Genomic DNA, 60,948 nt, shown 5'->3' on the forward strand with positions numbered 1-60,948 from the left:
TCGGGGCCCCTTCGGGGTCAGTCTATCCCGTCAGAACCCTCGACAAAATCAAGAGAGATATCGATCGCGAACCGAGGCCAAACAGGGATCGGTATCAGCCGTATAATGGAGATCGGAGAAGCAGCAGGTCAGGGCGAAACTCCATGAGAAACGAAAGGAGAAATGTCCAAGGTCAAAGCAGCGCTTATGACCAAAAATGGCTTTGACAGGTCCAAAGACGCACCAAGGCTATCGGAATATAACTTCAATGTCGATGATGCCACCATTGTATCAGTTATCGAGCGCATCAAAGATACAAAATGGCCTCGACCTCTACAGTCCGATCCAACCCAAAGGGATCCTAACCAGATGTGCAAATATCATGGCACTCACGGTCACAGAACGAAAGATTGTCGACAGTTGAGAGAGGAAGTGGCTCGTCTATTCAACAATGGGCACCTTCGGGAGTTCTTGAGCGACGGAGCCAAGAATTATTTCAGGAATAGGGATTCTAACAAACAGGCAGAACAAGAAGAAGCTCAACACATCATTAACATCATCATCAGAGGGGTTGATATCCCATAGGGGCCAATGTTGAAACGCACCAAAGTATCCATCACTAGGGAGAAACGAACTCGAGACTACATACCAGAGGGAACTTTATCTTTAAATGACGAGGATGCGGAATGTCACACCCCGAACCTGGGGGGCGAGACCGTCACCCGGTGCCTCACCTAACCTTATGTACCAACATGCGACTAAGGGACTCTGAACATATAATGTCATACTTTGGCCATGGGGCCACATTTCAAGATAATTTACGAAGCAAAATATAAAACTGAATGGAAAATAACACTGACTAAACATCAATATAATGCTCGGCCGATAAGACCTTCATAACTACTATAGCTGACAAACCAACAAAATATACACCCCAATCTCTTCATACACAAAACGACCACCGTAGTAATGTCAAATGACCCGGAAATGTTACGACGAATGACCAGCCCACCACCCTACATTTATATGGTGTTTATCCACCCCCTTACTTCTCCAAAATCCCACAAAACAGTAGTAAAACACGCAGTCCAACAGCAACACAAAACAGTCTGCTACAAGTAAATAACCCGAACTCACGGCTTCCAATCACCGTCCCGTGAGTTCTTACAAGTATAGAACGACTTACCATGAATTTACAGCAGAAAAAATGGATGAAAGAGAGTAGTAAACTCACCTTATTTGTTGGATAACTCAGCTCCTATATTGGTTCTTCAAACTCTAGGTTTTACCTCCAATTAGAACTTGAAAGGAAGAGAAAATAATTAGGGTTTGTGGGAAATTTTTGGGAGGATTTTTGCAGAGCTTATGTCTGGTTATTATGCCCTATTTTTAGTCTAATATATGAAGAAAATAGGCCTTTAAAAGGCCTCTTTGGATGACCCGAAATGGCCCATTTTTGGGCTCTCATTTAAGCAAGTAGATGACACACCTACTTGTCACCTAGTAGCTTGCGCAGTCTAGCAAAAATGCCCATATCTCTCTACTCCGATGTCGTATTGACAAACGGTTTAATGCGTTAGAAATTAAACTCATAGATATTAAATTTTATGGGTGTAACACCCCGTAACTCTAAGTATATTGGGATAAAATCACAGTTACATTTGACCAAAATTTTCAGTAAAACTTATGAACATAACTTGTGATGACTTTCATCGACTTTTGTTCCACAACTCGCTTGACGTCAAAACATAACATACGGTTGTCATACGACTAATGTAAATCATAACATAATCTCCTTATCATATTAATCATCCTAGTCTCAACCCAAAAGTACATGTTATAACATTCCCAACTTGTCGACTTTCGATGAAACATTATTTTCTTCAATTCCTTTAGCTTCTGAACCTTCCAATCCTCTTTGTACTTGTTGTTCATGATCTTCAATATTTGTAACCTCCGAGGTAACATGATTAACTTACTTTATATACTTTTAAATATTATCTCATTTTTTGGTCCTACATTAGTTTGCTTACGACGCATTTTTACGTACGAAAATATAGGGTGTAACATCACTCCCCCCTTGGGAACATTTGTCCTCGAATGTTTACTCTTAGAGACTTTGGAAAATTTTGCCAGAGTATCTTCCGTACACTAGACTAAAACCAACTTGCACATAGCCAGAAAACATGCTATGCATGCCACACATGGCCAATTTTGATAAATAGCAACACTTTGCCTCACCGACCGTAAATCATAAATATTGAAAGTCAAAAATAAAAGCTTACCTGATGACTTGCTAGCCTAAATAGAGCTGTGTTGTAGAATCCTATCTCGAGCCATATCTTCAGTTTGAAATAGGTAAGGGTATTTAGACTTCATTTCTTCCTTCGATTCCCACGTCATCTCTTCTACATTCTTGCTCCTCCAGAAAACCTTCACGGAGATTACCTCCTTATTTCGTAGCTTGCGGATTTGTCGGTCTAGGATGGCAACTGGGATTTCCACGTATGACAATTCCTCTGTAATATGTACATTATCCATGGGCACCACTCGGGTAGGATCGCCAATGCACTTCCATAGCATAGAAACGTGAAAAACTGGATGGACAGACTCCAATTCTGAGGCCAACTCTAACTCATAAGCTACTTGGCCCACTCACCGAATGATCCTATAAGGCCCAATATACCGTGGGCTAAGCTTGCCTTTCTTACCAAACCTCATCACGCCCTTCATAGGTGATACCTTTAAGAATACCCAGTCATTAACCCTGAACTCTAAGTCTCGTTGCCGCACGTCAGAATATGACTTCTAATGAGTCTATGCTGTCAACAGTCGCTCCCGGATAAGCTTTACTTTCTTTATGGCTTGCTGAACCAGGTCTAGCCCATGTAACTCAGATTCTCCAACATCAACCACCCTATAAGAGATCTGCACTTACGCCCATACAAAGCCTCGTACGGAGCCATCTGGATAATGGAGTGGTAATTGTTATTATATGCAAACTCGATAAGAGATAGATGTTCATCCCAACTTCTTTTAAAATCCAACACATATGCTCGTAACATATCCTCGAGCGTTTGAATTATGCGCTTGGCTTGTCCATCAGTCTGTGGATGAAAAGTTGTGCTGAGATTCACCTGAGTCCCTAGACCTCTCTGAAATGACCTCCAAAAATGTGCTGTAAACTGAGCCCCACGGTCAGGTATAATAGAAATTGGTACTCTGTGTAATCGCACTATCTCCTTAATATATAACTTTGCATAATCTTTTTCTATATATGTAGATCTAACCGGTAGGAAATGAGCTGATTTTGTGAGCCTATCGACTATCACCCATATAGAATCAAACTTATGATTAGAACGAGGTAAACTCATGATAAAGTCCATGTTTATCGCCTCGCATTTCCATGTCGGGATCTTTATAGTCTGCATTAGCCCTCCGGGATTCTGGTACTCTACCTTCACTTGTTGGCAACTAGGACATTGGGCGACAAACTCAGCAATGTTCTTCTTCATATCATTCCACCAGTACACATCCTTAATGTCATGATACATCTTCGTTGACCCAGGATGGATGGAGCACCACGAATAATGTGTCTCTGACATAATCCTGTCTCATAGCCCTGCTACTTTGGAACACACAGACGACCCCTGTATCTGAGAACCCCATCTCCCTTGAGCTCTAATAATAGCTTCTTCTGCTGCGGAACTCGCTCTCTCAACTCGACCAACTCTGGGTCCTCATACTGCCTTTCCTTGACTTCAGCTATGAGAGATGATTTTGCATTGTTTTGGAGTACAACTCCACCATCGTCAGAATCTACTAACCGAACCCCCAAACAAGCCAATTAATGAATCTCTCTAGTTAGTTGTCTTTTCTCAACCTCTACATGTGCTAAGCTACCCATAGATCAGCGACTTAAGGCATCTGCTACAACATTAGCTTTCCCTGGATGGTAGAGAATGTTAACATCATAATCTTTCAATAACTCAAGCCATTGCCTCTATCACAAATTCAACTCTTTCTGCTTGAAGATATATTGTAGGCTTTTATGATCTGTAAATACATCAACATTAACACTATATAAATAATGCCGCCATATCTTAAGTGCATGGACAACCACAGCTAACTCGAGGTCATGGGTCGGATAATTCCTCTCGTGCTTCTTTAATTGCCTTGAAGCATACGTAATTACCTTTCCATGTTGCATCAGGACACATCCTAACCCGACACCTGAGGCATCACAATACATGGCATAACCCTCTGGACCTTCTGGAAGTATTAGAACTGGCGCTGAGGTCAACTTGTTCTTAAGCTCTTGGAAACTCTGCTCGCAAGCCTCCGTCCATTGAAACTTAGTTTCTTTCTGCGTCAACTTCGTCAATGGTGCCGAAAGGGAAGAAAAACCCTCTACGAACCTCCGGTAGTATCCTACTAAGCCTAGAAAGCTATGAACCTCTGTCAGAGTGGTAGGTCTAGGCCAAGATTTCACGGCCTCAATCTTATGAGTGTATACCTTTATACCTTCATCTAATACAATATGCCCCAAGAATGCTACAGACTTCAACCAGAACTCACATTTAGAAAACTTAGCATATAACTTACGATCACGGAGTGTTTGGAGTAGCGCTCGCAGGTGGTCCGCATGCTCATCCTCTGAATAGGAATAAACCAGAATATCATCAATAAATACTATCACGAACAGATCTAAAAATGGTCGGAATAGGCTATTCATCAAGTCCATAAATATGGCGGGTGCATTCATCAACCCGAAGAACATGACAAGGAACTCGAAGTGGCCATATCGGGTCCTGAAGGCTATCTTCGGAATATCTTTTTCCTGAACTCTGACCTGGTGGTACCCCGACCTCAAATCTATCTTTGAAAAGCATCTAGCCCCTGCAACTGATCAAACAAGTCATCGATCCTTGGAAGTGGATACTTATTCTTAATAGTTACCTTGTTCAGCTGCCTATAATCGATACACATCCTCAGCGAGCCGTCTTTCTTCCGCACAAATAGTACTGGTGCACCCCAAGGTGAGGTACTGGGCCTGATGTAACCTTTCTCCAGCAAATCTTTTAACTGCTCCTTCAACTCCTTCAATTCGCCAGGTGCCATTCTATACGGAGGGACGGATATTGGTTGAGTTCCTTGAGTCAAATTGATGCTAAAATCAATCTCTCGCTCTGGAGGAATACCTGGAAGCTCATCTGGAAACACATCTTCATTCTCTTTGACTACGGGAATAGACTGAAGTGTAGGTATCTCAGCATCTGCATCTCTAACTCGCACAATATGATAAATGCACCCTTTTGCGATCATTGTCCTCGCCTTCAGATAGGAAATAAACCTACCTCTGGGTGTCGCTGTATTACCTACCCATTCATGGACTGGCTCACCCGAAAAATGAAATCTGGCTGCCTTTGCTCGGCAATCAACTGTGGCATAGCAAGCTGCCAACTAGTCCATGACCATGATAGCATCAAAATCCATCATCTCTAGCTCAGCTAGGTCAGCTGAGGTCTGACGATTACTAATTATCACCGTACAACCTCGGTAAACCCGTCTAGCAATATTCGATTCTCTGACCGGTATAGATACCGTAAAATGATCACTTAGTATTTCAGGCACTATACCAAACTTCCCTGTGACAAATGGGGTAATATACGATAAAGTAGATTTTGGGTCTATCAAGGCATAAGCATCATGAGAGCAAATGGTCAATATACCTGCCACAACGTCTGGTAAAGACTCCTGGTCCTGTCGACCCGCTAAAGCATAAATACGTTTCTGATTACTACATGAACTGGAACCTCTACCTCTGCCTCAACCTCTACCAGCCGAACACTAAGACTCGCGCCCTGAAAGATGCACGGACATAGATGATCCTGTTGCTGAACTCGCTGGTTGTGCCATTCCCCCAGAATCTCTATTTGGTAAATCTCGCATCATATGCCCCGGACACCTACATGTATAACAAGCATCAGAACCTAATCGGCATTGGCCCAAGTGTCCTCTACCACAGATGTCACACCATGGCGGAAATGACCATGTCTGTGCAGAACCTAGCTGTCGCTGCAAACCCGACGCCCGTGAGCTCTCACCTGGTCCTCACTGACAAACCAACAAAATATACATACAAGGCCTACAAGCCCAACACACCCCAATCTCTTCATACACAAAACGACCACCTTAGTAGTGTCAAACGACCCAGAAATGTTACGACGAACGACCAGCCCACCACCCTACATTTATATGGTGTTTCTCCACCCCCTTCCTCCTCCAAAACCCCACAAAATAGTAGTAAAATATGCAGCCCAACAGCAACACAAAATAGTCCATAAAATAGTCCGCTACAAGTGAATAACTCGAACTCACGGCTTCCGATTACCGTCCCGTGAGTTCTTACAAGTATAGAACGACTTACCATGAATTTACAGAAGAAAAAATGGATGAAAGAGAGTAGTAAACTCACCTTATTTGTTGGATAACTCAGCTCCTATCTTGGTTCTTCAAACCCTAGGTTTTACCTCCAATTAGAACTTGAAAGGGAGAGAAAATCAATTAGGGTTTGTGGGAAATTTTTTGAAGGATTTTTGCAGAGCTTATGTCTGGTTATTATGCCCTATTTTCAGTCTAATATATGAAGAAAATAGGCATTTAAAAGGTCTCTTTGGATGACCCGAAATGGCCCATTTTTGGGCTCTCATTTAAGCAAGTAGGTGACACACCTACTTGTCACCTAGCAGCCTGCGCAGTCTAGCAAAAATGCCCATATCTCTCTACTCTGATGTCGTATTGACAAACGGTTTAATGCGTTAGAAATTAAACGCATAGATCTTACATTTTATGGGTGGAACACCCCGTAACTATAAGTATATTGGGAGAACATCGCAGTTATATTTGACCAAAATTTTCAGTAAAACTTATGAACGTAACTTGTGATGACTTTCATCGACTTTTGTTCCACAATTCACTTGACTTCAAAACATAGCACATGGATGTCATACGACTAATATAAATCATAACATAATCTCCTTATCATATTAAGCACCCTAGTTTCACCCTAAAAGTACATGTTATAACATTCCCAACTTGTCGACTTTCGACGAAATATTATTTTCTTCAATTCCTTTATTTTCTGAACCTTCCAATCCTCTTTTTACTTGTTGTTCATGATCTTCAATATTTGTAACCTCCGAGGTAACATGATTAACTTACTTTATATACTTTTAAATATTATCTCATTTTTTGGTCCTACATTAGTTTGCTTACGACGCACTTTTACGTACGAAAATATAGGGTGTAACATGGAAGGTATCGTGTAGCCCCACAACGATGCACTGTAATATCTGTACTCATAAATAAAATTCGGGTTAAACATGTGTTAATTGATCCAGGTAGCTCAGCCAATATCATTCGATCAAGGGTCGTGGAGCAGCTCGGTCTATAAGACCAAATCGTGCCTGCAGTTTGAGTTCTGAACGGATTCAACATGGCATGTGAGACCACATAGGGCGAAATAACGTAACCCGTAAACACCGTCGGGACCATACAAGAGACTAAATTTTATGTGATCAAAGGGGACATGAGGTATAACGCTTTATTCGGGGAGTCCATGGATCCACAACAAGAGGGCGGTGCCCTCGACACTACACCAGGCACTGAAATTCCCAACACCCGACGGGGTCAGAATAGTCTACGGAGAACAGCCGGCTATGAAGGAAATGTCCGCGGTCGAGGAGGTGATACCGGCATCTACAGTTTCGACATCGAAGGGCCCAAACCAGATGGTAAAAAGTGGGGCCAAATAGTAATCACTAACACCATCTTCGGCAGATTCGGTCAAACAAAAGGAAGTTGAGGATGATGATTATGGGGTTACCAGATCTTTTATAGCCCCCGATTATTCTGATGCCACTAAATCGACGGTCGAGGAGCTGGAACAAGTCATATTGCGAGAAAACTTGCTTGATCGAAAGGTATACTTGGGCACGAGGCTAAGCTCCGAGCTCAGGAAAAAACTCATTTGATTTCTTATAGCTAACGAAGATTGTTTCACTTGGTCCCACCTCGATATGACAGGAATCCCGCCGGAGATAACCACTCGCAAGCTAAGCCTGGACCCAAAATTTCACCCGGTTAAATAGAAGAGGAGACCCCAGTCCGATATCAAGCATGCTTTAATCAAGGATGAGATATCTAAACTTCTTAAAATAGGGTCTATTCGGGAGGTTAAATACCCGGATTGGGTAGCAAACGTAGTGGTATCCCTAAAAAGGGAATAAACTAAGAATGTGTATAGACTATAAAGATTTGAATAAGGCATGCCCCAAAGACTCTTTTCCTTTGCCCAACATTGACCGTATGATCTATGCCACGGCCGACCACGAGATCCTCAGTTTTCTCGATGCCTATTCCGTGTACAACCAAATACGGATGGACCCAGGTGATCAAGAAAAAACTTCTTTCATCACTAAATACGGCACATACTGTTATAACGTAATGTTGTTTGGATTAAAAAATGCCGGTGCCACTTATCAATGCCTAGTAAATTGGATGTTCGAGGAACAAATAGGATAATCAATGGAAGTTTACATTGACGACATGTTAGTTAAGTCCATACGAGCAGAGGACCATTTAAAAAATTTACAGGAAACCTTCATCAAACTGAAGCTGAACCCAAAAAAATGTGCATTTTGAGTTGGGTCGGGTAACTTCCTAGGACTCATGGTATCCAATAGGGGAATCGAAATTAATCCTGATAAAATCAAATCCATCAAAGATATCACGGTCGTGGACAACGTAAAGGTTGTGCAAAGGTTAACCTAGCGAATAGCCGCCCTGGGGTGATTTATTTTGAGGTCGTCCGACAAGAGCCACCGATTCTTCGCTGTGTTGAAAAAGAAGAACAACTTCTCGTAGACCCCGGAATGCCAACAAGCTTTGGAGGAACTCAAGAGGTATTTATCGAGCCCGCCCCTGCTTCACATACCGAAGACAGACGAACAACTGTACTTGTACTTGGTGGTCTCGGAGATAGCGGTAAGTGGAGTCCTAGTTCGGGAAGAAAAAGGTATGCAATTTCCAATTTACTATGTTAGTAGGACCTTAGGTGAGGCTGAAACTAGGTACCCTCACCTGGAAAAACTAGCACTCGTTTTGTTAAGCGCCTCTAGGAAGCTAAAGCCGTACTTCCAATGCCACCCCATATGTGTCGTAACTACTTACCCATTGAGGAACGTTATTCATAAGCCCTAACTCTCGGGCCGATTGTCCAAATGGACCATAGAAATAAGTGGGTACGATATTGAGTATCAACCTCAGACCGCCATTAAGTCTCAAATTTTGGCAGACTTTGTGGCCGACTTTACACTGGCCCTAAAACCCGAGGTCGAAAGAGAGTTATTGGTTAACTCAGGAACTTCCTCGGGAATCTGTACCCTCTTCACGGACGGCGTCTCAAATGCAAAAGGGTCCAGACTTGGCATCGTACTAAAGCCACCAATGGGTAATATAATTAGACAATCTATTAAGACTGTGAAATTGACTAACAACGAGGCCGAATATGAGGCCATGATTGCATGCCTTAAACTAGCCAAGAGCTTGGGGCAGAGGTGATCGAAGCCAAGTGCGACTCCCTCCTTGTGGTAAACCAAGTCAATGGAATATTCAAGGTCAGAGAGGAACGAATACAAAGGTACTTGGACAAATTATAGATGTCATTACATCGGTTCAAAGAATGGACTCTGCAACACGTACCTCAGGATCAAAACAGCGAGGCTGATGCCCTCGCTAACTTGGGGTTGTCAATCGAAGATGACGAGTTCAACTCGGGAGAAGTCGTACAACTTATGAGATCGGTGGTGGAAGAAGGCTACGCCGAGATCAACTCGACGAGCCTAAATTGGGACTGGAGGAATAGGTGTGTAGAATATCTCAAATCCGGTAAATTTCCCTCAGATCCAAAAGAGTCGAGGGCTCTGCGTACAAAGGCAGCCCGATTTAGCCTGTCCGAAGACGGAATCTTGTTCAGAAGAACATTTGATGGCCCACTTGCAATATGTCTAGGGTCGGGTGATACTGAGTATGTTTTGAGGGAAATCCACGAAGGTACCTGTAGAAATCATTCGGGCACCGAATCGCTGGTTCGAAAAATAATCAGAGCTAGTTATTACTGGATCGACATGGAAAAAGACGCAAAGGAGTTCGTTCAAAAATGTGATGAATGCCAAAAACACACTCCGATGATCCATCGACCCGGGGAGCTGCTGCATTCGGTTTTGTCACCATGATCGTTCATAAAGTGGGGGATGGACATCGTTGGCCCCCTTCTGTGGGCACCCGGTAAGGCTCAATTTATATTGTTTATGACTCACTATATTTCTAAGTGGGTAGAAGCCCAGGCGTACGAGAGGTCCGAGAAAAGTAGGTCATCGATTTCATTTTGTACCACATCATATGCCGATTCGTAATACCGACCGAGATTGTACGCGATAACGGGAAACAGTTCATTGGAAGAAAAGTAACCAAATTCCTTGAAGACCACAAGATCAAAAGGATCCTATAGACGCCCTATCACCCTAGTGGGAATGGACAAGCTAAATCTACCAACAAAACCATACTCCAAAACCTTAAAAAAAGGTTAACCGACACCAAAGGAAGATGGAAGGAAATATTGCCCGAAGTCCTGTGGGCATACCATACAACCTCGAAGTCCAGTACCGGGGCTACCCCATTTTTTTTGGTTTATGGCGCCAAAGTTTTAATACCGGTCGAGGCCGGGGAACCAAGTATCAGATTCCGATATGCAACAAAGGGATCGAACGACGAAGCTATGAGTACGAACCTGAATATATTAGATGGAAGGCGCGAATCCTCCCTCGTCCTGTTAGCCACTCAAAAACAGCGGATCGAAAGATATTATAATCGAAGGGCCAACATTCGACACTTTAATACCGGGGATTTAGTACTAAGAAAGGTCACGCAAAGCACCCAAAACCCGAACGAATAAAAAATGGGGCCGAACTAGGAAGGACCGTACCAAATTATAGAGATCACCAGAAAAGGATCCTACAAGCTTAGAAGAATGAACGTCAAGCAACTATCGAACAACTAGAATATAACTCATTTAAAGCGGTATTTCTGCTAAGGTGTGACCCCGTTCTTTCCTTTATTTACATCTTAAACTAACCCCTACAGGTATCCAACGAGGGACGGTACGAGGTTTTAGGTCTGAAAGCACGCATTGCACTCTTTTTCCCTTGAGCCGGTTTTATCCCAAATGGTTTTTCCGGCAAGGTTTTTAACGAGGCAACAAGTAAATCGTGTTAACTTAGAATTGAAGGCTGGAAATGAACCGGTGACAATGATCGTAATAGCGTTCGAGGCCCCTCTTCGGTCAACCCTGAACACTGGGGGCATTACCCTCTGATATCGACTTTAGCGTGGAAAGAGACTTCGGGATTGAAGGGTCTCGATCGATAGGATTCAATGTAAGGGCCAAACGGTCAAATGAACCGTTCCCACATAGACTGCTCGAATCCTGACACAAAGCATGTACACATACATTACTATTGTGCACAAGAATAAAGAAAAGTCTCTTCCTTGCAAACATCTTGTCATTTAAAATTTTTTCCTTTACATTTCTTAAGGAATTCCCTGCTTCCGATCCCCTAAAGGAAACGAGCCCAAGGGCCACCTTAACCTGTATTCGAACAATCACTCTCTCACTCGGACGATCCAAGCTATTAGACCTCGGCGGTATAAGACCTATTAAGCAACCACCGAATTTTATAGGCTAAGGCCACCCTCACTCGGGGACTGCCATCTTAGGCAAACCCGGATAACTCAGGATAATGATATTAACACGGAACAACACCCTATCACGACCCAAAATCCTTCCGAAGGAGTTGTGATGGCACTTAGTCTCTAAAACTAGGTAAGCCTAACGTTGACTGAAATAACAACAATATTTAACTAACATCGAAAAATTTTGAAATAGAAATCTTTATACAAATTTAGAATCCTAAAACCGGTAGTACAAGTCATAAGCTTTTCTAGGAGTAATTATACATAATGAATATATCACTGTTCCAGATTAAAGGGAAACAATGGAAATAAATACAATAGAAGGTGACTCCGGAGCCTGCGAACGCCCAGCAAGTGTATCTTGAAGTCTCCAGCCACACTAAGCATAAGTCTCAAAACCAACTCGATCCGAGGTACCTGGTTCTGCACAAAAAGAAATGTGCAGAAGCATAGCATGAGTACACCACGGTGGTACTCAATAAGTATCAAGCCTAACCTCGGTAGAGTAGTGACGAGGCCAGGTCAAGGCACCTACCGAAAATATAAACTTGTGCAGGATATGACATAAAGCTAACAAGGAAGGAATATCAGAGTAATACCAATAGCAGAAAGAAATCAAATAACAACCAATAATAACGATAAGGGGAACACGAATGGCAACGAGAAATAATCAAGTAATTAAACAATAACATAGTTGGGGTACAGATGAAGTATAAATGTACTCATGTAGGGAAAACGATGTCAACTCAACCAATCAAATCGTTTCTAATACACAATTCCAACAATTCCAATGCTCGTAATCTCATATCATAAATCACAACTTCCAAACCTTTAACACACATGGCACCTTGCACCCACATCTTTCCATCTCACTTTGCACGGCAAAACCCACGTGTTACTCGGTACATAATATCCGTGTCAAATGCTAATTAAGATATTCCAGAGATTTTATTTATGCATCACAAGATAAAATTTCAGTTTCTAGACCAGGTAAGAAATCCGTGAGAAAGATGATTTTATTTTAGAAATCAGTTGAGTGAAGAAAAATAACATTTTTCAAATAAAATACAACATTGAACAAGATATTGAATTTAATATAGAATTTATTAAATTAAATCATAATAACAATTCGTTTTGAAGTAAGATAAAAACCTCAGACTGGTTAAGGAGATTAAGTTGAGAAATCAATTGAAATAAAATATAACAACTATAAGAAATAGTAAATACTGAAATATACGATGAGTTTTAACTTAGAAGTCACGCAAGGTAGCATGATATTAATTCTTTTATTTTAAATCACCATATTACTAACAACTCAGCAGGGCGGGCGGTAATGACTCAACATAGTAAATTCACTTTGAAAATCAATTTACCAAAATAATAGTACTAGGAAAAAGGGTTCAGGAAATGATGGCAAGGCAGTAAGTCAATAACAATAACTAAATTCTCAGAAGACAGTGAAAACCGGAAGTACGAATTCTCAGAATCTCGTACGAAGGAACTGAAGCCAATACAATAAAACAGGGGAAACAAAATATACAAATTTGTTGCGGCGTGCAACCCGATCCCACCATATAATATCTATCATAATTCCCCCTTATTCCACCATATCAATTCACCCTTATTTCACCTGTTGCGGTGTGCAACCCGATCCCACTGTACAATATCAATATCATAATAATATATATAATATGTTGCGGCGCGCAACCCGATCCCACCATATAATATCAATATCATAATTCACCCTTATTTCACCATAACAATTCACCCGTATTTCACCTATTGCAGCGTGTAACCCGATCCCACCGTACAATCACAATGTCACAATATAAATATCCTCCCTTATTTCACCACCTCCCTTATTTCACATGTTGCGGCGTGCAACCCGATCCCCCATACAATAATTTAAATCAACAACAACAATTCAATAACTCAATTTATAAGTGTTTTCTACAACCGAGGTATGAGTACATGGCAACAAAGGAACCACGTAAAAATCAAAGGAATACAACAAACTCTATAAAACTGACAATACATGTAAGGCACGTGATAATTAAGCATGCAATTATAACAATTTGGACATGTAGCAGATATGCACAGATTCATAGAGGAACTCAAAAATTAAGAGGTAACAAGATAATAAGGAAGACAATAACTTCAACCAAGGCATATAAGGGCCAAATAATGAGCAAGAGGTAAATAAGTGCTAACAACATCATATAGAGCATGTAAGAGTAGCCTAACAACGAGATACCACATGTTATGACAATTTAATCAAAGGAATGAGAAGAGACTAGACAATCTAAACCGGTCAATGCCACATATAGACTGTGTACCCACTCGTCACCTTGCGTACACGGCTTCCACATAACAAGATAGCACAATCGACTCAATTCCTAAGGGGTAGGTTCCCCCACACAAAGTTAGACAAGACACTTACCTCAATTCGGCCAACTCAATACTCAATTTAGCTTTTCCTTTACCAATTCACCACCGCCCGGCTCAATCTAGCCAAAGACGACTTAAATACATCAAACAATGCAAGAGAAAATAATTTCAATTAACAAAGCTATGATCTTTATACAATTTGCAAAAAGTCAACAAAAGTTAACCCCCCGGGCCCACCCCGAGCCCGCACCTCGGAACCCAATAAAATTTATAAAACCCGAACACCCATTCCGATACGAGTTCAACCATACCAAAATTATCAAGTTCTGATACCAATTCGTCTCTCAAATCATCATTTTTCATTTTTGAAAGATTTTAAAATTTTCCCCAAATTTTCCTTTAGATTCTCATGAATTTGATGTTAAACCTGAGGTATAATCACAAAATATAATTGAAAAGTGATTAGAGGCACTTACCCAAATGATTTGAAATGAAAATCCTCTCTCAAAATCGCCCACTCTCGAACCTAGGGTTCAAAATATGATAAAATGAAGCTAATCCCCGAAATGGAAGTCTTAATACTAGCCTCAGATGTCGCATTTGTGACATCCAGATCGCAATTGCGATGCTCGCAAATGCTACAAAAGCGTCGCAAAAGCGAAGGCTGACTAGCTCTGCCAAGGTCACAAATGTGACACAAGACTCGCAAATGCGAGCTCAGAATTTTCGCAAAAGCGACAGTTTGTGTCGCAAATGCGAAGCTGCCTAATCGCAAATGCGATGAAATAGTTCATAATTGCGAACTCCCTTGCCCCAGCCCATTGTCGCAAAAGCGAGAATAATCTCGCAAATGCGTACATCGTAAATGCGATGAAAACCTCGCAAATGCAAGAACAGAGACACCAGCACAACTGAACCTTCTTCCAACACTCCGAAACGTGTACAAAACTCATCCAAGCCCTCGGGGCTCTATACCAAACATCCACACAAGTCTGAAAATATAACACGAACTCGCTCGCATGATCGGAACACCAAAATAACCTCTATAACCACGAATCGGATGCCAAAACACATGAAAATTACTATGAACGTGAAGAATTTCTAGAATCGCAACCAAGTGTCCGAACTATATCAAATCAACTCCAAATGACACCAAAATTTGCAGGCAAGTACCAAATGACATAACGGAGTTGTTCCAACTCTTGAAATCACATTCCGACCCCGATATTACCAAAGTCAACTCTCGGTCAAACCTCTCAATCTTTCAAAACTTCAACTTTCCAATTTTTGCCAAAATGCTTCAAATTACCCCACGGACCTCCAAATCCAAATCTGGACGCACGCCTAAGTCCAAAATCACCACCCGAGCCTATCGGAACCATCAAAACTCCAATCCGAGGTTGAGTACCCAAAAGTCGAACCTTGGTCAATTCTTTAAACTTCGAACTTCTCAAATGAAAGTCACTCCAAAAAACAATCCTTTTCAAACTTCTCAAAATCCCGAACCGATGATGCACGCAAGTCATAATACACTGTGTAAAGCTACTCGTGACCTCAAACTACCAAACCGAACGCAATTGCTCAAAACGACCAGTTGGGTCGTTACATCCTCCCCCACTTAAACATACGTTCATCCTCGAACATGCCAGGAGTCGTTCCAAAGCTATCAAATCACTGCATGAGTTAACCATACATACACCCAGGGGTGATTCCCCATCACCCAAACCTATGTAGGCCCGACAACACAACTTAATTGAAAACCTCACTTCATCTTTAGTCCATAACTTAAGACATAACCCAACCCTCAACATCTGAAACTCATCATAAGATCTGAATCTCGCATCATCACGATGTACAAACCTGAACAAGCTGAATCGAGCCACAATTTCAACTCAGGTCACAATCACATGATGTTCTACATAACTCAAATGCCCGTAATAATATCTTCTGACCATCATAGTTGCCCAATAACAATCTGGATGCCAGCAATATGCTTCCCACTGAATAAAACCTTGTTTAGGACCTCCACGGCGCCGACCAAGATACAAGAAACATGCAGAAACTCATAACCACCCATGAAGTCAACAAGCCAAGAAGCCCTACTATCCCTCAAGAGCCATTACCCAAATTCGAGCGAAAATATCATCATCCTTCCAACCATTCCTCACCCCAAATCGATAGTGCGAATCTCAAATCTAAAAACCTCTTCTCAGCCAATACCAGCAGCCTAGCCAACAACTCATCATGGAATCACACAAATTCTCACATAACACGGCCCGTACACCAAACAAGCAATAACCCAGGCATGTAGCAAAATAGAAGGAAAGCAAGGTACGAGGATTATCTAACAAGTGCAACAAATATAATGACAAAGTACAGTTTCATCAACTTATCCCACAGAGGGGAAATGGACACAAAATAAACACAAGGAAGAGTATCTCACATAACATCCTCTGCGGCGTGCAGCCCAGGCCCAAATATATCAATCCACATAGGGATACTCATCGAGCCAAAGTGCTCGGGTTCACTAATCACATGAATGCTTATATTAAGTACAATAGAGTGCACAAGTATAATTATAGGAAATGAATAGAAATAGAACAACATAGAGGAAAACAAGCACAACTAAGGTGCAATGAGGAAATCAACATCACGAGGGTCATCTTGCCCATATCACTATGAGGCCTGAACGGAATTACCTCATGCGTGGAGAATAATCATACAACCTCACAGCCCATCACAGCATAAAAGAGTAGCACATAACATAGGTCAGGGGCACAAATAATATCCATTCTCCCTATAACATAACCATAATATCGACTTCACAAGAGTACCCAAACCTGATCCGATATAAAGTACACATTCTCGTTGGGCTTTCAAATAGCCCCCAAACCAAATCCTGATCATTCCCAAATAGGTAAATATCCCTTCACAAGTCCATGGCAACCTACCGACAATTTATGCCATTAGTTATCCCATTCTCAATATTTTTTCACAATCCGCAAACAAGAAATAGTCCGCATATAAGGACATCCAGGTCCAAAACCTCAGGAATACCATAGTTTCCATGCCCGATCTCAGCTACGCTACCCGAATGGCTGATACATCACTCACACACCCTTCATCTTACTGAAGCACCCATGTAAAAAATAAAATCCAGCCACGTAACGAAACCTGAACCTCAGAAGCCTCAAAACCCCATAATTATCATACAACTAGCCAAGCATCTGCAACCCATAACACAAGGTACCTTCCTGAAATGCACGCTCTTCACATATGATATCCAATAATGCCAATATTATATTAACTTCTTATATCCATCCAGGAGAAAATTATAATATACAACATATTCCTTATGCCCATAGCAGACAGCTGACTCAAGTCGTGGCCAACACCATCAAGAACTATCCGAGACCCGCCCGCACACAACTAAGCCACCAGGACCGCATCTCCCCAACTCAACCGAGTCACACAAACTGTCTAACCCAAAAGTACAGCCACATATGCCGGTAAAGAATTCCCATTCAAAAAGGATCAATTACTTCCATTGCTATGCTGACCCAACACCACAGAGCTTACCCATTTCTTCGAGTACTCCTCGTCTTTCCTCTGGGGTATCACTTCTCCCCGTCGGTAAATAATGACCCCAACCAAAACCCAATGCGGAAAATCCTACCATGAACCACGCAGCCCAAAAGCTCATAAACCACTATATTTCCTCTGAGCACCCCATAATGACGCAACCAAGATGCCCACGCTGAATAGACCTCCTGTGAATCTGAAGTTGTTTATCCGACTCACTTTGATACTGAAATGTTGATCCATTAATGACGCAGAAACACCGCAAGCCCCAACATCATCCCATGCAAGATCTCAAACCTTAATCATATGCAAATTTCGGGGAACCTTCCAATAACATATATATATATATATATATATATATATATACACACACACACACACACACACACACACACACATCTCCGGCCAAAACTGATGTAACACCTGACTCTGCAATCTGAATGCCGCTAGCGAACTCCCCCACTTGGCGCGAAGCCATAGAAAACAACATCTGATGATCCGCAAAACTAACCTTCACAGCTCGTACAACACCAATCACAAGGTACTCCAAGTCATCTACTAAGCGCACAACCATTCTCGTGACAGTCAAACTCGCTTCCTTCAGTGCCTTGAACGACAATATGTACCTTTCACTAAGTAGAAATCCCATAAAAACCACATAGTCGTTAATACCACCAGTTATCCTCAATCAACATCTACCTCGTGACCCTACCACGATCACGATGACTAGTCAACCAATTAAACCTTTCCAAGCTCGTACTTATCAACCAGATGCCGGGACCCTCCACACCTCCATGTGATCAGCGGAATAGTCTCCCAATACCTCCGCATCCTCAGTCTGGACGACACGTTGAGATAATGTTTGAGCATTCACGGCTCCCTGTAGTCCATCTGCAGCATTACGAACCGCTGGCGCATAGCTGATACCAAGAGCGCAATACCATACACGAGGGAATGCAAAGGAACGTAAGGTATATGCTTCGAGCTGAATCAATGTCGCACAATAAGGAATGAAAGAGGTGGAATTTCCTATTAGTTTTTGTAGCCTCTCGAAGATAAGTACGGACGTCTCCATACTGATCCGCAAGACTCTACTAAACTAGTTTATAACTCATAGCTCCTATGAACCTAGAGCTCTGATACCAACTTGTCACGACCCAAAATCCCTCCGAATGAGTCGTGATGGCACCTAGTCTCTAAAACTAGGTAAGCCTAACGTTGACTGAAATAATAACAATATTTAACTAACATCGAACAATTTCGAAATAAAAATCTTTATACAAATTTACAATCCCAAAACCGGTAGTACAAGTCATAAACCTTTCTAGGAGTAATTATACATAATGAATACATCACTATTCCGGAATAAAGGGAAACAATGGAAATAAATATAATAGAAGGTGACTCCGGAGCCAGCGAACGCCCAGCAGGTGTACCTTGAAGTCTCCAGCCACACTAAGCATAAGTCTCAAAACCAACTCGATCCGAGGTACCTGGTTCTGCACAAAAAGAAATATGCAGAAGCGTAGCATGAGTACACCACGATGGTACCCAGTAAGTATCAAGCTTAACCTCGGTAGAGTAGTGACGAGGCCAGGTCAAGACACCTACCGAAAATATAAACATGTGCAGGATATGACGTAAATCTAACAAGGAAGGAATATCAAAGTAATACCAATAGCAGAAAGAAATCAAATTACAACCAATAATAATGATAAGGGAAATATGAATGGCAACGAGAAAGAACAAAATAATTAAACAACAACATAGTTGGGGTACGGATGAAGTGTAAATGTGCTCATGTAGGGAAAATGAAGTCCACTCAACCAATCAAATCGTTTCTAATACACAATTCCAACAATTTTAATGCTCGTAATCTCATATCATAAATCACAACTTCTAAACCTTTAACACTCATGGCACCTTGTGCCCATATCTTTCCATCTCACTTTGCACGACAAAACCCACACACTACTCGGTACATAATATCCGTGTCAAATGCTAATTAAGATATTTCAGAGATTTTATTTATACATCACAAGGTAAAATTTCAGTTTCTAGACCAGGTAGGAAATCCGTGAGAAAGATAAATTTATTTTAGAATTCATTTGAGTGAAAAAAAATAACATTTTTCAAATAAAATACAACATTGAACAAGCTATTGAATTTAATATAGAATTTATTAAATTAAATCATAACAACAATTTGTTTTGAAGTAAGATAAAAATCTCAGACAGGTTAAGGAGTTTAAGTTGAGAAATCAATTAAAATAAAATATAACAACTATTAGAAATAGACAATACCAAAATATACGGCGAGTTTTAACTTAGAAGTCACGCAAGGTAGCATGACATTAATTCATTTATTTTAAATCACCATATTACTAACAACTCAGCAGGGCAGGCGGTAATGACTCAACGTAGTAAATTCACCTTGAAAATTAATTTACCAAAATAATAGTACTAGGAGAAAGAGTTCAGAAAATGACTGCAAGGCAGTAAGTTAGTGACAATAACTAAATTCTCAGAAGACAGTGAAAACCGGAAATATGAATTCTCAGAATCTCATACGAAGGAACTGAAGCCAATATAATAAAACAGGGGATACAAAATACACAAATATATTGCGACGTGCAACCGGATCCCACCATATAATATCAATATCATAATTTACTCTTATTTCACCATATCAATTCACCCTTATTTCACCTATTGTGGCGTGCAACCCGATCCCACCGTACAATATCAATATCATAACAATAAATATAATATGTCGCGGCGCACAACCCGATCCCACCATATAATATCAATATAATAATTCACCCTTATTTCACCATAATAATTCACCCTTATTTCACCTGTTGTAGCGTGCAACCTCGACCGGTCGTTTTGAAATCTAGCACGTCACTCAGCAGTTTGAGGCCTTGGGTAGCTTCACTTAGGGTATTATGACTTGTGCGCGTGGTCGGAATTGAATTTCGGAAAGTTCGGAGTAGATTTGGAAAGCAAATTCTAATTTCGGAAGTCTTAAGTTGGAAGAATTTACTAAGGTTTGATTTTTTGAGTAAACGACCTCGGAATCGGGGCTAGAAGGTTCTAACAGGTTTGTATGGTGATTTTGGACTTGGGCGTATGTCCGAATCGAATTTTGGATGACCCGGGAGCGTTTCAGCGCCTATTGTGAAAGTTGGCATTTTGGAAGGATTACGTAAATTTGGGTTGGAGTGCATTTCAATGCTATCGATGTCCGTTTGGGATTCTGAGTTTGGTAATAGCTCTATATATGGTGATTCTGGTATTGTGAGCGCGTCTGGAAGTGGATTTGGAGGTCCGTAGGTCATTTCGGGGTCATTAGACGAAAGTTAGAAATTTGAAGATTTTTTTAGTGAGTTTGATCGGGAGTGGACTTTTTGATATTAGGGTCGGATTCTGATTTTGGAAGTTGGAGTGGGTCTGTAATGTCAATTATGACTTGTGTGCAAAATTTGAGGTAAATCGAACGTGATTTGATAGGTTTCGGCATTGAAGGTAGAAGTTTGAAGCTTCAAAGTTCATTAGGTTTGAATTGGAGGGTGATTCGTAGTTTCGATATTGTTTGATGTGATTTGAAGGCTCAACTGAGTTCGTAATGTGTTTTGGGACGTGTTGGTATGATTGGTTGAGGTCCCAAGGGCTTCGGGTGGAATCCGGATGGTAAACGGATCGAGATGGGACTTGAAAGAAGGAATGAGGGCTGATGTCATCTGGTGTAACCGCACCTGCGAGGTTTTGTCCGCAGGTGCGGAGGGCGCAGAAGCGACATAGGAGCCGCAGAAGCGAAGTAGGTCGCCCAAGTAAAGGACCGCAGGTGTGGAGTTTTGGCCGCATCTGCGCAAGCGCAGAAGCGAAGGGTTGAGCGCAGGAGAGGAAGAAGGCACAGAAGTGGAAGGGATCTCGCACCTACGAATCCGCATGTACGACTACTGTTCCGTAGGTGCAAAAATGGCGTTGGGAAGAATGGTTTTAAGAGCGAGATTTGGCTCTTCTTCTCTCATTTCTCACTTGGTTGGGGCGATATTGGAGAGCTCCTAAGGGAGATTTTCATCAAGCAACCCAAGGTAAGTGATTCCCACTTATTATAAGTTAAATACATGGATTTTATGAGGATTTAAGCATGAAAATTAGTAGAAATTGTGGAGTTTTGGTAAAAAAGTTAGAATTTGGTATTTTTGAATTTTGACCACGAATTTGGGCATTTAATTGGAAATAAATTATATATTTGAGTTCATGGGATTATGGGTAAAGTTTATCTTCGGAATCCGGGCATGTGGGCCCGAGGGTGCTTTAATCGACTTTTCGAGCGGAGTTGGAAATTGTTATAAATTAATTAATTATGAGTATTAGAGCATATTTTGATTGGGTTGTATCTTATTTGACTAATTTTGGAGCGACGGGCATCGATTTGAGTTGTTGGAGCGGCTTTGGAGCCGGTTATGGAATTGCGGAGCGAGGTAAGTCTCCTTTCTAGCCTTGTAAGAGGGAATTAATCCCATAGGTGAATTGATTAAATATTTGCTTCTACTTGCGGGGGCTACGTATGCATGAAGTGTCGAGAGTCCGTACGTAGCTACTACCTATGCCTATGTCCAGGTAATTTTAGGTTTACATCCTGCCTTGTTGATATTGTTATTTGATTTGTGGTTACTGTTTGCCTTGAAAAGAAGCAAGATTGAGGTTTGCATATTAATTGTCTTGAGAAGAATTTAAATTGAGGAAATTAAGTTTTCAAAAAGTTTTAATTTGGACTTCGTATTTTCGAAAAGAAATTTAGGAATATTATAATAACTTAATAAATTTATATTTAACCGCGTCGCATATATGATCCGCGAGCGGGGTAAAAGCTTCAACTCGAATTGTATTTATTTTGAAAAGAATCAAGAAAAGGATTATGACTTACTGATAATTTATATTTGACCGCGTCGCATGTATGATCCGCGAGCAGGGTAATAGATGCATGATTTATTGTTAAATTTATATTTGACCGTGTCGCATGTATGATCCGCGAGCGGGGTAATAGATGCATCTATGGTTCGTGCCGTTCGACCCTCGGCAATGCACATTTTACATTTATATGTTGGATCGGGCCATACGACCTCGGCATGACTTGCGCATAATTGTATTAATTACTTTGGAAATTATAATAATTGATACTGCTTCATTGGCCTGAGATATAAATCGTTAAATGATGAAATTGAATTTGGAGAAATTTCTTATTAATAAAAGAATCATTTACTTATTTCATGATATTGGGCTTACAACCGTTCTACGTTATCCATGCTTAATTATATCATTGGTATATTAATTATAGCCCATAGTAATTGTCTGAGTCGACCCCTCGACACTACTTCTTCGAGGTTAGGCGGGATACTTACTGGGTACGCGTTGATTTACGTACTCATGCTACACCTGCTGCACATTTGTTTGTGCAGGTATTTATATGTCTAGAGACCTTGTGGGCGCAGAGGCGCGGTTATTGCGTGGACTTAGGTGAGATGCACTCTCTACTACGATCCGCAGCCAGCAGAGTCTCCTTCAGAGCATTTATATTTCTCCTATCCAAATTTGTATTCCGGATAGATGTTGTATTTCATTTTACTTTCTAGTTGATGCTCATACACTTGTGACACCGGATTTTGGGGTGATTATGGGTTGTCCCGTATTGAAATTTGTTGAAAACATTATTAGTTATCTTGTAAATTCTATCTCTTATTATTTAATTGAAGGAAAAATGTGATTTCAAAAATATAAAAAACGAGAACCAAATTGAGTATTTATTGTTGGCTTGCTTGACAGCGGTGTCCGGCGCCATCACAACCTTTAATGGATTTTGGGGCGAGTCTAGTAGAGTCTTGCGGATCGGTACGGAGACGTCTGTACTTATCTTCGAGAGGCTACCAAGCTTATAGGAGCACTTCACTTCTTGATTCCTCATCGTGCGATTCGATCCCTTTGAGGCTTATGCCTTTATTTTCTTCCTATTCAATCTTACACGGTGCGAAGTGCTTATTATAAACTAGAATCGGGGAATTTTATTGGCACTACTGATGTAGAGCAGGATGCTTCTCCCTGCATATTCGATTGGACTAACGTCGCCACATTGTGGAAGGATGTTCTGTCATCTCAGCTCAGTAACTGTATTTCTGATGGTTTTGGGGCTATGCGCCAATTGCTATGATGATTCGTGCATTGCTATCGCACTATGTTTGTGTAATGGAAGGAGGCTTGTCTATGTGTTGAAGCAGTGAATGACTTGGAAGGAGGTTTATGCAGTGCATGATTCAGAGATCCAGTATTTTATTTTCGGCAATGGAAAAACAATCGAACAAGGAATGTTTAGATTTGGGTTGATGGAATAACGAGATTTGGTATTTTCGAGCGTGGTAGAATTTTTATCAATAATGTCATGTCGTCGCCCTTAATTGAATGTGTTAAGTTCGCCGGTGTTATGGTCTTCATCAATTTGCCTTCAGGGCAGGGTATTGTGAAATAGTGTCGGGGAAGTGGCTGTCAAAGATACCAGTGTGCGGTGGTTTAGGAATGAATCGGTGTCCCGGGTGTTGAGGGCTCAAGGAAGATGATCTCGGGGAGGTTTAAAGTTAGTAGCGATCTATTGGTTCAAGTGCTACAGAGATAGATATTGATTTAAGGAAACAACTGGGTAGCGAAGGATGAGGAATGACATGTGGGAGGTATCTCGCGATGGTTAAATTTCTAGAAGGCCAAGTGTGAGAAACATGAGTCGAGTAGTTGCTTAAAGGAGAGGGTTTGACCAAAGTGGGAGAGTGGCGGAGTATCAGATGGGTTCTGTAGTAGGATAGCTACACGCCTTGGGGAAAGTTTGGAGTGATTGGTATTCATGGTGGACAGTGACTAGGTCTACGGGCTTAATTTGGAATATTGGCTGCTATATTGAGGAGGATTGGGTGAGTCGGGAGGGGGTAGCTTAATTTGAAAAAGGATACAACATGACTTTGGATTGGAATGTATTGCCGCACGTTTAGTTGATGCCAATGGGGAGTGAACGGTCTTGTGTGGCTGGTGAATGAGCACGGGCTCAGGATGGTTTGTTGGTTTCATGGTAATTGTACTCGGTGCAGCGTTGTTGGAGGATGTCGTCCTGGAATTTCCACATATGGTATATCTCCAGTGAGCAGGTTAGCGGTTGTGTGGTGTTGATGAAGCTTCTACGAAGAATTTTACTGGTTATCCTGTAAGAGGTCGAATATGTGAATATGGCTAGTGATTCAGAATATTCATAAAATGTTTAACATAAGAATTTCGAGGAAATTTGGCGGGTTGATTGTGCAAGATCATGTCAATAGGAGATAAGGAATCTTGGAGGGTTCCAGGGTTATGCAATGGTAGCTTCAGGCTAAGTGAAAGAGCCCCACTGTCTACGATTGGATTGTGTAATTGTCAACTAGTGCGGTTTCTGGTTATCAGTGTATTGATGGGTCACCACGACTAAGGGAAGAGAACATCAGCGGTAATTTGAGCAAAGGATTTGAGGAATGGGAGAAAATAACTTCGGGTTCACAAAGGGGTTTTCAGAATGGGTGTACCCGTTGAATATGCGAATATGCGCACAAGGATAGTATGAGATGGTTCGTGAGTTTTGGGGATAATGTGGTCTCGTGAAATGGGGTCACTCAGGACGAGTGCGGATTGAGTTCATTATATTGATAAAGGAGCCGTTGTTATTTCTAAGGAAGATCCAGAGTAAATTAGGAGAAGTCGGGTTCGGTTAGCAATGGTTGAATTGGCATGATGATGGCAATGATAAGCTCCTTCAGTGTGTTGAGTTGTACTTGTGATTTGTGGTGGTACGTGCGAGGCTTGACGACCGCCGTAATTGATTTTATTTGGGGGCATTCGAGTATTATGACCTGTTATGTGTAGATGGAACCTCGAAGAATTATGATGGTTTAGACCACTACTCGAGGTTTGTATTTTGCTGCGATTTGAGAATTTAGTTGCGTGTTGCATTGGTTCTTCTCGAATGAGCTAAGTAAAAGGTTTTCATATGATGAAATGTGTAGCCTATTGGTGCTTTGGGAGTTATTATGAAATTCTTGTACTCTTGCGTACTGGTATGTTAGGTGCAGTGAGCGGCATGGGAATTGGAGGTTGAGGATCAAGGTTGCAGTTGAGGTCGACAAGAATGTCAAGGGCTCGGATGAACAGGGAAGAATTCAGATGTTTAGAGTAAGGTGGTATTGTTTTTAGCGTCACCTGAGATCGGTGTCCTATGTAAGAGGCTCTGTGTACTGAGTTGCAGATTCTTGATTTGCTTTACAACATTAGAGTAGCCGGCAGTATAGAGGTGCAGATTTGTTACCTGGTGCGGAAGGTCATGGGGGTGTATCCCACGGGAAGATTGTATAAGTGTGACATGTAGTCACTGGATTGATTAAAGATTTAAAATCAAGTATAAAGATTGTGGTATTATCGCTAATGTGAGAATTTATGCCTGAAGGGCGCTCGGTTCATTCGATTGTGGACTGTGGAAGTTTCTGGATTTGACGACTGTTCTTATGTGTCGTGAATAGGTCAATGTGGGTCCTTGAGAGGCTATTTAGCCAAGCATGGTATGATTAGAATCGGTTTGAGGTCCGTGGATGGATCTAAATGTGAATGTGGGCTCTATATCAGGCCGGATGTGCTCATCTCAGCATATCGTTGTTTTCAGAAGGGTCTTCGGGCCTTGGATGTTATTTCTGTCGTCAACTATTCCGTGTAATCTATATTATACCAGATGGGTTGTAAGGTGGTTTGATTATTCCTACTCGTATTGAGATCTCGTATAGTTTGTGATATTATGTAAGCAGGATGGCTCTCGAGATGCAAACCATATATTGCACCTTAGTCGTGCTTGAGTTTGATAGCGTATGACGCTACCCGTCTCCCCAGGATTTGTATTATGCGCTTGGCGTGCTTATGGTTGATATACGGACATTTCGTGAGTATAAGCGTTACGGCTCGATGTGTGTTTTCCTTAGATTATTTTGTGTGGATCGGGTGGTACGCCACCACGGATATGTTGATTGGATCGGGTGGTACACCGCCACGGGTATCATGGTTGGATCGGGTTGCACACCGCAACAATGTGTTATTGAGTACAGTTTCCCATATCTATTATTGCGTGTTTTGCTTCTTATTTCCTCAGGAAGGTTCATAACATCCTTTCGGTTGTTTAATCAGCTACGTGAGTTGAGTAACTCTTTCCAGAGTTCGTTTTCCTTATGTACCACATTCGAGTTTATGGATTTTGGCACATGGTGGTATCATATGAGATCTTTGGTAGTGTTTGTGGTGACTTATTGCTGGAACGACTTGTACTGGGTGAGATGAGATTTTGGGACCTGGGGTCAGTGCGATCAGATTTATATGAAGCATACTAAAGAGTAAATATTGTTATTCAGTCCAGAATGAGGTAATAGTTCTTGTCGGGAGGAGAGACTCCATAAATTGTAATTCAGCAGGTGGCTATGAGTTTTACACATCCTCTCTGTCGTGGAAGTATTGCGATAGTTTAAGCAAGGCTTAATTGGTCATGAGGTACACTACGGGCTTCGGTCAGTGGAAATTTTAGCTGATATGCTTTGGAAAGATTGCCTTGGGCAAGTGAGTTACGTGGTGCATGGTAAGAATTCAGTGAGTGTATACAATCATGTATTGGTACGTCGTGTGGTGATTGAAACGGTGTTTGTATGTTGGAAGTAGGCCTAGTAGAGAATTTCGGGCATTGGAATTTGGCCCTAAGGCTTATTTGCCTAAATAAAGGGGAGGATCTTCAGATTTGCTCGAGCTAATATGCTTAGCTGGGTTGTGGTAGCACGGGCAGGTGCACGAGGTGTTAAACAGTGATCTCATACAACTCCAGAATAGTTCTTAGCACGTTCGAGGACGAACATATGTTTAAGTGGGAGAGAATGTAACGACCCGACCGGTCGTTTTGAGCCCTAGCGCGTCACTCAGCAGTTTGAGGCCTTGGGTAGCTTCACTTCAGGTATTACGACTTGTGCGCGTGGTCGGAATTGAATTTCGGGAAGTTCAGAGTTGATTTGGAAAGAACATTCTAATTTCAGAAGCGTTAAGTTGGAAGAATTTACTAAGGTTTGATTTTTTGAGTAAACGACCTCGGAATCGGGACTGGAAGGTTCCACCAGGATTTTATGATGATTTTGGACTTGGATGTATGTCCGGATCGGGTTTTGGATGAACCGGGAGCGTTTCGGCGCCTATTGTGGAAGTTGGCATTTTGGAATGATTTCATAAATTTGGGTTGGAGTGCATTTCAATGTTATCGATGTCCGTTTGGGATTCTGTGTCTGGGAATAGCTCCGTATGGTAATTCTGGTATTGGGAGGGCATTCGGAAGTGGATTTGGAGATCCGTAGGTCATTTGGGGGTCATTTGGCGAAGGTTAGAAATTTGAAGGGTTTTTTTTGGAGAGTTTGATCGGGAGTGGACTTTTTGATATCGGGGCCGGATTCCGATTTCGGAAGTTGGAGTAGGTCCGTAATGTTAGTTATAACTTGTGTGCAAAATTCGAGGTCAATCAGACGTGATTTGATAGGTTTCGGCATTGAAGTTAGAAGTTTGAAGCTTCAAAATTCATTAGGTTTGAATTGGAGGGTGATTTATAGTTTCGATGTTGTTTGATATGATTTAAAGGCTCGACTGAGTTCGTAATATGTTTTGGGACGTATTGGTATAATTGGTTGAGGTCCCGAGGGCCTCGGGTGGAATTCGGATGGTAAACGGATCTAGTTGGGACTTGGAAGAAGGGCTGAGGGCTGCTGTCATCTGGTGTAACCGCACCTGCAAGGTTTTGGCTGCAGGTGCGGAGGGCGCAAAAGCGACATAGGAGCTGCAGAAGCGGAGCAGGTCGCCCAGGTGAAGGACCGCAGGTGCGGAGTTTTGGCCGCATATGCGCAAGCGCAGAAGCGAAGAGTTGAGCGCAGGAGCGGAAGAAGGCGCAGAAGCGAAAGGGGTGGGGTCTCGCACTTGCGAATCCGCAGGTGCGGCTACTGTTCCGCAGGTGCAGAAATGGCACTAGGCAGAATGGTTTTAAGAGCGAGATTTGGCTCTTCTTCTCTCATTTCTCACTTGGTTGGGGCGATATTGGAGAGGTCCAAAGGGAGATTTTAATCAAGCAACCTAAGGTAAGTGATTCTCACTTATTATAAGTTAAATACATGGATTGTATGAGGATTTAAGCATGAAAATTAGTAGAAATTGTGAAGTTTTGGTAGAAAACCTAGAATTTGGTATTTTTGGATTTTGACCACAAATTTGGGCATTTAATTGAAAATAAATTATATATTTGAGTTCGTGGGATTATGGGTAAAGTTTATCTTCAAAAATGTTCGGAATCCGAGCATGTGGGCCAGAGGGTACTTTTATCGACTTTTCGAGCGGAGTTGGAAATTGTTATAAATTGATTAATTATGAGTATTAGAGTATATTTTGATTGGGGTGCATCTTATTTGATTAGTTTTGGAGTGACGAACATCGGTTTGAGTTGTTGGAGCGGCTTTGGAGCCGGTTATGGAATTGCAGAGCGAGATAAGTCTCTTTTCTAACCTTGTAAAAGGGAATTAACCCCATAGGTGAATTGATTAAATATGTGCTTCTACTTGCGGGGGATACGTACGCACGAAGTAACAAGAGTCCGTACGTAGCTACTAGCTATGCATATGTCCGGGTAGTTTTAGGTTTACATCCTGCCTTGTTGATATTGTTATTTGATTTGTGGTTACTGTTTGCCTTGAAAAGAAGCAAGATTGAGGTTTGCATATTAATTGTCTTGAGAAGAATTTAAATTAAGGAAATTAAGTTTTCAAAAAGTTTTAATTTGGACTTCGTATTTTCGAAAAGAAATTTAGGAATATTATAATAACTTAATAAATTTATATTTAACCGCGTCGCATGTATGATCTGCGAGCGGGGTAAAAGCTTCAAGCCGAATTGTATTTATTTTGAAAAGAATCAAGAAAAAGATTATGACTTACTGATAATTTATATTTGACCGCGTCGCATATATGATCCGCGAGCGGGGTAATAGATGCATGATTTATTGTTAAATTTATATTTGACCGCGTCGCATGTATGATCCGCGAGCGGGGTAATAGATGCATCTATGGTTCGTGCCGTTCGACCCTCGGCAGGGCACATTTTACATTTATAAGTTGGATCTGGCCGTACGATCTCGGCATGACTTGCGCATGATTGTATTAATTGCTTTGGAAATTATAATAATTTATACTACTTCATTGGCCTGAGATATAAATCGTTAAATGATAAAATTGAATTTGGAGAAATTTCTTATTAACAAAAGAATTATTTACTTATTTCATGATATTGGGCTTATAGTCATTATACGTGATTAAGGGTGGCAAGTGGGCCGGCCCGGGACCGCGGGCTAAATGGGCCAGGACCGTTTGGCCTGGTTTTAGCGGGCCTTGGCCGATCTCGTAGGCCAGTCCTATGATTTGGGTCCGTCAGGCCCGGGACCGGCCCGGTCCCTTAGCGGGCCAAACGGTCCCAACGGCTTTTTTTTTATTTTTTATTTTTTTTAAAAAAAATATAGCCGTTGGGCTGTCAAAAATAGCCGTTGGCTATTTATAAAATAGTCATTTAACCCCCCCAAACTTTATTCTCATTCCATATGGGAATGAAGACTAAGAAAGATATTGCCATATTTTTTAATGCTATAATAAAATTACAAGGCATATCTCTATATTTTTGTCTTTAGACTTAGATATTAATTTTAACATCCTTTTGTCTCTAAAGGGGTGATTCATTTAATATATATACTATACTATACTATACTATATATATATATATATATATATATATATATATATATATATATATATATATATATATATATATATATATATATATATATATATATATATATATATATATATATATATATATATATATATATATATATATATATATATATATATATATATATATATATATATATATATATATATATATATATATATATATATATATATATATATATATATATATATATATATATATATATATATATATATATATATATATATATATATATATATATATATATATATATATATATATATATACATCTTATATATATATATATATATACTATATATACATTTAATATATATACTATACTATATATACATTTAATATATATACTATACTATATATACATCTTATATATAGTATATAAGATGTATATATAGCTTATCGAATATAGCTTATATATATATACATCTTATATCGATATACTATATATACATCTTATATACTATATATATTCGATATTAAATATTGAATATTAAAATTTAGGATGTTAAATAAAATTTAGGTCACATTTCTATAATAAAATTTACAAAACATTGCCTTAGATATTTTTTTTAACATCCTTTTGTCTCTAATTTTTTTTTTAAAAAGTCCGTTGGGCCCACTTAGTTGGGCCCACTTAGCCCGTTTAGCCCGCGGGCCGGAACCATTTAGCCCGGGACCAAACGGACCCGGTCCTGGGCCGGTCCATACAAAAAGCCCATTTAGGCCCGGGCCCGTTTGGCCCGTTTAATTTGGGACTGGCCCGGGATCGGGTCCGGGACCGTTTGGACCAGCCCACTTGGCCCGTTTAGGCCCAGGACCGGCCCACTTGCCAGCCCTATACGTGATCCATGCTTAATTATATCATTAGTATATTAATTATAGCCCATAGTAAGTGTCTGAGTCGACCCCTCGTCACTACTTCTTCGAGGTTAGGCGGAATACTTACTAGGTACGCATTGATTTACGTAAGCATACTACACTTGCTGCACATTTTTTTGTGCAGGTATTTATATGTCTAGAGGCCTGGTAGGCGCAGAGGCGCAGTTATTGCGGGGGCTTAGGTGAGCTGTACTCTCTACTACGATCCGCAGCTAGCAGAGTCTCTTTTAGAGTATTTATATTTCTCCTGTCCAAATTTGTATTCCGGACAGATGTTGTATTTCATTTTACTTCCTAGTTGATGCTCATGTACTTATGACATCGGATTTTGGGGTGATTATGGGTTGTCCCGTATTGAAATTTGTTGAAAACATTATTAGTTATCTTGTAAATTCTATCTCTTATTATTTAATTGAAGGAAAAATGTGATTTCAAAAATATTAAAAACGAGAACTAAATTGAGTATTTATTGTTGGCTTGCCTGACAGTGGTGTCCGGCGCCATCACGACCTTTAATGGATTTTGGGTCGTGACAAACCCGATCCCACCGTACAATCACAATGTCACAATATAAATATCCTCCCTTATTTCACCACCTCCCTTATTTCACCTGTTGCGGCGTGCAACCTGATCCCCCGTACAATAATTTAAATCAACAACAACAATTCAATAACTCAATTTACAAGGGTTTTCTACAACCGAGGGTATGAGTACACGGTAACAAAGGAACCACGTAAAAATCAAAGGAATACAACAACCTCTATAAAAATGACAAGACATGTAAGGCACGTGATAATTAAGCATGCAATTATAACAATTTGGACATGTAGCAGATATGCACAGATTCATAGAGGAACTCAACAATTAAGAGGTAACAAGACAATAAGGAAGGCAAGAACTTCAACCAAGGCATATAAGGGCCAAATAACGAGCAAGAGGTAAATACGTGCTATCCCGAATACCCATTCCGATACCTCAGGACCGTACCTCGAAACCCGATAAAATTTACAAAACCCGAATACCCATTCCGATACGAGTTCAACCATATCAAAATTATTAAGTTCCGATACCAATTCGTCTCTCAAATCATCATTTTTTATTTTTGAAAGATTTTACAATTTTTCCCAAATTTTCCTTTAGATTCTCATGAATTTGATGTTAAATCTAAGGTATAATCACAAAATATAATTGAAAATTGATTAGAGGTACTTACCCAAATGATTTGATATGAAAATTCTCTCTCAAAATCGCCCAATCTCGGACCTAGGGTTCAAAATATAATAAAATGAAGCTAAGCCCCGAAATGGAAGTCTTAATACCAGCCTCAGATGTCGCATTTGCGTCATCCGGATCGCAATTGCAATGCTCGCAAATGCGACAAAAGTGTCACAAAAGTGAGGGCTGACCAGCTCTGCAAGGTCGCAAATGCAACACAAGACTCGCAAATGCGAGCTCAGAGTTTTCACAAAAGCGATAGTTTGTGTCGCAAACGTGAATCTGCCTAATCGCAAATGCAATGAAATAGTTCGTAATTGCGAACTCCCTTTCCCCAGCCCATCGTCGCAAAAGCAAGAATAATCTCGCAAATGCGGACATCGCAAATACAATAAAAACCTCGCAAATGCGAGAACAGAGACACCATCACAGCTGAACCTTCTTCCAACACTCCGAAATGCATACGAAACTCATCCGAGCCCTCGGGGCTCTATATCAAACATCCACACAAGTCTGAAAACATAATACTAACTCGCTCGCGCGATTGGAACACCAAAATAACCTCTAGAACTATGAATCGGATGCCAAAACACATGAAAATCACCATGAACTTCAAGAACTTCTAGAATCGCAACCAAGCATCCGAACCATATCAAATCAACTCCAAATGACACCAAAATTTTGCATGCAAGTCCCAAATGACATAACAGAGCTGTTCCAACTCTCAGAATCGCATTCCGCCCCCGATATCACCAAAGTCAACTCTTGGTCAAACCTCTCAATCTTCCAAAATTTCAACTTTCCAATTTTAGCCAAAATGCTTCAAATTACCCCACGGACCTCCAAATCCAAATCCATATGCACGCCTAAGTCTAATGTTACCACCCAAGCCTATCAGAACTATCGAAACTCCAATCCGAGGTTGAGTACTCAAAAGTCGAACCTTGGTCAATTCTTTAAACTTCGAGCTTCTCAAATGAGAGTCACTCCAAAAACAATCTTTTCCGAACTTCTCAAAATCCCGAACCGATGATGCACGCAAGTCATAATACATTGTGTGAAGCTACTTGTGACCTCAAACTGCCGAATCGGGCGTAATTACTCAAAACGGCCAGTCGGGTCATTACACACCCGAACTATAAAGGCTACAGCCACATAAACACGGTTCGGAAACGTCCGAAGCCCGTAACAAAAACAATAAGGCCTTGAAATTTCTTAACCGGTTCCAAAGGCTACCCTCGACAGACTATGATTTTTTTTAAAAAAAGAAAAATGTCTAAGAACTTTGGGAAAGAAAACTTTCGGTCACACCGAAGCCCCACGATGCCTTAAAACGAAATACTTGAAGGCAAGGTTTCTTCGAGTCTCTAAACAAAACCAACTATTTCATGCCAAGGCATTTAGATCTTTGCAAAATAAACAAGGCAAAGAGAAGATTTGAAAGCTGTTGAAGGGAAAAGGCCTAATGTTCATAATCGGAAAATTTCTTTTTACAAGGGCCAAATGGCCCCGAGATAAAATTTTACAACGACCAAAATGACATAAAAAAACAAAAGACAAAAAAAATGTCTAAAACGATCCTAAGTGGCCTAGTCTTCGCCGGGGGCCGCGTCATCACCTTCAGGCTCTTCGCTATCTTCGGGCTCGTCCGAATCTTCAGATCCCTCGGAATCCTCTTCCTCGGGATAAGCCAGCCTCCTGGCCTTGGCTTCGGATACCTTGGCATTCTAGATTTTGGCCAACAGGTCAAAACCCTGAGCTCGAGCTCCCTCGAGGGCCTACCTTCGGGATTGCCACTTCATATGCTCCACCAAGTTTCTCACTTGATCCTGAGCCGCCTCGGCATCGACCTTATGCCGAGCCACCCTCTAATCTGTCTCTGCCTTAACCACATTAATCTCCGACTTGGCCACCTCAAGTTCCGTGGCCAGATTTTCTTGGCCGGAGATTGCAACTGACGCTCCTCGATCTTTTTGGCCTGTACCAAGGCCTTTTATTTTGTAGCTCGGAGCTGGACCTCAGTCGAAGCCAGTTGTTCTCGGATAGTTTCCTTTTTCAAGGCCAGGCGGTCTATGTTTTTCTTCCAATCTTCGACCTCAGCTTTCACCATATCCACATCCGCCTGGAGATGCTCGATCTGGTCTGCAGGTTCAGGTTGTGAACCACTATCTGAATCATCATCACTAACTTCAAATACTCGTCATACCTACTCGACCAGGTAGACATGCTCCTTCCGAGCCTCTTCTAGCTCGAACTGGAGCTTCTCACTAAGGAGCTTGTAAGCATCCCTCTTCTCAATAAGCGACTGGGTTTCGGCCTCGTGTTGGTTTAACTCTTCTCGATATCGGAGAAACGTTTCGTGATGAAGCACCGAGGCATGCGAACACAGAGAAGGATGTTACGATTGTTTGCAATTTAATCTAAGTACATAATAAAAAGGCATTCGAAGTTACCCGATTCAATGTATGTTGAGCTTTATTGAAAAGACATGGGGCCTCCATCTCGTCCATTTCGGCCTGATCTTTTTCGGTCACCAGGCATCGAATATAACTGGCAACCCAGCAGGGGTGGAGAGAACTCGGGCATCCTCCGGTATGGATATGATTATTGAACGCTTCCGGTCAAGATCTGCACTCGGGGATGGAACCGGTCTACTAATCTCGGACTCGAAGTAGATCCACTGGCTCCCAAAGACGGCACCTTCTTTGGTACCGGTAAGTCTCCTAAACTGGTGACATCCTCCGAACGGTAGAATCTAAGCCATCAAAGAAGTTGTTGAAGGAATCTGCCGCCCCTTGAGGCCCCTCATTTGGGCGTCTTTTCAGCATCTGGGCCTTGTTTATCATGGAGTCGGTGAATGATGGTGACCCGGAAAGATCTATTACCCCGAGCGCATCCTTATGGGCATTTCCCTCAGCCCGAGGAGTACCGTCCATGGTCTCCTTGTCGACCTCCCCAGCTCGGGGCAAAATGGCCTCGTCCTTCCTTATTTCGGAGGCCTCGGACACTGCCTCCTCATCGGCTACCCCGGTTTGAGGCAGCTCGATATCGCTTCTCACGCGGGTCATCAGCTCGGAGGCTTCTTCTTCTTCTTTTTCTTCTTCTTCTTCTTCTTCAGACTCGTCTCTCAGTCGACTGAGCGAATCTGATGGGACCTCCCGGGCACTGGCACTTCTCTTAGATTTGCGTGCCAGTCTCCTTTTTGGTTTTTTCTTCTCCGAGTTTGGAGAACTCGAAGCCCTTTTTCTTTTCTTCTCTTTATCCTGCCTCAGAATAGATGGTTTGGGAAGGATGTCTTCATCACCAGACAGGGGCCTCATTTCGACATCTTTGGGATGACCTACAAAGGAAGAAAAAGTGAGAATGAATGCATCTAAGAAAACTAAGTGTTAATTCACTTAGTAGAGAAATCTCACCGTGAGCACGTGCCTCCCACCGGCCCTTTAAAAGTTCACTCCACGCGCGCTCGGAATAGGATTTTTGCAACACGATGCCCTCGACCCACTCCTTGAGTCGAGGAACTGCATCCGGCAGCCGAGCAACAGTTGCATCACAAAGAATCGGTAAGAAGAAGGGCAAAAGAAAAATGATAAATAAAATCTTAAAGGCAAGGTTATACTTACGCTTCATGTTCTATTTTTTAGAAAATGGCATGTCCTCGGCCGGGATTAAGTTTGAGGTCCTCACTCGAACGAATTGGCCCAACCAGCCTCGGTCCTGATCCTCGTCGATGCTCGAGAACGGGGCCTTACTGGCCCGACGGGCAAGTTTTATTAGCCCCTCTCGATAGAGTCGGGGACTGTACAGACGCATGAGGTGATCGATGGTAAAGGTAAACCCCTCGATCTTGTTTACAAAGAAGCGGAGGAGAATGACTATCCTCTAGAAGGAGGAATGAATTTGGCCTAGAGTCACCTCGTACCTCTTACAAAAGGCGATGATGACCGGGTCCAAGGAGCCCAACGTGAAGGGATAAGTGTAAACACTCAGAAAACCCTCCACGTGGGTAGTGATCGCCTCCTCGGGCGTAGGAACCACTACGTGCTTACTGACCCAGTTGCAGTCCTCCTTGACCTTGTCGAGAACATTGTCGGTAACCGAATATATATATATATATATATATATATATATATATCGAGACCAGTTCGCACCGGCCCGGCACCGAGGAGGTTTTCTCAACCTTGAAATCGGCTCCGGTTGGACACCCCATAGGGACGAACATCTTTAGAAGGGGTTCCAGTGTCGATTCCTTAGTAACAACAAGCAAAACATTCTCAGTCGGTTTCGAAGAAGAGGGAGTTTCCTTTTGGGGAACAGACTTAGAAGTCTTCGCCATTTTTTGATAAAGATGAAGAAGAATGAGTTAAAGGGGTACGCTTGAATAGTTCAGACAAAGGAGAAACCCTTACAAAGCTCTCAAGAAATTGGGAAAATACTAGAAAATACAAAGGTTCTTTAAGAACAAGAGTAGGAAAAGGTTGGATGTAAAGTTTGAATGAATGAAGGAGGAAGTATTTATAGTTTGCAAACGACGGTTCAAAACCTGTAGTGGCTGACCAGCAACTGACGAACATTTAATGCCATTTAGATGTGACTGACGAGACATTTTGCTCATTTTGTCATTTTTGGCGCAAAGTATCGAGACAAGGATCGAGGGCTCATATCGTTTCTCGTCGTTTACTCTCCGAAAAATAAGGGGACTATCTGTATACGGTAGAAACCGAGCTTATCTATTGCATGATAGATCGGGGATGAAACATAATGGATTAAAGATCGACCTTGGGGTTCTATCGAACCTAGGCACGAGGTTAGAACATGCGTCTTCAAGATTATTGAGTCCGTAACCCCGAAACTGTCTGCGACTCCGAATTAGCTCGAGAACACATTATCGAACCAAAATAACGGAAGGCCGAAATATCCGTAACCGGTCGGATATCACGGCGGGAATCTCAGCACGTATCAATGAAATCGATTAATTAGCAAATCATGAGATTTTTTACCTTATATAGAATTGTACCTAAAGTAGGACTCCTCTACTATATAAAAAGGGTCTGATTATTTGTAAAGGATATTGTAACACGCATCCAAAAGCAATAAACTATTATTTTTAGTCATTATTATCTTATCACTCTGTTCCGGCACCGATTGCAGCATCTTTGACTCGAGGGTGACCAACTTTCAAGGCCAAGATTGTTCAACCTGCGTGGTTTGCACTTTTGTTTTTATCATTTATTTCAATTTGAATCTGATTTCTCATTTTTGTATCAAGTTCGATCACGTATCCTTAAAATCGCGTATATATTCAATTGTTATCCTATTTTGAGGGTAAACAAAGAAAAAAGAGAAGAACAAAGAAAATTAAATTCTCGAGAATATGATTGGAGAAAAACCTCATATTTATGGAAGAAGAATACCTTATTCCCACGTCCCCCGTTTGACCCAAAATTTAGATCTAAGTTTAAACAATTATATTTTCTAGTAAAACAAAGTTAATCTTAGTCAATATTAATGTCCAAAAGATGTATTAACCGATTGTGGGGGAAGATAGTACGGGTATAATTTATGTAGCAATAAATGATGGCACTTCCAAAAATGAAGGAGGTAGCATTAAATAACAATAAAAAATAATAAATGACATTTAAGTAAATAAAAGCATGCGAGTCACCCAAAATGATGAGATTTTTTAGTATTCTTTCTTACAATGATGAATGATTGATGAGCCTTTGAATATTCGGATGCTTCTTGGATCGTGGGAAAAAAGTTAGACAAGAATCTCAAGAAAAAGATATTTTTTGTATGAATGCAGTAAAGCAAAATATTTCAGAGAATGTCAATGTGGTGTCTTACAAATGAGTATTCAATGTCCCCTATAACTATGCCTCTTTCTATTTATCAGGGAATATGTGCTAAAAAATCCTAATAGTACAGATACAAAGAATATCCACTGGAATATTCTCTTTAGAGTCTTATCCTACAACTAGCCGTTATTACTTTGTTTAAGACGAGTGCTCGTCCTCGACCTTGATCTATGTTGACTCCTCAACCCCGTCCTTCATCTTTTGTGAGATCACTTCGACTTTGAACAACCCTTTGTCGAGATTATTCTGTGACACGTGGCAGCCCTTGAAGGCTCTCTTAATGCGGATATGGTCTAAACTTAAACTAAGATAATTTTTAGCCCATACAATTAGTGTCCCCACCAAAAAAACTAACTTTTAGAAAAAGAATTCAAATAACTATCTAGTGTAAAAATTTTTAGTTGTTCGGTTGTACCAAATCATTTTTTTTAACATTTAAAACTTAATTTAAAAAAAAACAAAACATATCCCTTAACCAATATTGATTCGGGCGTAATGTTATTTTCTTTTAAATCAATACATGCGAGTAAATATTTTTTTAGCCTTATATATAGATAAAGTTATAGACCCAAAGCTAATTAGAATTCCACTACTTTTTCTCTCTCTAGTCTCTACCGTCTGCTTTGTTTCTCTCGTTTAACAAACCTAGGGTTTGCGTTTTTGTTTGCTCTGTTCAATCGAACCATGTCTACTTCAAAGATGATTGTGTTGAAGAGTTCCGACGGCGAAACTTTCGAGGTGGAAGAGGCGGTGGCGTTGGAATCACAGACTATAAAACACATGATTGAAGACGATTGTGCTGATACCAGTATCCCTCTCCCTAATGTTACGAGCAAGATCTTGGCTAAGGTTATTGAGTACTGTAAGCGCCACGTCGATGCTGTTGCTAAGACTGATGATAAAGCCTCCGAGGATGATTTGAAAAGCTTTGATGCTGACTTTGTCAAAGTTGATCAGGCTACTCTCTTTGATCTTATCTTGGTATAATATTTTTTTTTTGTAATGATTGTGTTTTGCTATAAGTTGTTTTTCTTGCTTTTGTTGTCCTGATTTGATTTATTAGGTGGTACTTTATTTGCCTGATTTTATGTTTAGGTTTTTTCATCTGCTATATGCTTATGTGCTGCTTTACAATTTATTCTTCTATTGGTTCTTGTCTTGGATTATTGCTGTTATTTGATGGGTTAACTACTACTCCTTATGTCCCAGTTTATTGGATGCATTTCGGATTTTAATAGTCGAACTTTTCAATTTTGACCTCGAATAATTTGTTTGAAATACAATTTACCTATTTGGAAACTACATCAGAAATACTAAGCCACAATAATTAATAATTAAAAGGCATATGAAAAAATCACGGTCAAAGAATAGTTTGTTTGAGACTCAAAATTCAAAATGCATCAAACGAATTCGGATGGAGGGAGTATGAAATAGTTGTGGAGGAACTCGGTCATTTTGATTTTAAACATTTACTCAACTACATGTGTTGAACAGAACCTACAATTAATCAACTGTTTAGGCATTATAAAGCAGTACATAAAAGTACAGGGGTAATCATAGGTCTCCCACAAAGTTTAGGTGTGTTCTTATTTGTGTATTATCCTTTCTTTTTCTGTACGTCTTATTTCCATTGTTATGTATTCGGGGCATTTTGAACCCCATTCAGTGACTGATTATGTATCATGTTATCTAGTGTTAATCTAGTACTGTCATATTTTTTACGTCCCAATATTTTTGACCCTCGTCATTTTTCTTTACCACTTTGATAATTATTAAAAATCCTAATCCAAACTATTCAAATCTTAAAGTTTGATGTGATTTTTACACTGTCAGACTAGTTTTTTTAACAATTAGTTTATATATTCTTCCACTTTCACCTCCAAAGTTAGTTTGCAAGGGGAGCCTTGCAATAACTGGTCACGGGTTCAAGCCGTGGAAACGGCCTCTTGCAGAAATGCAGGGTAAGGCTGCGTACAATAGATCCTTGTGGTTCGGCTCTTCCCCGGATCCAGCGCATAGCGGTAGCTTAGTGCACCGGGCTGCCCTTTTTTCTTATTCTTCCACTTTCACTAACATTTCCTTATTTGATATGCAAGTTAAATTAAATTCTCAAACAATGAGATGGAAGAGCTGCATATGAATTGGTCTGGAGCCCTGATTCGTCTAAGTTGGTCGTTTGAATCCTTTGTTTTTTTTCTTGTTTCTTTTGGCCGGTGCATGGACCTTCTATATTATCTACCTAGCATTTGTTCTTTGAGTTAGATAACTTTTTTGCAGAGGTTTAATAAGCACTGCCGTTGTAAATTTCAGGCTGCTAACTATTTGAACATCAAGAGTCTGCTTGATCTCACTTGTCAGACTGTGGCAGACATGATCAAGGGGAAAACTCCGGAGGAGATCCGCAAGACCTTCAACATCAAGAATGACTTCACACCTGAGGAAGAGGAGGAAGTTAGGAGGGAGAATGCCTGGGCCTTTGAGTGAATCTGATGTCTATTAACTTTCTATATTCTGGTGATAGATTTGAATATATTAGTAGATGCTATTAAGAATCTCTTATATTATATATGTCGTGCTGTTTGTTTGGTACTTTTTAACTTCGTTGTTCAACCAAGACAGTTAACCTCTTTTTGCTATATATATTTACTTGGTTTACCTTTAGAGTATTAGATAGTTTCAAAATTGAAATGCTGTTGAATCGTGTTAAATCTGTTACATCTTTACTGATATATTGCTGGTTGTTTGTTCTTAGTGTTATTGTTTTAAGTGGTGCGTTGGCTGGTGGGTTATTATCTCGGAAACATGAGGCATTTGGTCCTTAAGTGGTAAAATATGCTTGAGGATGGTTTGGTTTATCCAAGATTCTGTTGAGTTTGAATTTTGAAGGTGCAATTGTTGTATGCATTTTAGGATCTCAAATCATACTTGTTTAATTTAGTGGGGTTGGATATGACTTAGAAAATAGATCCTCGATCAAAAAACAGCTATGAGACGATTGATTGAACCTGTGGTTGTTGGTTACTTGTTTGTATGACATTGTAGCTCCAGTTTCAATAGGTGAGAAATTAATTGTTTACTTGGGGAGATATTATTGTGGCTATTTAATACTTTATAAGTTGGATGATTTCGAAAAAAAAAGTAACATGCTTGATGAATGTTTTCTTTGGTAGTAGAAGCAGAGGATATACCACTCTTTGATCTTTAAGGTTGCCACAATAAAGTGTTTGGTGGCATGATTATTTGGAGTGGCAAACACCCAGCATGTAGTTTATGGTTCAAAGTGATTGTTCTTTTGCAGGTATAAGATTTAAAAGTGATGCAACTTCTGTTCTTCCTGTGAAAATTATTGAGTAAACAAACTCCTTATGGGAAAATAAGGAGAGTTGGTAAATCTGTGCATATCAACTGTGTTTTGGTTTGACCAGATTAAGAGCCAACTTTTTGAATTGAATTGTGGTTACTTTTGGAAGTTTGGGATCATCAAATATTCTTGGATTATTTGTGAAGAGGACTGATTTGGTTCAGCATTATTATTCCACTTCACAAAAGCACAAACAAACGTGAAAGGAGCAACTATGATGTTCAGCATTATTATTCCATTTCACTTTTATCTGGCCAATTTGACTCAATTCTATAGAGCAATCTGTGACTAGATTGAGGTGTTAACACAAATAAAAGAAAGATTTGAAACTACATAACCTCTGTCAATTAGCTTATCAGAAAATGAAAAAGGTATATTGAATCTCCCATCAGTCTAAATGTTAGGTGGATACGCGAACACCACCATTACAAGAAACAAGAAAAATCTTGAATCCTTAATCAAGTTACAAGAAAAGCACTAATCTTGCTTTAAATTATATTTTGACGCAAAGTGAAATAGACAAGTAACGAACATTTTTAAATTTCATTTTAATTCAAGACCGATCCATTCTCCAGAGAGAAGGCAAGAAAATAATTCTACAAAGATATGACATACCGATGTTGTATTAATCTCTTATGAGAATGCCCATATAAGTAAGAGAACATTTGGACTATAAAAGAAGGAACAAAAAATAACCTTTTAAACTCACACTTTGTGCATTGTTTTTGATAATACTTTTTATTTTTCACAGAAAGCGAAAGGTGGTTGTTTAAAAGCTACAAAGAAAACCCGGGAAATTGGATAACCGATTGAGTAGTGAATGGTCCAAGTGTGATGACAGGTCGTTAATTACTCCGGTATATGCTTTTATTCTCCCTCTCATTCTTCCCCTTTATCTTCACAGCTCCTTCACTCTGTTGTTGTGTATTTGCTATCTCAACAATGGCGGAAGATCATCCATTGTTGCCGAATCGCGCCATGGAAATAGAACAAACGGAGAGTGGAGGCGAAGCAGCAGCAGCAACAAAGAAGAAGAAAGCTAAACCTGCTCGGGTTGCTTCTCTTGATGTCTTTCGTGGCCTCTGCGTTTTGGTAAAAGCTTTTCATTGCTTTTTTCTCAATGAATTTAGAAAAAAATAGTTACTTGAAGCATGCTCAGTCCAAAAGTTTAGGTGAGATGGTCAAGCTAAGTATGCAACAGATCATCTAACTTCTTTCTCGATTTTAATATTTGATACTTTCTTCTGCATGTTTTTCTTTCTGTTTTTAAAAATTTTAATCTTAAAGGTTCGAGTGCATTTTGGTGAAAGAGCTATTCTCTGAGATCTCCATATCTATTAATTTGTTCACTGGTTTCAGCTTATGATGCTTGTGGACTATGGCGGCTCTATTTTCCCAAGTATTGCTCATTCCCCGTGGAATGGTTTACACTTGGCAGATTTTGTGATGCCATTCTTCCTCTTTATTGCTGGAGTTTCCCTTGCAATTGCATATAAGGTATCTACTCTCACATTTCATATTAGACATATCTATAATCTGCTTGTTCTACTTTAGGCTTAATGCATAGTTTTCGTTATTAAAAAAAGGCTTAGAATGCATAGCCGTTAGACTTGATAAGTGATGTACCATTTTATGTATAGTCAACCATCACTCTTCACACTTACTAAGCTCTTTTCCTATTTCCGAAATTGCAGAAAGTTTTAGACAGAAAAGGAGCCACTTTGAAAGCTGTGTTAAGGACATTGAAACTTGTCCTCCTCGGTGTTTTTCTTCAAGGTAATCTTACTAGCTTGTATCAACTGCACTGAATATCATTTTCCACTTGTGAGTTCAACTTGTTTAAAACTTTCTGCAACTACAGTCTTGTAATGTGTTTCGTTATGGAAGAGTTTGTGCATTGCATTGAGCAATTGCCTATAACAAAACCCTTTCAGGATCAACAACAAACAGCATGAGCAAGAGAGGGCTGAAATAAACTAGACTGTTATTAATGAAAAACATCAGTAGACATATTTTTAGATCGCATGAGAATCTAAAAATGCTACTAGGGACTTGACTATTAGAGTAGGTATCAGTTTGGCATTTTACCGGATAAGTGGAGCTCGATACGTAGACATTGTTTAGCAAAGAGATGCCTTAGAAGGCCTTAGAAAGTAAAGACACCACCAGAAGAAAAACATTTTTTTAGCATGTAGACTATCAAGTAACTTAGTTTCTATTATACATTTGTGCTAAAATTCTAATTGCTGGATCCTTTGTTTTTCTGTCAGTCTGGTGGCATCTTCTTGTTTTCTTTTTGATGAGTTGTGTATAGTCTTCTGCCTTCGTTATATCTGTCCTCATTTTCCTGCATTAATGCATTTGACCTTATCATCAATTCATGGTTATTTTTATTTCAGGAGGTTACTTGCATGGAATAACGGGGTTGACCTATGACGATTCGTGCGTTGCTATCGCACTGTGTTTGTGTAATGGAAGAAGGCTTGTCTATGCGTCGAAGCAGTAAATGACTTGGAAGGAGGTTTACTCAGTGCATGATTCAGAGATCCAGTATTTTATTTCCGACGAAGGAAAGGCAATCGGACTAGGAATGTTTAGATTTGGGTTGATGGAATAACGAGATTTGGTATTTTCGAGCGTGGTAAAATTTTTATCAATAATTTGGTGTCGTCGCCCTTGATTGAATGTGTTAAGTTCGCCGGTGTTATGGTCTTCAGGGCAGGGTATTGTGAAATAGTGCCGGGGAAGCGGCTGTCAGAGATCGCAGTGTGCGGTGGTTTAGGATTGAATCGGTATCCCGGGTGTTGAGGGCTCAAGGAAGATGATCTCTGGGAGGTTTAAAGTTAGTGGCGATCTATTGGTTCAAGTGCTACAGAGATAGATATTGATTTAAGGCAACAATTGGGTAGCGAAGGATGAGGAAGGACATGTGGGAGGTGTCTCGCGATGGTTAAACTTCTAGAAGGCCAAGTGTGAGAAACATGAGTCGAGTAGTTGCTTAAAGGAGAGGGTTTGACCAAAGTGGGAGAGTGACGGAGTATCAGATGGGTTCTGTAGTAGGATAGCTATACGCCTTTGGGAAGGTTTGGAGTGATTGGTATTCATGTTGGACAGTGACTAGGTCTACGGGCTTAATTTGGAATATTGGCTGCTATATTGAGGAAGATTGGGTGTGACGGGAAGGGGTAGCTTAATATGAAAAAGGATACAATATGACTTTGGATTGGAATGTATTGCCGCATATTTAGTTGATGCCAATGGGGAGTGAACGGGCTTGTATGGCTGGTGAATGAGCACGGGCTCAGGATGGTTTGTTGGCTTCGTGGTAATTGTACTCGGTGCAGCGTTGTTGGAGGATGTCGTCCTGGAATTTCCACATATGGGATATCTCCAGTGAGCAGGTTAGCGGTTGTGTGGTATTGATGAATCTTCTACGAAGAATTTTACTGGTTATCCAGTAAGAGGTCGAATATGTGAATATGGCTAGTGATTCAGAATATTCATGAAATGTTTAACATAAGTATTTCGAGGAAATTTGGCGGGTTGATTATGCAAAATCATGTCAATAGGAGATAAGGAATCTTGGTGGGTTCCAGGGTTATGCAATGGTATCTTCAGGCTAAGTGGAAGAGCCCCACTGTCTACGATTAGACTGTGTAATTGTCAACTAGTGCGGTTTCTGGTTATCAGTATTGATGGGTCACCATGACTAAGGGAAGAGAACATCAGCGGTAATTTGAGCAAAGGATTTGAGGAATGGAAGAAAATAACTTCGGGTTCACAGAGGGGTTTTCAGAATGGGTGTACCCGTTGAATATGCGAATATGCACACAAGGATAGTATGAGATGGTTCGTGGGTTTTGGGGATAATGTGATCTCGTGAAATGGGGTCACTCAGGACGAGTGCAGATTGAGTTTGTTATATTGATAAAGGAGTCATTGTTATTTCTAAGGAAGATCCAAAGTAAATTAGGAGAATTCGGGTTCGGTTATGAAGCTACCCGAGGCCTCAAACTGCTGAGTGACGCGCTAGGGCTCAAAACGACCGGTCAGGTCGTTACATTCTCTCCCACTTAAATATACGTTCGTCCTCGAACGTACTAAGAACTATTCTGGAGTTGTCTTAGATCAATGTTTTACACCCCGTGCATCTGCCCGTGCTACCACAACCTAGCTGAGCACATTAACTCGAGCAGATCTGAAGATTCTCCCCTTTATTTAGGCAAATAAGCATTAGGGCTAAATTCCAACGTCCGAAATTCTCTACTAGGCATGCTTCCAACATACAAACACCGTTTCAATCACCACATGACGTACCAATACATGATTGTATACTCTCACTTAATTGTTACCATGCACCATGTAACTCACTTGCCCAAGGCAATCTTTCCAAAGCATATCAGCTAAAATTTTCACTGGCCGAAGCCCGTAGTGTACCTCATGACCAATTAAGCCTTGCTTAAACTCTCGCAATACTTCCACGACAGAGAGGATGTGTAAAACTCATAGCCACCTGCCGAATTACAATTTATGGAGTCTCTCCTCACGATAAGAACCATGACCTCATTTTGGACTGAATAACAATATTTACTCTTTAGTATGCTTCATATAAATCTGATCGCACTGACCCGAGGTCCCAAATTCTCGTCTCACCCAGTACAAGTCGTTCCGGCAATAAGTCACCACAAACACTACCAAAGGTCTCATATGATACCACCATCTGCCAAAATCCATAAACTCGAATATGGTACATAAGGAAAATGAACTATGGAAAGAGTTACTCAACTCACGTAGCTAATTAAACAACCGAAAGGATGTTATGAAATTTCCTTAGGAAATGAGAAGCAAAACACGCAATAATAGATGCGGGAAACTGTACTCAATAACACATTATTGTGGCGTGCAACCCGATCCACACATGATACCGTTGCAGCGTGCAACCCGATCCAACCATGATACCCGTGGCGGCGTACCACCCGATCCAATCAATATCTCCGTGGCGGCGTACCACCCGATCCACACATAATAATCTAAGGAAAACACACATCGAGCCGTAACGCTTATACTCACGAATTGCCCGAATATCAACCATAAGCATGCCAAGCACATAATACAAATCCTGGGGAGACGGGTAGCATCATACGCTATCAAACTCAAGCACGACTAAGATACGATATATGATCTGCATCTCGAGAGCCATCCTGCTCACATAATACCACGAACTATACGGGATCTTAATACGAGTGTGAATTATCAAACCACCTGGTATAATATAGATTACACGGAATAGTTGACGACAGAAATAACATCCAAGGCCCGAAGAGCCTTCCGAAAACAACGCTATGCTGAGATGAGCACATCCGGCATGATATAGAGCCCACCTTCATATTTAGATCCATCCACGGACCTCAAACCGATTCTGATCATACCATGCTTGGCTAAATAGCCTCTCAAGGACCCACACTGACCTATTCACTACACATAAGAACAGTCGTCAAATCCGGAACAAACTTCCACAGTCCACAATCAAACGAACCGAGCTCCCTTCAAACATAAATTTTCACATTAGCGATAGTACCACAATCTTCATACTTGGTTTTAAATCTTTAATCAATCCAGTGACTACATGTCACACTTATACAATCTTCCCGTAGGATACACCCCCACGACCTTTCACACCAGGTAACAAATATGCACCTCCATACTGCCGGCCACTCTAATGCTGTAATGAAAATCAAGAATCCGCAACTCAGTACACAGAGCCTCTTACACAGGACACCGATCTCAGGTGACGTTAAAAACAATACTAGCTTACTCTAAACATTTGAATTATTCCATGCTCATCCGAGCCCTTGACATTCTTGTCGACCTCAACTGCAACCTTGATCCTCAACCTCCAATTCCCATGTCGTTCACTGCACCTAACATACCAGTACGCAAGAGTACACAAATTTCATAATAACTCCCGAACCACCAATAGGGTACATATTTCATCATATAGAAACCTTCTACTTAGCACATTCCATAAGAACCAATGCAACACGTAACTAAATTCTCAAACCGCAGCAAAATACAAACCTCGAGCAGTGGTCTAAACCATCATAATTCTTCCAGGTTTCATCTACACATAGCAGGCCATAATACTCGAATGCCCCCAAATAAAATAAATTACGGCGGTCGTCAAGCCTCGCACGTACCGCCACAAATCACATGTATAACTCAACACGCTGAAGGAGCAAGCCTTAAGTTGGAAGAATTTACTAAGGTTTGATTTTTTGAGTACATGACCTCAGAATCGGGACTGGAAGGTTCCAACAGGTTCGTATGATGATTTTGTACTTGGACGTATATCCGGATCAGGTTTTGGATGGCCCGGGAGCATTTCGGCGCCTATTGTGGAAGTTGGCATTTTGGAAGGATTTCGTAAATTTGGGTTGGACTGTATTTCAATGCTATCGATGTCCGTTTGGGATTCTGAGTCTGGAAATAGCCCCGTATGGTAATTCTGGTATTGGGAGCGCGTCCGGAAGTGGATTTGGAGGTCCGTACGTCATTTCGGCGTCATTTGGCGAAAGTTAGAAATTTGAAGTTTTTTTTGGAGAGTTTGATCGGGAGTGACTTTTTGATATCGGGGTCGGATTCTGATTTCGGTTGTTGGAGTAGGTCCGTAATGTCAATTATGACTTGTATGCAAAAGTTGAGGTCAATCGGACGTGATTTGATAGGTTTCGGCATCGAAGGTAGAAGTTTGAAGCTTCAAAGTTCATTAGGTTTGAATTGGAGGGTGATTCATAGTTTCGATATTGTTTGATGTGATTTGAAGGCTCGACTGAGTTCGTAATGTGTTTTGGGATGTGTTGGTATAATTGGTTGAGGTCCCGAGGGCCTCGGGTAGAATCCAGATAGTAAATGGATCGAGTTGGGACTTGGAAGAAGGGCTGAGGGCTACTGTCATCTGGTGTAACCGCACCTGCGAGGTTTCGGCCGCAGGTGCGGAGGGCGCAGAAGCGACATAGGAGCCGCAGAAGCGGAGCAGGTCGCCCAGATGAAGGACCGCAAGTGCAGAGTTTTGGCCGCATCTACGCAAGCGCAGAAGTGAAGGGTTGAGCGCAAGAGCGAAAGAAGGCGCAGAAGCGGAAGGGGTCTCACACCTGCGAATCCGCATGTGCGGAAATGGCGCTGGGCAGAATGGTTTTAAGAGCGAGATTTAGCTCTTCTTCTATCATTTCTCACTTGGTTGGGGCGATATTGGAGAGCTCCAAAGGGAGATTTTCATCAAGCAACCCATGGTAAGTGATTCCCACTTATTATAAGTTAAATACATGGATTGTATGAGGATTTAAGCATGAAAATTAGTAGAAATTGTGGGGTTTTGGTAGAAAACCTAAAATTTGATATTTTTGGATTTTGACCACGAATTTGGGCATTTAATTGGAAATAAATTATATATTTGAGTTCATGGGATTATGGGTAAAGTTTACCTTCGAAATCCGGGCATGTGGGCCCGAGGGTGCTTTAATCGACTTTTCGAGCGGAGTTGAAAATTATTATAAATTGATTAATTATGAGTATTAGAGCATATTTTGATTGGGTTATATCTTATTTGACTAGTTTTGGAGCGACGGGGCATCAATTTGAGTTGTTGGAGCGGCTTTGGAGCCGGTTATGGAATTGCGGAGCGAGGTAAGTCTCATGTCTAACCTTGTAAGAGGAAATTAGCCCCATAGGTGAATTGATTAAATATGTGCTTCTACTTGTGAGGGCTACGTACGCACGAAGTGACGAGAGTCCGTACATAGCTACTAGCTATGCCTATGTCCGGGTAGTTTTAGGTTTACATCGTGCCTTGTTGATATTGTTATTTGATTTGTGGTTACTATTTGCCTTGAAAAGAAGCAAGATTTAGGTTTGCGTATTAATTGTCTTGAGAAGAATTTAAATTGAGGAAATTAAGTTTTCAAAAAGTTTTCATTTGGATTTCGTATTTTCGAAAAGAAATTTAGGAATATTATAATAACTTAATAAATTTATATTTGACCGCGTCGCATGTATGATCCGCGAGCAGAGTAAAAGCTTCAAGTCGAATTGTCTTTATTTTGAAAAGAATCAAGAAAAGGATTATGACTTACTGATAATTTATATTTGACCGTGTCGCATGTATGATCCGCGAGCGGGGTAATAGATGCATGATTTATTGATAAATTTATATTTGACCGCGTCGCATGTATGATCCGCGAGCGGGGTAATAGATGCATCTATGGTTCGTGCCGTTCGACCCTCGGCAGTGCACATTTTACATTTATAAGTTGGATCTAGCCGTAAGACCTTGGCATGACTTGCGCATGATTGTATTAATTGCTTTGGAAATTATAATAATTGATACTACTTCATTGGCCTGAGATATAAATCGTTAAATGATGAAATTGAATTTGGAGAAATTTCTTATTAACAAAAGAATTGTTTACTTATTTCATGATATTGGGCTTATAGTCGTTATACGTGATCCATGCTTAATTATATCATTAGTATATTAATTATAGCCCATAGTAAGTGTCTGAGTCGACCCCTCGTCACTACTTCTTCGAGGTTAGGCGGAATACTTACTAGGTACGCGTTGATTTACGTACTCATACTACACTTGCTGCATAATTTTTTTTGTGCAGGTATTTATATGTCTAGAGGCCTGGTAGGCGCAGAGGCGCGGTTATTGCCGGGGCTTAGGTGAGCTGCACTCTCTACTACGATCCTCAACCAGCAGAGTCTCTTTTAGAGTATTTTTATTTTTCCTGTCCAAATTTATATTCCGGACAAATGTTGTATTTCATTTTACTTCCTGGTTGATGCTCATGTACTTGTGACATCGGATTTTGGGGTGATTATGGGTTGTCCCGTATTGAAATTTGTTGAAAACATTATTAGTTATCTTGTAAATTCTATCTCTTATTATTTAATTGAAGGAAAAATATGATTTCAAAAATATTAAAAACGAGAACCAAATTGAGTATTTATTGTTGGCTTGCCTGACAGCGGTGCCCGGCACCATCACGACCTTTAATGGATTTTGGGTCGTGACAAATCCGATCCCACCGTACAATCACAATGTCACAATATAAACATCCTCCCTTATTTTACCATCTCCCTTATTTCACATGTTGCAGCGTACAACCCGATCCCCCGTATAATAATTTAAATCAACAACAACAATTCAATAACTCAATTTACAAGGATTTTCTACAACCAAGGGTATGAGTACACGGTAACAAAGGAACCACGTAAAAATCAAAGGAATACAACAACCTCTACAAAAATGACAAGACGTGTAAGGCACGTGATAATTAAGCATGTAATTATAACAATTTGGATATGTAGCAGATATGCACAGATTCATAAAGGAACTCAACAATTAAGAGGTAACAAGACAATAAGGAAGGCAATAACTTCAACCAAGGCATATAAGGTCCAAATAACGAGCAAGAGGTAAATAAGTGCTAACAACATCATATAGAGCATGTAAGAGTAGCCTAACAACGAGATACCACATGTTATGATAATTTAATCAAAGGAATGAGAAGATACTAGACAATCTAAACCGGTCAATGCCACATATAGACTGTGTACCCACTCGTCACCTTGCGTACACGACTTCCAAATAACAAGATAGCACAATCGACTCAATTCCTAAGGGGTAGGTTCCCCCACACAAAGTTAGACAAGACACTTACCTCAATTCGGCCAACTCAATACTCAATTTAGCTTTTCCTTTACCAATTCACCACCGCTCGGCTCAATCTAGCTAAAGACAACTTAAATACATCAAACAGTGCAAGAGAAAATAATTTCAATTAACAAAGCTATGATCTTTATACAATTTGCAAAAAGTCACCCCCCCAGGCCCGCACCTCGGAACTCGATAAAATTTAAAAAAATCGAACACCCATTCCGATACGAGTTCAACTATACCAAAATTATCAAGTTCCGATATCAATTTGTCTCTCAAATCATCATTTTTTATTTTTGAAAGATTTTACAATTTTTCCCAAATTTTCCTTTAGATTCTCATGAATTTGATGTTAAATCTGAGGTATAATCACAAAATATAATTGAAAATTGATTAGAGGCACTTACCCAAATGATTTGATATGAAAATCCTCTCTCAAAATCGCCCACTCTCGGACCTAGGGTTCAAAATATGATAAAATGAAGTTAAGCCCCGAAATGGAAGTCTTAATCCCAGCCTCAGATGTCGCATTTGCGACATCCGGATCGCAATTGCGATGCTCGCAAATGCGACAAAAGCGTCGCAAAAGCGAAGGCTGACCAGCTCTGCCAAGGTCGCAAATGCGACACAAGACTCGCAAATGCGAGCTCAGAGTTTTCGCAAAAGCGACAGTTTGTGTCGCAAATGTGAAGCTGCCTAATCGTAAATGCGATGAAATAGTTCGTAATTGCGAACTCCCTTTCCCCAGCCCATCGCCGCAAAAGCAAAAATAATCTCGCAAATGCGGACATCGCAAATGCGATGAAAACCTCGCAAATGCGAGAACAGAGACACCATCACAGCTGAACCTTCTTCCAACACTCTGAAACGCGTACGAAACTCATCCGAGCCCTCGGGGCTCTTTACCAAACATCCACACAATTCTAAAAATATAACACGAACTCGCTCGCACGATCAGAACACCAAAATAACCTCTAGAATCACGAATCGGATGCCAAAACACATGAAAATTACCATGAACTTCAAGAACTTCTAGAATCGCAACCAAGTGTCCGAACCATATCACATCAACTCCAAATGACACCAAATTTTGCAATCAAGTCCCAAATGACATAACGGAGCTGTTTCAACTCTCGGAATCGCATTCCGACCCCAATATCACCAAAGTCAACCCTCGGTCAAACCTCTCAATCTTCCAAAATTTTAATTTTCTAATTTTAGCCAAAATGTTTCAAATTACCCCACGGACCTCCAAATCCAAATTCGGACGCACGCTTAAGTCCAAAATCACCACTCGAGCCTATCAGAACTACCAAAACTCCAATACGAGGTCGAGTACTCAAAAGTCAAACCTTAGTCAATTCTTGAAACTTCGAGCTTCTCAAATGAGAGTCACTCTAAAAAAAATCCTTTCCGAACTTCTCAAAATCCCGAACCGATGATGCACGTAAGTCATAATACACTGTGTGAAGCTACTCGTGACCTCAAACTACCGAATTGGACGTAATTACTCAAAACAACCAGTCGGGTCATTACACACTCGAACTATAAAGGCTACAACCACATAAACACGGCTCGGAGACGTTCGAAGCCCGTAACAAAAACAATAAGGCCTTGAAATTTCTTAACCGGTTCCAAAGGCTACCCTCGACAGACTATGATTTTAAAAAAAAGAAAAATGTCTAAGAACTTTGGGAAAGAAAACTTCCGGTCACACCGAAGCCCCACGATGCCTTAAAACGAAATACTTGAAGGCAAGGTTTCTTCGAGTCTCTAAACAAAACCAACTGTTTCATGCCAAGGCATTTAAATCTTTGCAAAATAAACAAGGCAAAGAGAAAATTTGAAAGCTGTTGAAGGGAAAAGGCCTTACATTCATAATCAGAAAATTTCTTTTTACAAGGGCCGAATGGCCCCGAGATAAAATTTTACAACGACCAAAACGACATAAAAAAACAAAAGACAAAAAAATGTTAAAAAGATCCTAAGTGGCCTAGTCTTCACCGGGGGCCGCGTCATCACCTTAAGGTCTCCGCTATCTTTGAGCTCGTCCGAATCTTTAGATCCCTCGAAATCCTCCTCCTCGGGATAAGCCAGCTTCCTGGCCTTGGCTTCGGATACCTTGGCATTCACGATTTCGGCCAACAGGTCAAAACCCTGAGCTCGAGCTCCCTCGAGGGCCTACCTTCAGGATTGCCACTTCATATGCTCCACCAAGTTTCTCACTTGATCCTGAGCCACCCTCTAATCTACCTTTGCCTTAACCACATCAATCTCCGACTTGGCCACCTCAAGTTTCTTGGCCAGATTTTCTTGGTCGGAGATCGCAACTGAAGCTCCTCGATCTTTTTGGCATGTACCAAGGCCTTTTCTTTTGTAGCCCGAAGCTGGACCTCAGTCGAAGCCAGTTGTTCTCGGACAGTTTCCTTTTCCGAGGCCAGGCGATCTATGTTTTTCTTCCAATCTTCGGCCTCAGCTTTCACCGTATCCACATCCGCCTGGAGATGCTCGATCTGGTCAAGTTTCTTTTGAACCTGCATGTTCGGGTTGTTAGCCACTATCTGAATCATCGTCACTAACTTCAAATACTCATCTTACCTACTCGACTAGGTCGACATGCTCCTTCCAAGCCTCTTCTAGCTCGAACTGGAGCTTCTCACTAAGGAGCTTGTAAGCATGCCTCTTCTCAATAGGCGCATGGGTTTCGGCCTCGTGTTGGTTTAACTCTTCCTGATATCGGAGAAAAGTTTCGTGATGAAGCACCGAGGCCTGCGAACACAAAGAAGGATGTTACGGTTGTTTGCAATTTAATCTAAGTACATAATAAAAAGGTATTCAAAGTTACCCGATTCAATGCCTTTTAAGCTTTGTTGAAAAGCCATGGGGCCTCCACCTCGTCCATTTCGGCCTGATCCTTTTCGGTCACCAGGCATCGAAGATAACTGACAACCCACATGGGGGCGGAGCGAACACGGGCATCCTCCGGTATGAATATGATTATTGACCGCTTCTGGTCAGGATCTGCACTCGGGGCTGGAACCGGTCTACTAATCTCGGACTCGAAGAAGATTCGCTGACTCCCAAAGATGACACCTTCTTTGGTATCGGTAAGTCTCCTAACCCGGTGACATCCTCCGAGGCGGTAGAATCTAAACCATCGAAGAAGTTGCTGAAGGAATCTGCCGCCCCTTGAGGGCCCTTATTTAGGTGTCTTTTCAGCATCTGGGCCTTGTTTATCATGGAGTCGGTGAATGATGGTGACCCGGAAAGATCTATCATCCCGAGCGCATCCTTCGGGGCATTTCCCTCAGCCCAAGGAGTAACGGTCGTGGTCTCCTTGTCGACCTCCCCAGCTCGGGGCAAAATGGCCTCATCCTTCTCTATTTCGGAGGCCTCGGCCACTGCCTCCTCACCGGCTACCCCGATTTGAGGCAGCTCGACACTACTTCTCACGCGGGTCATCAGGTCGGAGGCTTCTTCTTATTCTTCTTCAGTCGACTGAACGAATCTGATGGGACCTCCCGGGTATTGGCACTTCCCTTGGATTTGCGTGTCAGCCTCCTTTTTGGTTTTTTCTTCTCCGAGTTCGGAGAACTTGAAGCCCTTTTTCTTTTCTTCTCTTTATCCTTACTTAGAATAGATGGTTCAGGGAGGATGTCTTCATTACCAGACGGGGCCCTCATTTCGACATCTTTGGGAAGACCTACAAAGGAAGAAAAAGTGAGAACGAATGCATCTAAGAAAACTAAGTGTTAATTCACTAAGTAGAGAAATCTCACCGTGAGCACGGGCCTCCCACCGGCCCTTCGAAAGTTCACTGCACGTGCGCTTGGAATAGGGATTTTATGACACGATGCCCTCAACCCACTCCTTGAGTCGAGGAACTGCATCCGGCATCCGAGCAATAGTTGCATCACAAAGAATCGGTAAAAAGAAAGGCAAAAGAAAAATGATAAATAAAATCTTAAAGGCAAGGTTATACTTACGCTTCATGTTCTATTTATTAGGAAATGGCATGTCATCGGCCGGGATTAAGTCCGAGGTCCTCACGCGAACGAATTGGCCCAACCAACCTCGGTCCCGATCCTCGTCGATGCTCGAGAACGGGGCCTTACTGGCCCGACGGGCAAGTTTTATTAGCCCCCCTCGATAGAGTAGGAGACTGTACAGACGCATGAAGTGATCGATGGTGAAGATAAACCCTTCGATATTGTTTACAAAGAAGCGGAGGAGAATGACTATCCTCTAAATGGAGGAATGAATTTGACCTAGAGTCACCTCGTACCTCTTACAAAAAGCGATGATGACCGGGTCCATGGGGCCCAACGTGAAGGGATAAGTGTAAACACTCAGAAAATCCTCCACGTGGGTAGTGATCGCCTCCTCGGGCATAGGAACCACTACGTGCTTACCGACCCAGTTACAGTCCTCCTTGACCTTGTCGAGAACACTGTTGGTAACCGAACATATGTATCTCGAGACCAGTTCGCACCGGCCCGGTACCGAGGAAGTATTCTCAACCTTGAAATCGGCTCTGGTTGGACACCCCGTAGGGACGAACATCTTTAGAAGGGGTTCCGGTGTCGGTTCCTTAGTAACAACAAGCAAAACATTCTCAGTCGGTTTCGAAGAAGAGGGAGTTTCCTTTTGGGGAACAGACTTAGAAGTCTTCGCCATTTTTTGATGAAGATGAAGAAGAAGGAGTTAAAGGGGTACGCTTGAATAGTTCAGACAAAAGAGAAACCCTTACAAAGCTCTCAAGAAATTAGGGAAAATACTAGAAAATGCAAAGGTTCTTTAAGAACAAGAGTAGGAAAAGGTTGGATGTAAAGTTTGAATGAATGAAGGAGGAAGTATTTATAGTTTGCAAACGACGGTTCAAAATCTGTAGTGGCCGACCAGCAACTGACGAACATTTAATGCCATTTAGAAGTGACTGACCAGACGTTTTGCTCATTTTGTCATTTTTGGCGCAAAGTATCGAGACAAGGATCGAGGGCTCATATCGTTTCTCGTCGTTTACTTTCCGAAAAATGAGGGGACTATCTGTATACGGTAGAAACCGAGCTTATCTATTGCATGATAGATCGGGGATGAAACATAATGGATTAAAGATCGACCTTGGGGTTCTATCGAACCTAGGCACGAGGTTAGAACATGCGTCTTCAAGATTATCGAGTCCGTAACCCCGGAACTGTCTGCGACTCCGAATTAGCTCGAGAACACATTATCGAACCAAAATAACGGAAGGCCGAAATATCCGTAACCGGTCGGATATCACGGCGGGAATCTCAGCACGTATCAATGAAATCGATTAATTAGCAAATCATGAGATTTTTTACCTTATATAGAATTGTACCTAAAGTAGGACTCCTCTACTATATAAAGAGGGTCTGATTATTTGTAAAGGACATTGTAACACGCATCCAAAAGCAATAAACTATTATTTTTAGTCATTATTATCTTATCACTCTGTTCCGGCACCGATTGTAGCATCTTTGACTCGAGGGTGACCAACTTTCAAGGCCAAGATTGTTCAACCTGCATGGTTTGCACTTTTGTTTTTATCATTTATTTCAATTTGAATCTGATTTCTCATTTTTGTATCAAGTTCGATCACGTATCCTTAAAATCGCGTATATATTCAATTGTTATCCGATTTTGAGGGTAAACAAAGAAAAAAGAGAAGAACAAAGAAAATTAAATTCTCGAGAATATGATTGGAGAAAAACCTCATATTTATGGAAGAAGAATACCTTATTCCCACGTCCCCCGTTTGATCCAAAATTTAGATCTAAGTTTAAACAATTATATTTTCTAGTAAAACAAAGTTAATCTTAGTCAATATTAATGTCCAAAAGATGTGTTAACCGATTGTGGGGGAAGATAGTACGGGTATAATTTATGTAGCAATAAATGATGGCACTTCCAAAAATGAAGGAGGTAGCATTAAATAACAATAAAAAATAATAAATGACATTTAAGTAAATAAAAGCATGCGAGTCACCCAAAATGATGAGATTTTTTAGTATTCTTTCTTACAATGATGAATGATTGATGAGCCTTTGAATATTCGGATGCTTCTTGGATCGTGGGAAAAAAGTTAGACAAGAATCTCAAGAAAAAGATATTTTTTGTATGAATGCAGTAAAGCAAAATATTTCAGAGAATGTCAATGTGGTGTCTTACAAATGAGTATTCAATGTCCCCTATAACTATGCCTCTTTCTATTTATCAGGGAATATGTGCTAAAAAATCCTAATAGTACAGATACAAAGAATATCCACTGGAATATTCTCTTTAGAGTCTTATCCTACAACTAGCCGTTATTACTTTGTTTAAGACGAGTGCTCGTCCTCGACCTTGATCTATGTTGACTCCTCAATCCCGTCCTTCATCTTTTGTGAGATCACTTCGACTTTGAACAACCCTTTGTCGAGGTTATTCTGTGACACGTGGCAGCCCTTGAAGGCTCTCTTAATGCGAATATGGTCTAAACTTAAACTAAGATAATTTTTAGCCCATACAATTAGTGTCCCCACCAAAAAAACTAACTTTTAGAAAAAGAATTCAAATAACTATCTAGTGTAAAAATTTTTAGTTGTTCGGTTGTACCAAATCATTTTTTTTAACATTTAAAACTTAATTTAAAAAAAAACAAAACATATCCCTTAACCAATATTGATTCGGGCGTAATGTTATTTTCTTTTAAATCAATACATGCGAGTAAATATTTTTTTAGCCTTATATATAGATAAAGTTATAGACCCAAAGCTAATTAGAATTCCACTACTTTTTCTCTCTCTAGTCTCTACCGTCTGCTTTGTTTCTCTCGTTTAACAAACCTAGGGTTTGCGTTTTTGTTTGCTCTGTTCAATCGAACCATGTCTACTTCAAAGATGATTGTGTTGAAGAGTTCCGACGGCGAAACTTTCGAGGTGGAAGAGGCGGTGGCGTTGGAATCACAGACTATAAAACACATGATTGAAGACGATTGTGCTGATACCAGTATCCCTCTCCCTAATGTTACGAGCAAGATCTTGGCTAAGGTTATTGAGTACTGTAAGCGCCACGTCGATGCTGTTGCTAAGACTGATGATAAAGCCTCCGAGGATGATTTGAAAAGCTTTGATGCTGACTTTGTCAAAGTTGATCAGGCTACTCTCTTTGATCTTATCTTGGTATAATATTTTTTTTTTGTAATGATTGTGTTTTGCTATAAGTTGTTTTTCTTGCTTTTGTTGTCCTGATTTGATTTATTAGGTGGTACTTTATTTGCCTGATTTTATGTTTAGGTTTTTTCATCTGCTATATGCTTATGTGCTGCTTTACAATTTATTCTTCTATTGGTTCTTGTCTTGGGTTATTGCTGTTATTTGATGGGTTAACTACTACTCCTTATGTCCCAGTTTATTGGATGCATTTCGGATTTTAATAGTCGAACTTTTCAATTTTGACCTCGAATAGTTTGTTTGAAATACAATTTACCTATTTGGAAACTACATCAGAAATACTAAGCCACAATAATTAATAATTAAAAGGCATATGAAAAAATCACGGTCAAAGAATAGTTTGTTTGAGACTCAAAATTCAAAATGCATCAAACGAATTCGGATGGAGGGAGTATGAAATAGTTGTGGAGGAACTCGGTCATTTTGATTTTAAACATTTACTCAACTACATGTGTTGAACAGAACCTACAATTAATCAACTGTTTAGGCATTATAAAGCAGTACATAAAAGTACAGGGGTAATCATAGGTCTCCCACAAAGTTTAGGTGTGTTCTTATTTGTGTATTATCCTTTCTTTTTCTGTACGTCTTATTTCCATTGTTATGTATTCGGGGCATTTTGAACCCCATTCAGTGACTGATTATGTATCATGTTATCTAGTGTTAATCTAGTACTGTCATATTTTTTACGTCCCAATATTTTTGACCCTCGTCATTTTTCTTTACCACTTTGATAATTATTAAAAATCCTAATCCAAACTATTCAAATCTTAAAGTTTGATGTGATTTTTACACTGTCAGACTAGTTTTTTTAACAATTAGTTTATATATTCTTCCACTTTCACCTCCAAAGTTAGTTTGCAAGGGGAGCCTTGCAATAACTGGTCACGGGTTCAAGCCGTGGAAACGGCCTCTTGCAGAAATGCAGGGTAAGGCTGCGTACAATAGATCCTTGTGGTTCGGCTCTTCCCCGGATCCAGCGCATAGCGGTAGCTTAGTGCACCGGGCTGCCCTTTTTTCTTATTCTTCCACTTTCACTAACATTTCCTTATTTGATATGCAAGTTAAATTAAATTCTCAAACAATGAGATGGAAGAGCTGCATATGAATTGGTCTGGAGCCCTGATTCGTCTAAGTTGGTCGTTTGAATCCTTTGTTTTTTTTCTTGTTTCTTTTGGCCGGTGCATGGACCTTCTATATTATCTACCTAGCATTTGTTCTTTGAGTTAGATAACTTTTTTGCAGAGGTTTAATAAGCACTGCCGTTGTAAATTTCAGGCTGCTAACTATTTGAACATCAAGAGTCTGCTTGATCTCACTTGTCAGACTGTGGCAGACATGATCAAGGGGAAAACTCCGGAGGAGATCCGCAAGACCTTCAACATCAAGAATGACTTCACACCTGAGGAAGAGGAGGAAGTTAGGAGGGAGAATGCCTGGGCCTTTGAGTGAATCTGATGTCTATTAACTTTCTATATTCTGGTGATAGATTTGAATATATTAGTAGATGCTATTAAGAATCTCTTATATTATATATGTCGTGCTGTTTGTTTGGTACTTTTTAACTTCGTTGTTCAACCAAGACAGTTAACCTCTTTTTGCTATATATATTTACTTGGTTTACCTTTAGAGTATTAGATAGTTTCAAAATTGAAATGCTGTTGAATCGTGTTAAATCTGTTACATCTTTACTGATATATTGCTGGTTGTTTGTTCTTAGTGTTATTGTTTTAAGTGGTGCGTTGGCTGGTGGGTTATTATCTCGGAAACATGAGGCATTTGGTCCTTAAGTGGTAAAATATGCTTGAGGATGGTTTGGTTTATCCAAGATTCTGTTGAGTTTGAATTTTGAAGGTGCAATTGTTGTATGCATTTTAGGATCTCAAATCATACTTGTTTAATTTAGTGGGGTTGGATATGACTTAGAAAATAGATCCTCGATCAAAAAACAGCTATGAGACGATTGATTGAACCTGTGGTTGTTGGTTACTTGTTTGTATGACATTGTAGCTCCAGTTTCAATAGG

The 60,948-nt window shown here is 40.6% G+C and overlaps 3 protein-coding genes across 4 annotated transcripts; all 3 read left to right on the top strand.

The window, feature by feature from the left end:
- Window positions 1–39,121: 39,121 nt before the first annotated feature.
- LOC142173252 (SKP1-like protein 1A) lies at window positions 39,122–41,266 on the top strand. Its single transcript, XM_075238114.1, has 2 exons — window positions 39,122–39,592; window positions 40,922–41,266. The coding sequence occupies exons 1-2, from the start codon at window positions 39,296–39,298 to the stop codon at window positions 41,093–41,095; spliced, it is 471 nt and encodes a 156-aa protein (XP_075094215.1). The 5' UTR covers window positions 39,122–39,295; the 3' UTR covers window positions 41,096–41,266.
- Window positions 41,267–42,685: 1,419 nt separating this feature from the next.
- Window positions 42,686–50,884, top strand: LOC107773220 (uncharacterized). 2 transcript variants are annotated; one of them, XR_012702835.1, is made up of 6 exons: window positions 42,686–43,064; window positions 43,332–43,469; window positions 43,667–43,748; window positions 44,372–49,261; window positions 49,584–49,655; window positions 50,636–50,884. XR_012702835.1 is itself a non-coding variant. In XM_075238112.1 (4 exons), exons 1-4 carry the CDS (start codon window positions 42,834–42,836, stop codon window positions 44,476–44,478), a joined length of 558 nt encoding a protein of 185 aa, XP_075094213.1. In that variant the 5' UTR covers window positions 42,686–42,833; the 3' UTR covers window positions 44,479–50,884. The 2 variants fall into 2 exon arrangements, 1 of the variants encoding a protein (XP_075094213.1); XM_075238112.1 differs by having other exon boundaries at window positions 44,372–50,884.
- Window positions 50,885–58,400: 7,516 nt separating this feature from the next.
- LOC142173254 (SKP1-like protein 1A) lies at window positions 58,401–60,545 on the top strand. The gene is made up of 2 exons (XM_075238116.1): window positions 58,401–58,871; window positions 60,201–60,545. Exons 1-2 carry the CDS (start codon window positions 58,575–58,577, stop codon window positions 60,372–60,374), a joined length of 471 nt encoding a protein of 156 aa, XP_075094217.1. The 5' UTR covers window positions 58,401–58,574; the 3' UTR covers window positions 60,375–60,545.
- Window positions 60,546–60,948: the final 403 nt, after the last annotated feature.

Source organism: Nicotiana tabacum, chromosome 19, assembly GCF_000715075.1.
Source record: "Nicotiana tabacum cultivar K326 chromosome 19, ASM71507v2, whole genome shotgun sequence".
Lineage (NCBI taxonomy): Eukaryota > Viridiplantae > Streptophyta > Magnoliopsida > Solanales > Solanaceae > Nicotiana > Nicotiana tabacum.

Coding starts and splice junctions, on each gene's coding strand:
- LOC142173252 (XM_075238114.1), top strand. CDS start 39,296: ATGTCTACTTCAAAGATGATTGTGTTGAAGAGTTCCGACGGCGAAACT. Junction 39,593..40,921: donor CTCTCTTTGATCTTATCTTG/GTATAATATTTT, acceptor TGTAAATTTCAG/GCTGCTAACTATTTGAACAT.
- LOC107773220 (XM_075238112.1), top strand. CDS start 42,834: ATGCTTTTATTCTCCCTCTCATTCTTCCCCTTTATCTTCACAGCTCCT. Junction 43,065..43,331: donor TTCGTGGCCTCTGCGTTTTG/GTAAAAGCTTTT, acceptor CACTGGTTTCAG/CTTATGATGCTTGTGGACTA. Junction 43,470..43,666: donor CCCTTGCAATTGCATATAAG/GTATCTACTCTC, acceptor CCGAAATTGCAG/AAAGTTTTAGACAGAAAAGG.
- LOC142173254 (XM_075238116.1), top strand. CDS start 58,575: ATGTCTACTTCAAAGATGATTGTGTTGAAGAGTTCCGACGGCGAAACT. Junction 58,872..60,200: donor CTCTCTTTGATCTTATCTTG/GTATAATATTTT, acceptor TGTAAATTTCAG/GCTGCTAACTATTTGAACAT.